This window comes from Apteryx mantelli, chromosome 14 (assembly GCF_036417845.1).
Source record: "Apteryx mantelli isolate bAptMan1 chromosome 14, bAptMan1.hap1, whole genome shotgun sequence".
Lineage (NCBI taxonomy): Eukaryota > Metazoa > Chordata > Aves > Apterygiformes > Apterygidae > Apteryx > Apteryx mantelli.
The window spans coordinates 27,326,721-27,390,674 of record NC_089991.1 but is presented as its reverse complement, the minus strand read 5'-3'; the positions used below and the strand labels follow the sequence as shown (position 1 = coordinate 27,390,674).

General features: G+C 57.9%; 1 protein-coding gene across 1 annotated transcript; it reads right to left on the bottom strand.

The window, feature by feature from the left end:
• Positions 1 to 4,599: 4,599 nt before the first annotated feature.
• LOC136993393 (maestro heat-like repeat-containing protein family member 2B) lies at positions 4,600 to 43,669 on the bottom strand (the record flags this gene model as incomplete). The annotated part of the gene is made up of 32 exons (XM_067305116.1): positions 43,631 to 43,669; positions 42,725 to 42,890; positions 42,239 to 42,337; positions 41,396 to 41,547; positions 40,956 to 41,099; positions 40,082 to 40,151; positions 39,856 to 39,969; positions 39,597 to 39,670; positions 38,929 to 39,036; positions 38,153 to 38,312; positions 37,005 to 37,057; positions 36,004 to 36,123; positions 35,706 to 35,801; positions 35,392 to 35,541; positions 33,941 to 34,036; positions 33,344 to 33,448; positions 33,033 to 33,156; positions 32,681 to 32,796; positions 32,243 to 32,398; positions 31,970 to 32,124; positions 31,557 to 31,719; positions 31,095 to 31,261; positions 30,029 to 30,140; positions 29,784 to 29,930; positions 29,313 to 29,495; positions 29,015 to 29,167; positions 28,695 to 28,817; positions 28,448 to 28,550; positions 5,277 to 5,329; positions 5,088 to 5,181; positions 4,708 to 4,763; positions 4,600 to 4,608 (listed from the first exon to the last, which is right to left on the bottom strand). Coding segments are annotated over exons 1-32 (3,660 nt in total), but the record flags the coding sequence as incomplete, so codon positions are not given.
• Positions 43,670 to 63,954: the final 20,285 nt, after the last annotated feature.

The window sequence follows — 63,954 nt, the reverse complement described above, 5'->3', positions numbered from 1 at the left end:
AGACCAACATCAAGACCTGAGCAAAAGATAGTACAGCTACAACATGCACCACATAGACTACACAACAACACAGACACAGGCTGGAGCTGCCCTGCCTAGAACACACTCACCTTCTGCCACACACACCCCACCGCCTCTGCCTCACACACAGCAATCATCCAGAAGAGCCCTCCACGCTGTACTAACTGTCAGCACACACACAGACACACCACCAAGACACACCAACACCCTTTGCCCCTCAGCTTAGCTTTGCACTGCTCTGGGTCACGATCTGTCTTCAAGAGGCATACTCAATGGCAGCCGCATCCTCTCTGATCTTCCTCCGGTCACCACATTCACCTTCATCACCTGCCAAAACAGAGTGCAAGCAGTCACCCCCACGCCAGTCAGCTCCAGCCTCATCCACAAGAGCACCCTCCACACCAAAGCCCCACTGGCACTGCACTCACCTGCACTGCACCAATCCCAAACTCCAACATTGTGGCTGGGGGGACACCCACGGCACCTGCAAAAAGCAAAACAAAACAACAAAATTTCTCCTCTGCCAGGCAACGCTCACCAACCCCACAACACCCAACACCAGTCAACATTCCAGGCCAGCACTACTCTCCTCTGCACACTACCATAGCTAAAACCCACAAGCAAGGCAGCTCCAGCACCAAACAGACACACACACAAACATCAGACACAGACATGAAGGAAAGCCCTACACAAAAAGAACTATTCCTACACGTAAGACACTGCCAGACGGAAAGCCCTATGAGGCCACAACCACATGGCTCAGCTGCTCTGGATGAGCCCAGAAAAGAGTCAAACGCCACTGCCCCAATGGAAAGGGCCTGGCAAAGCCAGGCAGATCAATGTGGAAGAGGCCGGCAAGAAAAAACTAAGGATGTGAAAACGCAGGGAAGAAAACCCTGAAAGGAGGCCAGGAAGACACAAAACAAGAGTGGCCTCGGAAGAGGAGTGGCCGACGAGGCCTTGATGAGGGCCACGGAAATGACCGGCCACAAACGGCCACGATGCAAAGCCAGAGTGACAGACCACCCCTTTTAGCTGGCTGCACAGAAAAAGACACCATCCATTGGCACAAAGCTGATGAGTCAGGCCAAGCAAAAAACAACAGATGCCTACCGCGCTAGTGCTGTACAGTGTGGGCTGTACTCCTTGAGCACAACGAACAAGAGCAACATCAAGACCTGAGCAAAAGATAGCACAGCTACAACACACACCACATAGATTACACAACAACACAGATACAGGCTGGAGCTGCCCTGCCTAGAACACACTCACCTTCTGCCACGCACACCCCACCGCCTCTGCCTCACACACAGCAATCATCCAGAAGAGCCCTCCACGCTGTACTCACTGTCAACACACACACAAACACACCACCAAGGCACACCAACACCCTTTGCCCCTCAACCTAGCCTTTGCACTGCTCTGGGTCACCATCTGTCTTCAAGAGAAATCCTCAATGGCAGCCGCATCCTCTCTGATCTTCCTCCAGTCACCACATTCACCTTCATCACCTGCCAAAACAGAGCACAAGCGGTCACCCCCACGCCGGTCAGCTCCAGCCTCATCCGCAAGAGCACCCTCCACGCCAAAGCCCTGCTGGCACTGCGCTCACCTGCACTGCACCAATCCCAAACTCCAACATTGTGGCTGGGGGGGCACCCACGGCACCTGCAAAAAACAAAACAAAACAAAATTTCTCCTCTGCCAGGCAACGCTCACCAACCCCACAACACCCAACACCAGTCAACGTTCCAGTCCATCACTACTCTCCTCTGCACACTACCATAGCTAACACCCACAGCCAAGGCAGCTTCAGCCCCAGACAGACACACACACACACAAACACATCGGACACAGACATGAAGGAAAGCCCTACGCAAAAAGAACTATTCCTACACATAAGACACTGCCAGCCGGAAAGCCCTATGAGGCCACAACCGCATGGCTCTGATGCTCTGGGCGAGCCCAGAAGAGAGTCAAACGCCACTACCCATGACAGAAAGGGCCCAGCAAAGCCAGGCAGATCGATGCGGAAGAGGCCGGCAAGAAAGACCTAAGGACGTGACAACGCAGGGAAGAAAACCCTGAAAGGAGGCCGGGAAGACGCAAAACGAGGGCGGCCTCGGAAGAGGAGCAGCCGACGAGGCCTCGATGAGGGCCACGGAGATGACCGGCCTCAAAAGGCCACGATACAAAGACGGAGCGACGGACGGCCCCTTTTAGCGGGCTGCACGGAACAAGACGCCATCCATTGCCACAAAGCTGATGCGTCAGACCAGTCAAAAGACAACGGATGCCTACCGCACTAGTGCTGCACAGCGTGCTCCTTGAGCACAAGGAGCAAGAGCATGAAGACCTGAGGAAAAGACAGCACAGCTACAACACGCACCACATAGACTACACAACAACACAGACATGGGCTGGAGCTGCCCTGCCTAGCACACCCTCACCTTCTGCCTTGCACACCCCACTGCCTCTGCCTCACACACAGCACTCAGCCAGAAGAGCCTGTCACCAAAGGATTGATGCACTTCACTCCTAAGAGGGAAGCAGCACAACATTTATTGCAGTAAGACAGCAACTTAACAAAGTTTACTATTAAATAAGAACAATTTAATGAGGTTCAATTGGCAAGGTTCACTCAGTTATTTACTGCATGAAGGACAGGGTCAGATGCATGCACAACAGAGACCCTCCCATTGAGTCATGAGGTTCAGACTGGACCCCCTTGCTTTCTAAACTCCTTCCGAGAGGAGCCTAGGTGCGGCTGGATCCAGTCCTACTCCCAGACTTGGTCAACAGTTTGTGTTTAAGGAATTAGGCACGCAATTAGTCAGAGCTATAACTCAGGAAAGTTTCACAAAGTTCACAAAAGTTCAGCATGCTATTAATCACTTGCTGAGGATCTGTCACAGGTAAGGAATCTCTCTCAACCTCGAGAAGTAACCTGGAGAGGCACCCCTGCTCAAGAGGAGGTTCTGCAGTGCAGTCCACTGCCCTGCAGGAGGGCTCAATGGGCTCTGGACAGCCCCCTATTTATGGGGGGGGGGAGATGATTGACTCATAGTCACATTGGCATACTAGACAGGCCTTAGTCAGCACATGCTCAACTAGCCCCTACATACGTGCTGTTTACAGGGAAATCAGGTTGAGGGGGACAGAGCACATCAGTGGGGGGGGGGGAAAGGAGCACACCGTCACAGAGCCCTCCACACTACACTCACTGTCAGCGCGCACACACACACACACACACACACACACACACACACACAGAGTCAAGACACACCAACACCCTTTGCCCCTCAACTTAGCTTCTGCAGTGCTCTGGGTCACCATCCATCCTCAACGGCAGCCACATCCTCTCTGATCTTCCTCCAGTCACCACATTCGCCTTCATCACCTGCCAAAACAGAGCGCAAGCAGTCACCCCCACGCCAGTCAGCTCCAGCCTCGTCTGCAAGAGCACCCTCCACGCCAAAGCCCCGCTGGCACTGCGCTCACCTGCACTGCACCAATCCCAAACTCCAACATTGTGGCTGGGGGGGCACCCACGGCACCTGCAAAAAACAAAACAAAACAAAATTTCTCCTCTGCCAGGCAACGCTCACCAACCCCACAACACCCAACACCAGTCAACATTCCAGGCCAGCACTACTCTCCTCTGCACACTACCATAGCTAACACCCACAGCCAAGGCAGCTCCAGCCCCAAACAGACAGACACATCAGACACAGACATGAAGGAAAGCCCTACACAGAAAGAACTATTCCTACACATAAGACACTGCCAGCCAGAAAGCCCTATGAGGCCACAACCGCATGGCTCTGATGCTCTGGGCGAGCCCAGAAAAGAGTCAAACGCCACTGCCCATGACGGAAAGGGCCCGGCGAAGCCAGGCAGATCGATGTGGAAGAGGCCAGCAAGAAAAAGCTAAGGACGTGAAAACGCAGGGAAGAAACCCTGAAAGGAGGCCAGGAAGACGCAAAACGAGAGCGGCCTCAGAAGAGGAGAGGCCGACGAGGCCTCAATGAGGGCCACGGAGATGACCGGCCACAAACAGCCACAATGCAAAGCCAAAGTGACAGACCACCCCTTTTAGCTGGCTGCACAGAAAAAGACACCATCCATTGGCACAAAGCTGATGAGTCAGGCCAAGCAAAAAACAACAGATGCCTACTGCACTAGTGCTGCACAGTGTGGGCTGTACTCCTTGAGCACAAGGAACAAGAGCAACATCAAGACCTGAGCAAAAGATAGCACAGCTACAATGCACACCACATAGACTACACAACAACACAGACACAGGCTGGAGCTGCCCTGCCTAGCACACCCTCACCTTCTGCCATGCACACCCCACTGCCTCTGCCTCACACACAGCACTCATCCAGAAGAGCCCTCCACTCTACACTCACTGTCAGCACACACGTACACACACACACACACACACAGTCAAGACACACCAACACCCATGGCCTCTCAACTTAGCTTCTACAGTGCTCTGGGTCACCATCCATCCTCAAGAGGCATCCTCAATGGCAGCTGCATCCTCTCTAATCTTCCTCTGGTCACCACATTCACCTTCATCACCTGCCAAAACAGAGCACAAGCAGTCACCCCCAGGCCGGTCAGCTCCAGCCTCGTCCGCAAGAGTGCCCACCACCAAAGCGCCATGGGCGCTCTGCTCACCTGCACCGCACCAATCCCAAACTCCAAAATTGTGCTTGGGGGGACACCCGCAGCACCTGGAAAAAGCAAAACAAAGTGACTCTTCTGCCAGGCAATACTCACCAACCCCACAACACCCATCAGGAATCTGCTCACCTGACATCCTCAACCATGCCTGGGAAAGGCCCACGCAGGACCTGAAAAAACAGAGCAAAAACCATCACCAACAGGCAGCCCAGCACTACCCACCGCACAAGAAACCTCTGACCCAACAAGCGCCCCTTCTCACCTGCTCAGGCTCTTGTCAACGCTCAACTTTGCCTCTGCACAACTTCCTGCAAAACTTGCAAACACAAACAGAAAGCAGGCGCTCGGGTCACACCTGCAAAACCACAGCCCACCAACATCAACCATTTCCTCCCACACCTTCACCTGCTCTGCTCGCCCATCCCAACTGCCATGCAACCGGCTGCCATGCCGAGGCCTGTCATGCACCTGTAAAACCAGAACAGCAGTGGGCAATGCGGACAGCACCAATGAGGCAACAGCCCTGTGCTAGGCTCTGCTACCGCCCTCAGACCGACACTCACCTTGCTGTGCTCCTCCCACACATGAACGACCCACTCTCCACATTCCTCCACACCTACAAGCACAAAGCAAAAATTAACCAGGGAACCGCTGACCACAACACTCTGCTTCCAGCAACAACTCTCTAGCTCACCTTCCTAGGCCATGACCCTTTCTTCCTCCATCTCCCTCAGGCACTCCAACTGCTGTGCCACATCTACAAAAAAAAAAAAACCACACACACACACCATAAAGTGGAGCACACAGATGCTGACTAATCACCATTCCATCACTACTCTCCCCTGCACACTACCATAGCTAAAACCCACAAGCAAGGCAGCTCCAGCCCCAGACACACACACACGAATATCAGACACAGACACAAAGGAAAACCCTACACAAAAACAACTATTCCTACGCATAAGATGCAGCCAGCCAGAAAGCCCTATGAGGCCACAACCTCATGGCTCTGATGCTCTGGACGAGCCCAGAAGAGAGTCAAATGCCACCGCCCGTGATGGAAAGGGGCTGGCAAAGTCAAGAATATCGATGCAGAAGAGCCCGGCAAGAAAGACCTGAGGCCATGACAACACAGGGAAGAAAACCCTGAAAGAATACCAGAAACACACAGAAGAAGAATTGCCAAGAAGACCTCAGAGATGGCTGCAAAGATGACTGGCAACAAATAGCTACAATGGAAAGCCACTGGGACAGACCGCCGCTTTTAGCTGACTGCACAGAAAGAGACACAATCCATTGGCACAAAGCTGATGAGTCAGACCAAGCAAAAGTCAACGGATGCCTACCGCACTACTGCTGCACACTGTGGGCCGTGCTCCTTGAGCATGAGGAAGAAGACCATCATCAAGACCTGAGCAAAAGATAGCACAGCTACAACACACCACATACACTACACAACACAGATGCAGGTTGGAGCTGCCCTGCCTAGCGCACCCGCGCCTTCTGCCACGCGCACCCACTGTCTCTGCCTCACACGCAGCACTCATCCAGAAGAGCCCATACTACACTTGGTCAGCACATGCACAGACAAGACACATCTATACCCTTTGCCCCTCAACTTAGCTTCTGCAGTGCTCTGGGTCAACATCCATCCTCAAGAGGCATCCTCAATGGCACCTGCATTCTCTCTGATCTTCCTGCAGTCACCTCATTTGCCATCATCACCTGCCAAACCAGAGCACGAGCGGTCACCCCCGGGACGGTCAGCTCCAGCTTCGTCCACAAGAGCTCCCTCTGTCAAAGCCCCACGGGCACCCCGCTCGCCTGCTCCGTGCGGATTCCAAACTCAGACATTGGGGCTGGGGGGATGCCCGTGGCACCTGGAAAACCAAAGCAAAGTTTCACTGTGGCCAGGCAGCACTGACCGGCCCTAGAACAACTGAAACACCATTCTGATCACCCATTCTACCTTACCTGAAATCCTCAAACATTCCTGGAAAAGGCCCACACACTACATGAAAAAGCAAAGCATACAGCCCCAAAAGCCAGGGTAGAAGTCAGAAGCAGAGCCACCAAAGACCATGTGCCAGTGAGTTCAGGGCCATGAACATAAGAAAGGAGCTGGCAAGCAACACTGCCCATTGTTCTTCCTGCTCCACAGAAGTCCAGCACTTAATTCACTCTCAGTGCTGAGGCTTGGTGAGGAAAAGAGCTGAGCTCATTAGCTGTGTGTAGGTTAGTTTCTGAGCCCTTGGGGCACATGGGCTTACTCAGTTGCATTTGGAGTCCAATGACGTGACTTCTTTTCTCATCATACTGCACTTAAAGGGTGGGAGGGTGCTTCCATCCCTCTTCAGATAAAGTCGGGACTCTTCCGCGAGTCTACATACCACAAAAATCCCACATGCTTTCTCCCTGAACAGGGCTGACAGTATTTCTGAGGAGCAGCAAATCATCTACCAAGTGGGCCAAAAACCAGACTAGCTGATGACACTGATACCTCACACACATCCCAATTACTGCAGATACTTAAAAAAAAACAGACACCACACACACACACACACACGCCACAAGGATATAAATATAGAAGAAAAAGTTTTCCCAGGACCTCTGCTGTGTCCTCTTGTCTGCAGTCTCAGACAGGGACAAACAATTCTTCAATTCCGATCATCTTCAAAGAGTCCAGTGATGAAGCTGTGTCCCTTCCACAGTAAACACAAAAACACCAGAAAACAATACTGACAAGTAACAGAACATAAAACTGGGCATTCACAAGCCCTCTTCCACCCCTGCACACCCCACACTGAGACACTAACCCCCCCAAAAAAATGCCTGCTACGAGCAGTTCTTTGGCACACTCACAACTCCAGCTTGAGTCCTTCTCTTGCTCTTACATTAAAGATAGGTCTTTGCTTCTCTAAAGACAGCAATAAATCTTCCTTGGTAGCTTTACTTCCTCAAATGCTGTTATTTGCCAAGGCAATTCCAGAGCACTACCCCAACAAAAGAACAAAAGCAGAATGAACTCCCTAGCCCGACACCCTGGCTTTATGTAACCCTAGCCCCACCCACTCTCCTACCCACAAACCCTGGGAAGGGGAGGGGCAAACCAATGGCACCCATAAATACATAGGGCTAGGCAGAAGCAAGACTTTTTCTTCCACTCAGTATCTACAATGGAGAGCACACAAAGAATAAACAGACCTCTTCAATGAAACAAGCCATCTACTTTGTTACTGGGACTTCATATACTATATCCATAATATCAGCAGGTATGTTATCTCTTTACCCTAACTAGCACTAGCCTTTGCATTAAAAACTACAAAACAGTTCTGCTTATACTTAGGAATAAAGCTACAACATTCCACATAACCTATAAAGGGCACACTATACCACAGTCCTCTAATTGCTTCAGGCCTGCAAATAGTACAGCTGTTCTAGCAGGGCAGCATTTCCTGTAGAGTAAAGCAAGATATCAAAATAAACTCCTGGAACAAGCCTGCTGCTGTAATGTGAGTACTTCCTAAAAGGAATGTTTCCTATATAATACCTAGAGTAATTAGAAAAAGGACTCAGTGGGCAGAAGGGGTAGAACTCCAGGTGAACATCACCCCTGTTTCTCTAAATCAGTGAGACACACAATGAGACAAGAAGGGTGCTAACAAGACTGGAGAACCACCACAGAACTCTAGGACCCAAAAAAGGCTTCCAGAAGGGGTTCTTAAGGAACTATAGGGTTCCTAAACCTCTAAAGGGCCAAAACAGAACGTGGGAACAAAAGAAAGGCTGAAAGAATAGTCCAGAGTAAAATAAAGGAGTTCCTCAGAGCTCTACAAGACCAACAGAGGTCTATACAGAACAACAAAGCTCTAAAGACGAATCCAGAACAGATTAGACATCTCTTATGGAGACTAGAGAGCAACTAAAAGAAGCCAAAAGAGAACAACCAAGACCTCCCAAAAAGTCCATAGGAAAACAGGGGTACAGAGGCAGCCGAATGATAAAGAGCACTATAGGGCAAAAAAAAAGCCTTAGAAAGACTTGAGAAAACTGCACACATCTTAAGCAGCTAGAAAACCAAAAGACAACTATAGGGAGCAAAAAAGGCAAAAAAAGTAGTCTAGAACACACTAGAGCGGTTCTAATGGGAATCAATGGCAAAAAAAAATCAAAACAAGGTAACAAGACAGACCTCCAGAGGTGCTCTAAACAGACAGAACAGGCACTATGAGATGGGGATGGCAAACATAGGATTTGAGAAAACAACAAAGACCTTGGGAAGACTTCAGATGAGAATAGAAAAGTCCTAAGGAGAAAAAAAGACCAGAAGACAGCTCTTGGGCACAACCAAGGTCTGCAGAGGAACTCTAGGGGAACAAGCAAGGTTGAAAAAGAATCTATATAGACAAGATACAGCACTGCGGATTCAGGAAGACTGAAACAGTAGTCCAGAGTACACTAGCCGGGTATTAAAGGGTCTACATAGTCAAAACATGACTCTGGGGAACAAGAAAGACATCTGCAGGGCTTCTGAGAAGACTACAGGCTTCCAAAGTGCGCTGTGGAGCCAAAGGAAAGCTCGGGGACACAAAGAAGGCTGAAAAATTAAACAAGAGAGCATTGGAAGGGACCTAAAGTGTATGGAGGACCAAGACAGTCCTGCACAGGAAAAAAAAAGGGGGGAAGGAGGGGGCCAGAGCAGAAGAGAGGGCTGCTAAAGGGTGTGGAGGGCCTCAAAGGGCTCCAGGGCATGAAGAAGGGCTCCACAGGGATTCTGAGGGGACTACCAGGGTCCTAAGGGGTCTCCAGGTGCAAGAGACAGCTCTGGGAACCAAGGAAGGCCCAAAGAGGAGTCGGGAAGACACTAGAGGGGTGCTAGGGGGACTAGATGGGAAGAAAGTAAAAAGCGGGGAGCAAGAAAGATGTGCGGAGGTGGTCTGAGGGGACAAGAGAGGTTGTGCAGGGTGTGGAGGGCCGGAAGACAGCTCTGGGGCACAAAGAAAGCTGAAATGTAGCGCCGAGTGCACAAGGCGGGTGCTAAGGGGAGCAGAGGGAAAGAAAAAGGTGGAAGGAGGGGGCCAGAGCAGAAGAGAGGGCTGCTAAAGGGTGTGGAGGGCCTCAAAGGGCTCCCGGGCATGAAGAAAGGCTCCACAGGGATTCTGAGGGGACTGCCAGGGTCCTAAGGGGTCTCCAGGTGCAAGAGACAGCTCTGGGAACCAAGGAAGGCCCAAAGAGGAGTCGGGAAGACACTAGAGGGGTGCTAGGGGGACTAGATAGGAAGAAAGTAAAAAGCGGGCAGCATGGAAGACGTGCGGAGGTGGTCTGAGGGGACAAGAGAGGTTGTGCAGGGTGTGGAGGGCCAGAAGACAGCTCTGGGGCACAGAAGAAAGCTGAAATGTAGTCCTGAGTGCACAAGGCGGGTGCTAAGGGGAGCAGAGGGAAAGAAAAAGGTGGAAGGAGGGGGCCAGAGCAGAAGAGAGGGCTGCTAAAGGCTGTGGAGGGCCAACAGAGGGCTGCAGGGCATGAAGAAGGGCTCCACAGGGATTCTAAGGGAACTAGCAGGGTCCTAAGGGGTCTCGAGGTGCAAGAGACAGCTCTGGGAACCAAGGAGGGCCCAAAGAGGAGTCGGGAAGACACTAGAGGGGTGCTAGGGGGACTAGATAGGAAGAAAGTAAAAAGCGGGGAGCAAGGAAGACGTGCAGAGGTGGTCTGAGGGGACAAGAGAGGTTGTGCAGGGTGTGGAGGGCCGGAAGACAGCTCTAGGGCACAAAGAAAGCTGAAATGTAGTCCCGAGTGCACAAGGCGGGTGCTAAGGGGAGCAGAGGGAAAGAAAAAGGTGGAAGGAGGGGGCCAGAGCAGAAGAGAGGGCTGCTAAAGGGTGTGGAGGGCCAACAGAGGGCTCCAGGGCATGAAGAAAGGCTCCACAGGGATTCTGAGGGGACTGCCAGGGTCCTAAGGGGTCTCGAGGTGCAAGAGACAGCTCTGGGAACCAAGGAAGGCCCAAAGAGGAGTCGGGAAGACACTAGAGGGGTGCTAGGGGGACTAGATGGGAAGAAAGTAAAAAGCGGGCAGCATGGAAGACGTGCGGAGGTGGTCTGAGGGGACAAGAGAGGTTGTGCAGGGTGTGGAGGGCCGGAAGACAGCTCTAGGGCACAGAAGAAAGCTGAAATGTACTGCCGAGTGCACAAGGCGGGTGCTAAGGGGAGCAGAGGGAAAGGAAAAGGTGGAAGGAGGGGGCCAGAGCAGAAGAGAGGGCTGCTAAAGGGTGTGGAGGGCCTCAAAGGGCTCCCGGGCATGAAGAAGGGCTCCACAGGGATTCTGAGGGGACTGCCAGGGTCCTAAGGGGTCTCCAGGTGCAAGAGACAGCTCTGGGAACCAAGGAAGGCCCAAAGAGGAGTCGGGAAGACACTAGAGGGGTGCTAGGGGGACTAGATGGGAAGAAAGTAAAAAGCGGGCAGCATGGAAGATGTGCGGAGGTGGTCTGAGGGGACAAGAGATGTTGTGCAGGGTGTGGAGGGCCAGAAGACAGCTCTAGGGCACAGAAGAAAGCTGAAATGTACTGCCGAGTGCACAAGGCGGGTGCTAAGGGGAGCAGAGGGAAAGGAAAAGGTGGAAGGAGGGGGCCAGAGCAGAAGAGAGGGCTGCTAAAGGGTGTGGAGGGCCAACAGAGGGCTGCAGGGCATGAAGAAGGGCTCCGCAGGGATTCTGAGGGGACTAGCAGGGCCCTAAGGGGTCTCGAGGTCCAAGAGACAGCTCTGGGAAACAAGGAAGTCCCAAAGAGTAGTCGAGAACACACTAGAGGGGTCCTAGGGGCACTAGATGGGCAAAGAGTAAAAAGCAAGGAGCAAGGAAGACCTGCAGAGGTGGTCTGCAGGGACAAGAGAGGTTGTGCAGGGTGTGGAGGGCCAGAAGACAGCTCTGGGGCACAACCAAGGTCTCTGGAGGGGTTCTGGGGGAACAAGCGAGGTCCAAAGGGGTCTAGAGGGCCCAGATACAGCTCTGGGGCAGCAGGAAGACTGAAAGAGTCGTCCAGAGCACACTAGGGGGGTGCTAAGGGGTCTACATGGCCAAAACATGACTCTGGGGAACAAAGACGACATCTGGAGGGCTTCTGAGGAGACTAGAGGGTTCCAAAGGGGGCTGCAGGGCAGAGGACAGCTCTGGGGCACAAAGAAGGCTGAAAGATATTCCAGAGTGCACTGGAAGGGTCCCAAAGGGTCTGGAGGGCCAAGAGAGGCCTGCAGGGGGAAACAAAAAGGCCAAAGGAGGGGGCCAGAGCAGAACAGAGGGCTGCTAAAGGGACTGGATGGCTGACAGAGGGCTCTAGCGCATAAAGAAGGGCTCCAGAGGAATCCTTGTAACCTTGCAGGATCTAGAGAGAAACAAAGACCTCTTAAGGGACAAGAGAATAAATGCAGTGCCTTGGAGCACACCTAAAGGCAAGTGGTCCTGAAGGAACTAGGGAGCAAACGTGTGAGTTCTGGGGAGACAAGGGGGAAAACTGAAGATTCTGGGGCATTAACTCACCCACCATAATCTTCCTGCTTGGACCCTGTCTCTTACCTCTGAGAAGTTGGCCTTTGCTTTCATTCCACAGGCAGCTGTGAGCTGTTGTGTAGTCTTAGCAGACAAATTGGGGACCGCTGCCCAGGCGGTCATGACCCGCAACACCACATACTCAGAACAGTTCTTAGAAAGTCATGCAGATTCATAACCCGAAGGGCAAAAAGCAAATATCTCTTAAGAACAGTTTTTATTTCGTCATAGGAGCAATTTTCCCCTCTCTTCTTCACTGTACTGCATCTAACAACACATCTTCCTCATCACCATTTTCCCCCATTACTTCTACTCCTCTCAGTTGCCCCTGTTGCATCTCAGTTGCATCTTAGTCCTCTAAAGCAGCTGTTTCTCATCCGCATGTACTTTCATGTCCTGTCACCGATTCCCCCTCCTCTTTGTCCTATAGCAGGCAGCTGAGACACCCTGGCCTACTGCTTAGCCACACACCACTTTTTATCTGGCCAGCAGCTGAGACAGAGCAGAGGGCAGGAAGAAGGGTGGATCTGAACATAGTAGACCTGGGCACTGAGCAACACAGAAGCAGCAGCAAGCATCAAAGAGATCGCATCTTTGAAAAGAAAATATATATAGCTCCAGGTCCTTACAGGCAACTGGGGATTCTCTCTACCTGTGCCCAGGGCTCCTGCAGGCTCTTTCCACACAGTTAAAGGTACCTGAACACAGTGACCTTGGGAGGCTGTGACACAGTGTCCCTAGGGCTGCTGCAGGGGGCCTGTGGCTGTTCCAGGGGCACTCAGGCTGTTGTAGGCTCCTTGGACAGAAACAGTGCTGGTCACTTTTCCTTGAGGACTTTCCCTTGTGCTGCATAACAGGACAGCTCTGCACCGAGCCCTCCCAGCATCACCGCTCCTCATAGCTGATGCCTAACTGGCCCCAATCCTGAGCAAAGCTATGACTACCAGGAGCCTGCACAGCCCCTCACACTCTCCTTGCCCTCCCCATTGCCAAGAGGAACAGCCCCAGCCCCTGGGGACAACCCTGCCTGGTCACACCAGAGAGGGAAAACACTTCCTGCCCTGTACCAGGGAAAAACAAGGAATTTCCACTGTCCCCAGTGACCTGCGGGGACTCCCGCAAGAGCAACACATGTCCAGACATAGCGGGCCACTGCTGCAGGGCAGAGAAGGCACAGGCACCTGCAACTACAGCTCCTGGCCTGCCACAGAGCACAATGCGAACGACTGCTGGGAACTCCACTGACAGAGAACTGCACCTCCTGCCACCTCAGGAGGCACAACATAGTCTCCCAGAAGGCCAATATGGGAAGACTACACCTCCCGGCAAGCCCTGCAGACTAAAATGGCCGCCGGGAAACCACTGCCAGAAAACTACATCTCCCAGCATGCTGTGCAGACTAAAATGGTCGCCCGGAAGCCCAGTGCCAGAAGACTACAATTCCCGGCATGCCGCGCTAAAAAGGCCGCCCGGAAGCCCAGTGACGGAAGACTACCGCTCCCGCCATGCCGCACCAAACAACATGGTCTCCCGGAAGCCCAGTGCCGGAAGACTACTACTCCCGGCATGCCGCGCTAAAAAAAAAAAGGCCACCAGGAAGCCCGGTGCCGGAAGACTACTGCTCCCGGAATACCGGGAGGGGTGCAGCACTCCGTGAGGTTTGACCCTCTGGCGATTCTGTTCTGTTCTGTCCCGCCCCTATTCCCCCCCGCCCTCGGGACCTGGATACCGCCGCAAAATGGGGAGCGGTCCCACGATCCCCAACACCGATCCCGGACTCCCCCGACACCGCCGCGACTGGCCCCGGGTCAGCTCCGACACTGCCCTTACCCCCCCGCGATCCTCCCCAGGGATTCCCTTGGGATCCCTCCTCTCCCGCCCCGACACGCTCCCGATCTGACCCAGGACGCCCCCCCCCCAGCACTACTCCGATCGCGCTATAAACCCCACCACAGCCCCGGCGCTCCCCCTTCCTCCTCCCCCCTGGCACCACCACAGCTCTGGCGCACCCCCTCCCTCCCCACTCTCCATGGCTCCGGTTCACCGTTCTTCCCCACCACGTCCTCGCCCGGCCCCCACTGCTCCGCCATCCCCAGCCCCGGTACAGTTTCTCCCGGCCCGGTGTGCCCTGGTTGTGCCGCGTTGCCCGGAACGCTCTCGTCTGCCGGGACCCCCAGCACGTGGGGGAGCCGCAGCCCCGAGCGCGGACACCCTCGCCCTGCTCACCTCCTCCGCAGTGCAGCCACCATGCCAGTCCCAGCAGACGGTGCTCAGCAGCAGCTACTTTTTGCCAAACCTGCCCCAGCACAGGTTTCCCCCAACTGCAGCCCCTGCCCCAGTGCGTGCCCACTGTTGCCATCAGCCCTACCTGGGGCTCATCCCAGCCACCCCCAGCCCCACCTGGGGCTCATCCCAGCCCTAGGGCCCACAGCTGCAGCCCATCAGAAACTGGGGAGGGGGGAATGGCTATCAGCCCCATCACAGACAGCTGGGGCTCCCAGGGCAGCAGAGGCACCCCCACTCCGGAGAGCAGCTTGCTGAAAGCTGAAGGGAGACCCCTGGGGTGTAGAGAGAGGAATTCTGGGGAGTATTCAGGGGACAAGAGAACAAATCCAGAGCTGTGGGTGAAACAAAAGTAAAAAAAGTAAACGGAGTGACTCTGGGGGCACCAAAAGGCAAAGGGAGGGCCCTGGGGCACACCAAGAAGCACCCAGAAAACTCTGGGACAGGGGAGAAAGCTAAACAGAGAACTTTGTGGCATGCTGCAAAGCAAACACAGGGCCCCGGGGCACACCAAAAGACACACCGGGGGCTTGGGGGCAACCCAAAATGTGAATTGAGGGCTCCTGAGGGCATCAGAGGGCAAACACAGGGCTCTGGGGCAAACCAAAATACAAACGAAGGGCCTTGGTGCACACAAAAGGGGCCATAAGGCATATCACAGGGTTTGATGTGGCTGATGGGACGGTGCCTGCAGGCTCCCCCCATCCCCACAGAAACTATCTCCCAGCTCCAGGCACACAGGCCCCATTCCCAGACACACAAGGGACATCACAAAGTGCTGAAAGCAAATCTGGGAGCAGCCTGGGGGCTTCATGCAGCCCTGGAGGGGCCCTGGCTGCCCCCAGGATGATGGGAAACACCCCCAAGAGCCCCGAGGGTCAGGCAATGCAAGGGAAATTCCCCACAGCCCTGCAAACAGCACTGGGTTCCCTGGGAACCGCAAGGACGCCAAAGTACGAGGGACTTGGGGACCAGTTCCCAGCACCACACACAATGTGTAACCTCCTCCCCTGGGCATCACCTTCAGGCAAAGCGACGGCAGGAACCACAGACATGAGTGCAAAGAATAAAGCAACTGTTTATTTTTTTACTGCACAGAAACACCTGGGTGCGAGTCTGCCATGGGGCTCGGTGCCAGCATGCTTCCCCTACCCTGTGACACCTGGAGAGTCATGACCACACCAGGGTTCATCCATCCGTCGGGGAAGGGTCAGCTCCTGCTGCTGCCCTTGACGCGGCAGGTGTCTGAGTAGTCAACAACCTACCCCCTCTGCTCTTTCCTTCAGGGATAGGATCCAGCTCGGAGAGTTGAGAGGAAAATGCTTGATCTCGCCTGCCTGTGCTTCTGCCCTACCCCAGACAAGAGCCCTGCAGGACACACTCACAGTGCTCAGCTCACCTATCACATTGCCAGTCTCGGTGTGATGGGCCTGCGCCACATGAAACCCAGACCTCAGGTCAGTGCACAGAGCTGAACGCTGGGTCCAGGGGAAGGTTACAAACCCCAAAGGAGGGTTCACAGCCTGCTGCTTAGGCTTCAGGGCTTCCAGTTTATTATCCAAGGATTTAGCCCTTTTCGTTGATCAGTAAGCTGTAAACCCTGCACCCTAAGTGACAAACTGCAAATCTTGCAATCCAAATGGTTGCCAAGGCTTTCAAATTTATGGATGAGGTTGGATTTTAAATTCTGCGCCCTGACTGCTAAATGAGCAAACTGTAAACTCTGACTGATAAAGACTGAGCCCCACAAAATGAAGTCATACACCATAACCCCTGAGTGACAGACCCTCAATAACAAACTAAACAATAAACCTTAAGTGAAAAACTTCAAATCCTCAGCTTTAAGCAAGAAACACCAAAGCACACATGAGCATGAGAACAGTACAGAGAAGCCATAGGGTTTTGCCCACAGCTTAAGAAGTTTCCCCTTCCTTTAGAATGGCAGCAGAACAGGAAGACATGCACCAGAATCCTGTTGCAGCTGCTGTTTATAGGCTTGGTTTTAGCCACCATTCAAACGCGAGCACATGCAAGAATCACGCCACAGGACTGCACGAAGCTGCACTTGCACTGAACCTACCCGAAACACCACAAGCACTAATTCATCTCTCTTACAGACCATTAATATTTTTGGTCCTCTCAGCTCCATGGGCAAACATCCACAGCCAATGACACCAGTAACCACCGAGGGCAAAACCAGCTTCCACCTCCCAGCCCTGCTCACATACAGCGCAGCCCCAGGACGTAGCTGCGTCCACGCTGCGAGTCAGAGCTCGTCCTCCATGGACGGCCGCAGAGCTCCGCAGAGCTCCCAGCTGTGATAACGCTCCTTCGACTGCCGGACTATGCTTCAGCACCTGCAAAGCGGCCAGAACGGTTACTGAGAGGCCAGGCAACTGCACAGCCCTCCTGGAACTACTCCCTAGTCCAAGACCCAGAACTGTTTCCACAGTTATGACTGATGCTCTGTGCTCCTTCACTCACCCTCTCTGGCTCCCTTTCATTGCAAGGATGTCACAGCAGCCCTCACCTACAGTCAGGCTCGGTCAGGCACCTGGCCACCTCCAGCCTTTGGTAGATGAACCTCCTCAGGGAAACTGTGCCGCTCATAGACACCCTCAGAAAGCACCGTCCAGCCAAGGCAGGATAAAAACTAAGGCCTCCAAAAACTCCAAACTCTGCAGAGACTGAGCTGATGGGAAACTGACTCTGGCCAGGACAGTGCCAGGAGGAGGATTTTGCTTCACTCGCTCAGGCTGCCTAGCAGACAACACAAGTGGCCCAAGTCAGACAGACCCTACTGGAAAGCCCTATAACACGACAGCGTGCCAGAAAGCAGAGTCGAGCGCAGGCTCCTGGAAGAGGAACAGAGCAAGGCTGATGTAGGGAAGACACCAGTTTGCATAAAGGCAGACCTGACAGAAAAGCGGGCTCGATGCCAGCATCACGATTGTGACTCAAGCTGCACCACACAGCAGCCCCGTCTGCGCACAGGCGGACAAGACGCAGTAACTGCAGACTGCGCTGACGAGTAGGACAGACAACAACAGCAGCAGCTCCAGACCGCCCTACCACGAGCACCTGTCCTAACATCCGAGTACTCAGAGCCTCTGCTGCTCTCTGCCTCCGTGACACCTTCCTTCCCCGGGAGCCTCTTCACTGCCTGCTACATCCCCCACTGCATCTTTGGCCCATTACTGCTCCCCCACTGCACAGCCACAGCCCTCCACATGCAGAGTCCCTGCAGAGGTGTCTCACAAGACCCGAACCAGGCAGATCGGTGGGACCCTCTGGGCGCTGCCGATCATCTCCGCTGAGCACCAACCGCCTCTTGGCGCTTGCCACGCCAGACAAAACGCAAAGGAATGACAGACCTTCAGCTGGGCACAGGGACAGAGAGCAGAACAGAAGAAAAGAGGGATAAAGAGCTTGGCAGACGGATGGAGAAAGAAAGAGAAGACTAGAGACCTGGCCCCAGGGTTAAGGGTGCTGCACAAATAGACAGAGAGGCATCGAGGGCCAGACAGAGGGACGGAGGGCTGCACAAAGGACTGGGGAGCAGAAGAGGGGAAAAGAGGGATACAGAGGTGGACAGAAGAATAAAGAGAGGAAAGGAGGGAAGCGGAGGCAGACAGAGGGACAGGCAGCAAAAGAGAAGGGGGGAGAACCAGAGAGGAATGGGGAGTGGAAGAGAGGGACAGGGAGCTGGTCAGAGCGACGGGAAGGGAATGAGAAGGTTGAAGAGCCGGCCAGAAATGTGGAGAGAGAAAAAGAGGGAGGGAAAGTCAGGCAGAGAGATGGGATAGAACAGCAGAAAAGAGGGATAGGGAGGCAAACAGATGGATGGGGAGCTGAACAGAGGGACGGAAATAGAAAGAGAAGGCTGGAGAGGAGGACAGAGGGCTGGAAAGGCAAAGAGAGGTCCAGAGAGACAGACGAGAGCGGCAGAAGGATGGGGAGCCAGACAGAAGGACAGTGGGCAGGTGGCGGGAGAGGAAGAGGATGATGAAAAGCTGGATAGAGCGACAGGGAGCCAGTTAGAGAGATGTAGATATTGACAGAGGGATGGAAAGCGCACAAGAGGGATGGGCAGCTGGGCAGAGGAAAGAGTAGCTAAACAAAGGGATGGGGCACCGGACAGAGCTGCGGGGAAAGAAAGAGAAGGTTGGAGAGCTGGACGAGAGGGACAGGGAGCGGAACCGGATGGGTCCGGTCAGCCCGGAACAGCTCTCGCCACGCTCCAACCCCACCGGCCTGCCGAGCACGCAGAGCTCTCTGCGCACCACTGTGCCCAAAGCCCACTTGTGGGCCTGTTTGCCCATTTCCCTACAGCTCCAGGGTGCCTGCGTCTGCCAGAGCGAGGGGGCGTGCACAGGTCCAGACTGGGGAGGAGCCTTGTGTTCAGTGACGGTGTTTTACTGCTCCTTGCGCCTTAGCCCCTTTCAGATGCTTAACCCCAAATTCTCTCAGCCCTTAGCGACTTCAGAACGTTCATGGCACCTAGTTTTTCCACACTCTCCAATCTTCCTTGCTCTTTCCTGTCCTGCTCAAAAACCCTCCCAGACCCCTTCTGTACTTATGCATTTCCTTAAAACAGTATCGCCGAAATCAACCAAACGGGCTGAGCTGCTCCGCTCCTCTTCAAGTTGCAAGCCCTCGGAACGTCAGCCTGCAAATGAATCAAACCACCAAGGTCACGGGGAGAGTCTCGTTTTGGAGCTCCCCCCCCCCCAAGCTTTAACGATGGTCCCCTAACCCGGGCAAATGCAGGTCCTCCCTTCAGCCCCGTAACGGTTTTTATCGCGGGCTCCCAAGTCGCCGTGACGACGCTAAGCGGCAAAGCAAGGCAAAAGCAGCTGGGGGCACAGCTTACCCACCTAGCCACGAAAATTCCTATTTGAGGCCTCCCTCGCTGCTTTTGCCAGGCAAACGCACCAAAACAAAGCTCCCGACAGGCAGCTGAGGCTGCACACGGACCTCGGGGCCCCGCTAGCAACAGCGACGCCAGAGCTGCCGGGCTACCAGGCGCTATCCCCCCCCCCCCAACACCCTCCCCTGCCGGCCTGCGAACCGCGGCTTACAACTCACGAGTGCGGGAAGGACGCCGCCGAGCTTCCCGCGGCCGAAGGCTCCTCGTCAGGAGCGGGCAGAGAACCTTTCCGCCGGCATTCGGAGTCTCCCGGCCGCTCTCAACACCCGAGAACTTGCCGATAAAGGGCTGAGGGCGGGAGCCTGCAGTTCTTCACGGCAGCACGCGGTTGTTCCCCGATGTGGCCAACGCCTAGGAGTAACGCAATTTATAAAGACAAAAACAGCACCGCTACAGGGCGTAAAGCCAAGCTGAAATTCCGGCAGCCAAATCTTCATGCCCGACAGAACGAGCCACACGCATCGGCGCCCACAGCTCGGGGCCAGCAAGGCCTTGTGGGCGACGCTTTTCTGTCAGGCTGCAGAGCTGAACTCCTCTGTCTTGCCCGAGAGTCTGCGCTGGGACGGAACAGCTCTGGTCGATGGAGGCCTAGTAAAAGCCAAAAACAAGAAAAAAAAAGGAAGGACGGAAGGAAGGAAATTGATTCAAAGCTTGGCAGAAAATCGTAAAAATCCAAAGTTGTTTCTAAGCACAAAAGCGCATCTAATACACGAGAAGGAGCCTTAATTCTGCAAGGCTTTAACTTTTCTTCTAGCTGCTGTCTTCCTGCTGCCCCAAATGCCATTGCCAGGCAATTAACCTGGGGTCGCGCTAATTGAGCCTTCCTCAAAGCCACCTCTTCGTTTTACAATTTGCACGCTTCCCTCTCCCTCTCTCTCTGGCCACCTGACCGCCGTTCCCCTAAGACAGGAATTTGCTGCCTTGGGGCTCTTAAAGCACGACGCTTCGCAGACACAGAAAGTCACGCGCGCAGAGACGGATGGACGCAGCATCCTTTCTGTAACGCGTACGCACCTTCCGTTAGATGTCGGTCATCTGTTATTCCGATCGCTATTAACGGTGAACCTTCCTCACCGGGAGGAACGGGCTTTCCCTTTTGGGGCGACGGAGACGGCTCTCGCTCGGTTCCTTTTCATTTTATTACTTCGGCTCGCTTACGTTTTTCTGGTCTCTTCAGCTTCAGCCATGGCAACGAATCTAGAAATTAAATATCCTATCTTTCCTTTTCTACGTACGCGTGTACGATAACAAAACAAAATACAAACGACCAAAGCAAAACTAAGGCAGCTACGGTTAACGATAGCCGCAGAGTAACAACGGGTCGCTTAGTCCTCAGCGCTGCCTCCGGAAGGCCGAAATAATGAACGTTCCGCATCCAGAGTTACCTTAGTTACCCGGGCCAGAACGCCTCCTACTGCCGCAGCTTCTGGGGAGATCGAGGGTCCGCTGCTGCGTTTTTGCTTCCTCGTTTCAGCCCGCCCCTTAGGGACTAAGCGCAAAAAAACGCTCGCTCGTCCGGCTTTGCTCTTTGTCAGCATTTGCTATCGTCGGTTCCGCCTCTGTAACGAAGAGAGAAAATTGCATTTCGCTTCCAACAAAACACTTCGACTTACGCGCGTTCTTTTTCTCTTTCCCATGTTTTCCCCCCCCCTTTCTTTCTTTTTCTTTCTTTCCCTCAAAAGAAAGGTCTTAATACGCCGCTTTGCATCATACGTTACAAAGTAAACTGTTTGGAAACACTACAGGGCCCACGCCGTGCCACAACCCTGCTCCGGGGCCCGCCTGCCCCCCCGCTCCTGCCCGGCCGCGCTGCCAACGAACCGGCGCCCTAAACGCCACACACGCAAAACGCAACGTCGCACCCGTGCTCCAGCACACCCTGCCCCGCGCTCCCAGCGCTCCTGGCGCCCGGCCCCAGCCCGCCCCCCCCCCCCCACTTGCCCCGCACCGCCGCCTCCACGCAGCGACGGCCGCAGCGGGCAGGACGCAGCCCGACGCCCGGCGCCCCCCGAACCTGCACGTTCGCCTCACCGGGGGCCCCACGTCCTTCACTCCACGCCGCCTCCGCCCTCACCCGCCGCCGCCGCCCGGCCAAAACGCCCTCTCTGCTCGCCGCCATCTTGCTTCCCTGCCGCAGGGGGAGCCCGAGGGGCGGGGGGGAGCGAGGGGGGGCGGGGGGAGTGAGGGGAGCCCGAGGGGCGGGGGGAGCTGGGGGAGCCCGAGGGGTGGGGGGGAGCGAGGGGGAGCCCGAGGGGCGGGGGGAGCGAGAGGAGCGGGAGGGGCGGGGGGGAGCACGAAGGGAGGCGAGACCCGCAATGGCGCACTCGCGTGCTCGCGGCGCGGCGCTGCAGCCGGGCGGCTCACGCGTGCGAACGGCAGCCCGCCGCGGCAGCCCGGGGCTCCCAGCGAGCGCCCCGAGGCTGCCCGTGCCCGTGGCCGCTCCGTGAGCACCGCGAAGGGGCGACGAGCACGCGCCATTCGCTTACCCGTTACCAAAACGGCGGAGAGCAGCGGCAAACATGGCGACCGGCACTGAGCATGTGCGCGCCGGCTGTCTGCGCATGCGCGCCCCCCCCACCGGGTGCAGTACCGCTTTTTGGACACCGGAGGGCAGCAGTGAGCGCGGCGGAACGCAGTGCGCACGCGCGCCCCCCCTTTTCATGCAATACCGCTTTTTGGACACCCGAGGGCAGCAGGGAGCACGGCCGGCCGCCGTGTGCATGCGCCACGGTGCAGTACTGCTTTTTCGACACCCGAGCGACACGTGCCCGGTAAGGACCACACACACACACACACACACACACACACACAGAGCGGGCCACTGCTGCAGGGCGGAGAAGGCACAGGCACCTGGAAGTACAGCTGCTGGCCTGCTCCAGAGCACAACGTGAACGGCTGCCAGGAACCCCGCTGACAGAAAACCGCACCTCCCGCCACCTCGGGAGGCGCAACACAGTCTCCCAGAAGGCCAGTACGGGAAGACTGCACCTCCCGGCATGCCCTGCAGACTAAAACGGCTGCCGGGAAAACCCCTGCCAGAAAACTATAGCTCCCAGCGTGCCATGCAGACTAAAAGGACCGCCCGGAAGCCCGGTGCCGGAAGACTACCGCTCCCAGCATGCCGTGCAAAAGCAACATGGCCACCTGGAAGCCCAGTGACGGAAGACTACCGCTCCCAGCATGCCCGGCGCCGGGGTGGCGCAGCACCCCTTCACCCTCCCGCCCTTCGCTCCGCAGCCATCGCGTTTCGGCCCGCCCCTCTGCCCGCCGCCCGCCTGCCCGCCCTCAGCACCCGCACACCACCGCAGCGCCTCGCAGAGCCCGCCCGCCCTTTGCAGAGATTTCACCACCCTCGCCTCAGCTCACCCGCCCTTATTTACAGCGCCTGCTGCGAGGCGCAGAGTCGCTGCGTGTCGTGCTCGAGCCGCTTCTCCCGCAGGCTTCAGGAACAGCACTTTCCTTTGAACGTGGTTGCAAAATACTCCACAGACAAAAAAAAGAGTCAGAGGCTGCACTTAAAAAAAACAAACAAAAAAAACAAAAAACCCACCCACCTACTTAATGGGACAATCTGCAAGCGTTCCAAGAAGCAGCCGTTCTTCTTTAGGACTTTCCACCTCCTGCCTTTACTGATTGTTAAACGAAATAAACAGCCCAAAGCAAGCCGCGCTATTTGCTTGACAGACTGCTCAGTTTTTATTATTAAACAGCACGAGATGCTGGCACACAGTACGTCTGGCACGTTAAAGCATGAAAACGTTACTATTCCCATCACCTTTTTAGCTCGTTTCCTGTAGTGCCGCCAAAGACTCGTTCCGTTTCGAAAAGAGCCGGCCTTTTCTAGCAGCGATCCCAGCCTAAAGGCTATTCCTATGGGAGAAAGACTAACGGCTCACTCACCTAGCTACCACTTACCTGGCTCTGTTACTACGGGGATTAGCAAGGAAAGCGCATCGCCTTCTCTAAAAGGGAAAGACGCTCTTTTAAGCGCTTCCAGCAACTCCACAGCACTGTCGTTACTTTGCACGGCTAGCCAGCTTCTTCAAAGCCAGCTGAAAGAAACAGTTTGCCTCCAAGGCGCAACTTTCTGCTCCCCAGGGGCTGCTCGAGAGGAAAGCGGGCATTCACCGCCCTCGGACAAAACGCACGGTAAGCCCTCGAGTACAGCACAAGACACCTTCTCTAGGGAAACCCACTACTACGTCTCCTTCGCTGCAGGTTTTTCTCGGTATCGCGGCCCATTCGACAAACAAAAGAGGGCGAGAAATGTTTTCATCTGCTCTAAGGGCTTTCGGAGAAGAGAACGACATCGAAAGGAGTTACTACGGGATTTAGGCTTGGCTACGCACGCTACCCCAGCGCCACAGACTCGCTTTCAAGGGTCGGTAACGTACACATTTTTGCACTAATATTCATGGAACGAACAGGCGCTTCCCCAAGGAGGATCGTTCATAAAAAACTCTGACAATGCGTTGCGAGGCAGCAAACCTAGGCGAGCAGTTCTTTACTGGGATCCCTCGGCTGACGTTTCTTCGGCTGCACACGGTCAAAGGCGTCTTTCTCACATCCCACTGTCAGGGTTGCCCCATCTAAAGGGACTGGAGGGTTAAAGGACAGCTGTGGAGCACAAAGAAAGGCTGAAAGAATAGTCCAGAGCGCACTAGAGGGAAGCTAAGTGGTGCAGAGGGCCAACAGAGGCCTGCAGGGGGAAACAAAAAGGTCAAAGGAGGGGGCCAGAGCAGAAGAGAGGGCTGCTAAAGGGTGTGGAGGGCCAACAGAGGGCTCCAGGGCATGAAGAAGGGCTCCACAGGGATTCTGAGGGGACTACCAGGGTCCTAAGGGGTCTCGAGGTGCAAGATACAGCTCTGGGAAACAAGGAAGGCCCAAAGAGGAGTCGGGAAGACGCTAGAGGGGTGCTAGGGGCACTAGATGGGCCAAAAAGTAAAAAGTGGGTGTTATAGGTAAACGTGACAAATTGACAGCCACTCGGGCCGGGTTGCATAAATCCCAATTTAATAAAATAATTGAGCAAGTCACAAGTAAGCAAAACAGTGCTGGGCGGCCGGGGAGTCTCCTGCTCCACCAACGGCGCACGCGATTCCCTCCCTCACAGTCTCCTTATATGCGATTCCAGTTCCGGGTATACATGGCACTTCCTGTAACTTCTACGGTTGTGCTGGCTGTTGCTAGGGGGTCTTCTTCAGCCCTCTGGTGGTCGTGGGGATGAAGGCTGGAGTCTTCCTCTGCGTTGTGTGTGGTGACCCTCAGGTCATGCATATATTTTACAACTGTGTGACCTCGCCATTGCCATATTAGGCTATCTAAACTAACATCACCGCCTTGCTGGCTCCACTCAATTATCTCAGGCAGGGTACATGCCCTCATTACAGGATGTTGTGGTTTTAGCCCGTAATTAGCGCCTAGTTTCATCCTATAATCACTTCCCCAGTTGATGTAACAAATTAGCACCTATCACATGGGGAGCAAGGAAGACCTGCGGAGGTGGTCTGAGGGGACAAGAGAGGTGGTGCAGGGTGTGGAGGGCCAGAAGACAGCTCTGGGGCACAACCAAGGTCTCCGGAGGGGTTCTGGGGGAACAAGAGGGGTCCAAAGTGGTCTAGAGGGCCAAGATACAGCTCTGGGGCAGCAGGAAGACTGAAAGAGTAGTCCGGAGTGCACTAGGGGGGTGCTAAGGGGTCTACATGGCCAACAAACAGGCCTAACCCAAACCCAAACCCAGCCTTCTAACCTGTTATAGGTAAACGTGACAAATTGACAACCACTCGGGCTGGGTTGCATAAATCCCAATTTAATAAAATAATTGAGCAAGTCACAAGTAAGCAAAACAGCGCTGGGCGGCCGGGGAGTCTCCTGCTCCACCAACGGCGCGCGCAACCCCCCCCTCACAGTCTCCTTATATGCGATTCCAGTTCCGGGTATACATGGCACTTCCTGTAACTTCTACGGTTGCGCCGGCTGTTGCTAGGGGGTCTTCTTCAGCCCTCTGGTGGTCGTGGGGATGAAGGCTGGAGTCTTCCTCTGCATTGTGCGCCATATTAGGCTATCTAAACTAACATTGCCGCTTTGCTAGCTCAACTCAGTTATCTCAGGCGGGGTACATGCCCCCCACCACAGGGTGTAGGATGTTCCCACAGATGTTCCCAAGGCTGTTTCTCGCTGACGTAACAAATTAGCACATACCACAATACAAGATGTTCCCAAGGCTGTTTCTCACTTTGATGCAACAAATTAGCACATATAACCTAACCCTAACGCTAACCCTAAATGGCCGTAACCCTAAACCCCAACCCTGTACCAGGGAAAAACAGGGAAATTCCACTGTCCCCGATGACCTACGGGGACTCTGGTGTGAACGGCACATGTTCAGGAAAGGACAGACAGACAGGGCCACTGCTGCAGGGCTGAGAAGGCACAGGAACTACAGCTCCTGACCTGCCACAGAGAACAGCGCAGCCAGCTAGTGAGAACCCGCCTGCAGAGGAGTAACCTGCCGCCACCTCGAGAGGCGCAACACGGTCCTCCAGAAGCCCATAATGGCAAGACTACATCTCCCAGAAGGCCCCACATATTAAAATGGCCGCCCGGAAGCTCAGTGCCGGAACACTACACCTCCCAGAATGCCCTGCAGATCAAAATGGCCGCCCCGAAGCTCAGTGTCGGAACACTACACCTCCCAGAATGCCCTGCAGATCAAAATGGCCGCCCCGAAGCTCAGTGCCGGAAGACCAGAATTCCCTGCATGCCGCAGCGCTCAGTGAGGTTTGACCCTGTGGCGATTCCGTTCCGCTCCGTCCCGCCCCCCCTGCCCGGGACCCGGAAGCGGCTGCAGAGCCCGGAGCGGCCCCGCCGTCCCCAACGCCGATCCCGGACTCCCCCGACACCGCCGCCGCCAGCCCCGGGTCAGCTCCGACACTGCCCCTGCCCCCCCCCCCCGCGACCCCCCGCAGTGCTGCCCCTGGGATCCCCCTGCCCGACACGGTCCCGATCTGACCCAGGATCCCCCCCATCCCCGCGCTGCTCCAACCGCGCGAGAAGCCACCCCAAACCACAGGACTTGGCCTCCATTTTCAGCCACAGAAGCAGCCCATTGAGCCTCCATTTCTGGCCCCAAAGATGCAGGATGCAGCCTCTGCTTTTTGTCCCCAAAACAGTCAACCTCGCCACCGTTTTCAAGTCCCCCAAACACGTCTCAGTCTCCGTTTCTGGACCCGAAAACAGAGGACTTGGTCTCCATTTTGAGTAGTAAACACAGCCAACTAAGGCTCCACTTCAGGCCCCCAAAACACAGGCCTCGCTGTTTGCAACCACAAAGGCAGCCAATTAAAAGCCCCTCTTTCCGGCCCCCAAAATGCAGGACTTCTTAGCCGGTTTTCAGACACAAAGGCAGCCAACTAAGGCTCCATTACTGGTCCTCAAAGTGCTCGAACTAGCCTGTGTTTGCAGCCCCAGAAATGCAGGATTTTAGTCCCCGTTTTTGGCTCAAAAACGGGGAACTTAGTCTCTGTTCTCAACCAGAAAAACAGATGGCTAAGCCCCCGTTTCTGAGCTCAAAAATGCATCCCCAAGTCTCCGTTTTTGGCCCCCAAACCTCACAACTTCCCTTCCTGCCTGCCCTGGCACGTGGCCCCCAAATCCCTCTTTTTGGGACGCAACCTCCAGCTTACCCCTGCCGCCGGCCCGTGTGCGGGGCTTGCGGGAGCAGCCCCATTCCGGGCGGCCCCAGGCCGTGCTTGTGAACTCGGCTGGGGCGGCCACGCGGGGAGGGCCCGGCCCTGGGGCAGCCTGGGCAGCGCTGGGGGAGCAGGGGGTGCCGGGCAGCGGCCCTTCGGGCTTTATTCCCTGGCCCAGCCTGGTGTGGCCCCACAGCTGAGCCCTGCCGCTCCTCACCTGAGGCTGCCGCCGCTTCCCTCCCAGCCCCCAGCACCCGGGTCGCGATGGATGGAGGGAGGGAGGGAGGGAGGGAGGGGGGCGGACAGCCGCCACCAGGGGCCAAATCGAGCTGCCCACCCGTGGCAGCCCACACTCACCCCTGGGGCTCGCCCTGCCCTGGCCCCATTCCCAGCCCTGCCCAACGCTCCTGGCCCCACCCCTGGAGAGCAGCTCCGCCCCCAGGTCTGCACTCACCCCCAGGTGCCTCCCCAGTGACCCCTGGGCCCCCCCGTAGCCCCACGGTCCCTCCACTCCCCCCAGGATCCCCAGCGCCCCTCTCATCCCCAGTCCCACCCCAGTGCCCCCCAGTGCCCTGCGGTGTCCCCGGAGCCCCCAGGCACCTCCCGCTGCCCCCCAGTGCCCCCCACTCACCCCCGGTCTCTCTGCTCCCCCGTGTCCCTACTCCCCCCAGGCTGCGTCCCTGGGCAGGGATCGGCCGGGGGGCACCAGGGCCATGTTCTGGGGGCGGCAGGGCCGGGGTCAGCGCGAGACCTCCAGAGAGCTCAGACACAGCCGACACCTTCCCTGCGTGGACGGAGCTTTATTGTCCTCCTGCCCCGGGTGCTGGGGTCCCCCAGCGCAGGGCACCGGGGCTGCCGCCCGCTGCACACAGGAGGCCTCGGCACGCTGCTGCCTCTGCTGAGCTGCAAAGACAACGCAGGGAAGCACCATGGGTGCTTGGCAGCCATTTCCCCCACGGAGCCCCGCCGGGGGTGGCTTCCCTGGCCAGGAGCCTGGGCGCCCCGCTGGCTTTCAGCACCAGCATCCCTGGCCCGGCACCCACGGGGCCTCCGGATGCCTCCCTGTCCCTCGAGGCGGGAGCCCGGCCACCATCACATACCTCCCAACAGGAATGCCAGGTCCCGTTGCTGGAGTCACTCGGCTGGCGCGGTGTCCTGGAGGATGCCTGGCACACGGGGAAACGCAGCTGTCAGGACATGGCCCTAGCCCTAAACCCCAACCCCGGCCCTGGACCCTGACCCCGACCCGGGGACGCAGCCGGGAGGAGCGCGAGAGCCCGGTGTTGCCTCTCACCCAGGACGATGACGGCTGCCACCTGCGACGCCTGGTAGCTCCCCGTGCAGCAGCTCTGGGCCGTGCTGAAGAGCCTCTCCAGCAGCGCGGGGCAGTCTCGGGCCTGGGGAAAAGCAGGGATGCGGGAGCTTGTCTCCGGCTGCCAATGCCCCTCCGCCCGCCCACCCACGGCCGGGCGGCCCTGCGGTGCAGGAGCCGCGGGGCATCCGGCCGCAGGGACGCAGGCCCCAACGCAGAGCTCACTCACCAGGTGACTGCAGACCTCGTCCTGCAGCTCGGCCGCGCTCAGCCCAGTGCTTGCAGCGATGCGCCGCCGCACCCTCTTCGACCCCAGAAAGGGGGCGCACAGGTGGAGAGCGACCTTGCACGCCTGGAAAAGAGCGTTGGGTCCTGTCACGGGGATGCTGCTCGCCTGCCTGGGTGCCGAGGGAGAAACCTCACCACAGCAGCGTCCAAGCAGGGGTCTGAGCAGATGCCGGCAGCCCTGCACAGGCAGGAGCGGCACCACGGCTCTGCTGGCGCCACGGGGCTTCCTGCGGCTCTGCAAGGCGCTCTGGGGGCTCTTACATTGGAGACGGCCGGGGCCGGGTCCCGGAGGTGCAGCACAAGGCTGGGAAATGCTTCCTGCACCTCTCTGCTGAATAAGGACCTCCTGCCCGAGGCGGACGAGGCCAGGGCGCTGTAGAGGGTGAAGGCCGAGCAGCGCAGAACCTCTTCCTCCTGCGATCGAGAAAGCCCATCTGGCAGGCTGCTAACGAGGGCGCCGCGTACAAACCGCTCGGCACCACCGGGGCGCTGTCCGCAGGGGACGGCGGCGCCGGGACGGCTCTCGCCTGCCAACAGGGGAACGAGCGGCTTCACTTACCGCCCCCAAGAACGCCCGGGTGGACCTGGCGATCTCTTCAAAGGCAGAGCCCACGGCCCTCGCCTTCAGCTGCCCCAGCACCTTCGCCAGCGCCAGCAGGCGCTCGGCAGCCACCTCCGCACCGGCCACGTCCTCCAGGCCCCCGAGCAGCACCTCCACCACAGCTGCGCTGTGCCTCCGCAGCTGCGAAGCAACGGGCACACGAGCTGCTCACTATTCCTGCCTCTCACCGCAGCTCTTCACCGCTGTGCTTGCTAGAGCAAGCCCAGAGCAAACCCCAGCCCAGGGAGCCCCAACTTGCACCCAGTGTCCCCTTTGCCACCCTGCTGACATCAGAGCGAGGAGCGTGGCCTTAGCACAGCCCCGCGTCTGCCTCAGCTCGTCTCTCCAGGCTCCTCAGACCCCAGGCAGCTCTCCACTGGTAGTTCGCGAGTTCAGGCTGCGCTCGGAGCCCAGGAAAGGCCATCTCACCTTCGCGGGCGCTCCACTGGCCATGTTGCCCACGCCTCTCACGGCCATTTGCTGCACGGTGCTGACGGGGTCCCGTGATCTTGCTACTAAGGCCTCTAAGAGGGGCTTCAGGAGCTTCCTCTTCTCCACCACTTTGTCCTTCATCAGCTGCAATCAAGCCACATGGCCACTAGCATCGGGCGCGATTCACGCCAGGCAGGACGCAGGAACCCCTCCGAGCCCTCCCTGCCCCGCTGCTGCCTCACCTCAGCAAAGAAAGCCGTGGCCGTGAGCCGCAGGTTGGCCGAGCGCGAATCCAACCACGGGAAGAGGCTCTGCACCAGGCGCTGCGGGACAAGCTCCGCGCGGAGCAGCACACTGCGCACAAAGCACAAGCAGGCTCGTGACACGCGATCGTGCGGGACGGCCACGGGCCGCGACTCCCAACTTTTCCCGCTCTGACGCAGATGCTGCTCTGCACCTCAGCAGAGCTCCCGGGCGCTCAGGAAGGTCTCAGCAGCCCTTTCCCCGGGACAGCCCCCACGACACGGCAGGGCGCATCCCGGCGGCTCTCACCTCGCCAGGAGACACACGCCAGTGGTGTGAGCCCGGGGGTCTGCCAGGGACGCCCACACTCCCTGCTCCCGGAGCAGCTGCAGCCATCGCTCCTCCAGGCATTTTGCCAGCACCAGCTCCATTGCCTCCACAAATAGTCTGGTTAAAAAAAAAACCCAAGAAATCTCCGGTCACAGAAGTTTGGGGGAAGATTTCCCTTTAGCAGAGCTAGAACAGCTCCGCTGCTATGGGAGCTGTTTGTTCGCTCATCCTAAACTCCACTGAGGGAGAGGCAAAGTACCCCTGAAATGACACTCCGCAGCCTTCAAGTCTCAAGCTAACCAAAAACTGGCATTTTCATCCTTTGTCCTGCCCCAAACCCATGGACGGCAGGAGAAAACCCAGGCTCCCTCGGCTGACTCCATGCCAGATGCCCAGGGCAATCCCCAGCGGCTCTGCTAAGCAGCGCTTTGTGGAGAGCACCTTGCAGGCGGCGCACAGCACCGATTTGCTCCTGCCCTTGCGCAGCGGGAGTGCGGGCAGAGCACGGCGCTATGGGGAGCTCCCCGACAGCCCCTGGCCGGCAACACAGAGTCTACGGGCAGGAACGGCCACGCTGCGGCCAAATCCCCAGGCGCGCTGCCCTGCAGCGACCAGTCCTGCCTCCCCACGGAGGCAGCCCAGCGCCAGCGGGACAGTCGGGCGCGCCTGCAAGGCCACGAACCACACGAGCAAAGACCCGGGCCACAGGCCAGCCCTGCCCCTGCCCCTCCTCACCTGCCCGGTGTGTCATCGCTCCCCAGCTCCCCGAGGGACAGCGCCATCTCCTCCCCCAGCGTCTCGCTGACCTGCCCCAGGAGGCTGGGAAGCAGGCAGGGAAGCAGGTGCTGGACCAGCCTCTTGCTCCGCAGGACGGACACTACCTCGGAGAGGGCGCGGGTGATCTACAGAGAAATTCAGCCAAGAACCACCTGGTAAAACAAGGGCTTTCCCACCGGCCACGTCCCCCTGCCAGCCTGGGGGCTTTTACTGTCTCCAATTCTCACTGCGGCGATGGCCGTGTGGCCCAGCAACAGCAAACTGTCCTGGCTCCCCACACCGCTAACGCTGCCACCGCCCCGGCACAGCACCCTGCGAGGCTCCACCGGCGCTCGCACAGGGCACAAAACTCCCTCGCACTGAAGCACGAGTTGGAAAGTAGATGCGAAGCCGCACTAATGCCTCTGCCGCTGACCGTACCGTGCGAGGCTCCAGGGCAGCCTGGCTGCTGCCCAGCTCCTGAGTGCAGCAGTCGCTCCCGTGGCTGCTCTTTCCAGCTGCCCTCAATTTTTTGGCTAAGCGCTCCAGGATTTGGCGTCCCAGGGCGCTTCTCCCCAGGCTCCTCCACACCTCCACCGTGTCGCTGCAAGGGAACAGACGCTTGCCCGTGAGCCCCTATCCTCAGCTACCTGCGACGTCCTCACAAGAGGCCAAACGCTCTCCTTGTCTGCAACGGGGCTGGCAAGGCCCGCGTCAGGACAGAGACACTGGCCCATGGTCCTGCAGTGCTCAGCCTTTCCTGGGGAAAAACCACCTGCTTCCGACCGGGACCCCCCACGCAGGCGCGCCCCGGGGCTGGGTCTGACGGCAGGGGGAAGGGCCAGTGCGCAGACCTGTCTGTGGGCAGCTGCTTCTGGAGGAGGCTGTTGAGCACCGGCTGTTGGTGAGAGCGGACCAGGAGGAACATCGCCCGCAGCACGAAGCGCCTGCGAGTGCTCTGCCGGGTACTCTGCAGGCAGGTGTAAAGGATGCGCACGAGTTCGGGCACCTGAAAGGAGGAAGGCGAGAAAGAACGGCTCGGTGCGTCCTTTCCCCGTCCTTCTTCGGGGCCAACAGCCAACAACAGAGAACAGCCAAAGGCGAATGCAAAAAAATGCCTCTCTTACCTCCTCCTGGAATATTTGCTCTCCGCACTCCCCCAGAAAGGTGAGCGTCCACCGCCCAGCGGCCCACGCACACACGCGCCTGGCGCACAGCAAGCTCTCCACGACAGTGCTCACGAAGTCTGTGGCCTGGCCTCGGGGGAAATACTTGCAAACAAGCTGGGGAGAAATCAGAAACACAAGAGACCACGTCCCAGGTTGCTCAGATGCAAAACTCATGTCCTGAGAGCAGTGCACTCACACACACACACACATCATGGCATCTGCTCCTTTGCCGTGGAGCAAAAGGACAGACACATCTCCAGCCTGCTGCTCCATGCTCACGCCACATGTCCCCACGCGACAGCTCACTCGGGGAATGGCGCGAGACCCTGCAGGGAGCAGGGAGAGGGGCAGGAGCCCGTCACCAGGCCCCCACCCCACGTTTCAGGGGCCAGTTACCTTCGCGATGTTGGCGGAGGTCGCCAGCAGAGACTCGGAGGTGACGGTGCCGAGTCTCTCACGCAGGTGCCCGATCTCGTTGGTCCAGGGCACCACGTCCGTGGTCTCAGCTGGAGCTGGGAGAAAGGGGAGTCACGTTTGCGGGGAGCGAACCTCTGGCCCCACGTGCGGATAACAGAGGATCTGAGGGAGGGCGGCGAAGGCCACGCGAAGCCAGGGCCCCCCCAACATGGCACAGTGGGTTCGCGAGCCAGGCGAGGGGCCAGCCGTGGAGGGGGACGGTCCCTGGCGCCGGGGACGACGTCCTGCCCTCAGACAGCAGTGGCGGACGGCCCTGCGCCGCTCTCCTCACCTCCTATTTGGAGCAGGTGGCCAAGGCAGGTTGCTGCCCGCTGTCGGGACACGGCTGACACGTCGCACGTCAGAGGCCCCAGCAGTCCCGCCAGGGAGCCGAACTGCTCGCAGGTGCGGTCTCGCTGCGGGAGCAAGAGGCAGGCAAAAAGGTCACCGTCAGCCCCGCGGCTGCTCGCCCTCTCCTGGCCGTGCTGCCCCCCGAGCCATGGCTGAGCCAGGGGTGAACGAGGGGCTGCCCCACGGCCCCGGGAGACCCGAAGTCCGGCGCCCGCCGAGGCAGAGCTCCCTGTGCGTGGCGTCCCCGCTCACCCTGTGCTCGCGTCCGTCTTCATAAGCGCCCAGCAGCTGGACGCACACCTGCAGGGCCCTCTCCCGCTCGCACGCGTGGGTCGAGGCAAGCCAGCGCCGCAGAACCTGGGCACGGGCAGACCTGTCTCACCATGGGCGTTTTTCTGCCCAATGACCCTCGCCAGCCCCCTCCCCTCCCGGCCTTGCCACCCCACAGCCCCAGTCTCTCCGGGTGCCCCGGCCCCGGGCAAGGAGCCCTTCCCCACGGGAACCTCCCTGCTCCAGCCTCAGCCCAGGCTGCTCTCGCCACGGGCAGCATTGACTTGTGCAGCGCCCCTCGCTCACAACTGCGGCTGGGGAGAGGCTCTGGCTGGTCTAGGGGGCTGCAGGACACTGCGAGCTGCCTGCAAGGAAGCTGTGGCCGATGGGAAGAGCTTGGATGTGAAATCAGGGCAAGGGAGCCTGAAACTAGGACCATTTCACTGTCCACCAATCTGGGTGTTGCACCTAGTTACAGGGAAGATCCCCTCCTTGGACCAGCCCTGCAGGCGGGATCCCCACGGCTCTGCCCCACTCTGGCAGCGGTGACGCTTTCCCTACCGCCCCGGGGACACTCACCTGCACCATGTCCTTGAGGCAGATGGAGACCAGCTCTGCGCGGAGAAGGGCTGCCATGAACTGGCCCAGCGCTCGCAGAGAGGGCGCCTGCACACCCTGACACCAGAAAGGGGGACTGAGGCTGGGCACCCCACGGAGATGCCAGCGCAGCCAGCAGCTGCCAGAGCGCAGGGCGCCCGGAGCTGGGCCCCCACCGAGGGGCGGCCCAGAAGGGCCGGCAGGTACCAGGGTGCGTGGAGCAGCCGCCGCCATCTCCCCTCTCACGTCTGTCTGCTCCGGGCGACGAAGGCACACGACGCCCTGGCAGCACTGAGCCAGGAGGCTGCAGTTTTCCTCCCTGCTCAGATGGGGCTGCAGCTTGCTGCCAGGAGAAAAAAGGGAGGGAAGAAAGAGAAGGGGCTTACTAGCACTCTCCAGAGCGAGTCAGAGGACTGCCTTTGTCCCCATCGACAGCCCCAAATCCAACGCCCGCAGCCCCAGCCACACCAGCCAGCTGGGCTGGGACACGCAGCGACTCCCACAGCCCAGGGACAGACCCTACCTCAACTGCTTCATGGCCACGAGGGCCCGGGGGTGCACCGGGGACTCCTGGGGCTCCTCCTGAATCACCTCCTGCAAGTCACAGGCAGACACGTGCAAAGTGGGCAGCAGCGCGGGAGAGCCCTCCCACCCGTCCTGGCCGTAGGCTCTTCTGCCAGACCCCGCAGGCACCGGCCCCGCCACCCCCACGGCTCCCACAAGGGTCCCGTGGGACGAGGCGGCAGCTCCCTGGCGCCCGGATGCACCACGCTTCCCCGCCACAGCCCCGAGCGCCAGCACCCATGTCCCCCAACGGTTTGGGACATGGCTCGGGGCCCGTGGGAGTTTGTGCAATGCCCCGGGAGACCGTTGCACCTCTGCGCAAATGCAGAGCCCACAGCTGCCCTGGGCAACAGTCCCAGCTCTGGGCACTCACCAGCAGGGTCTGCAGCAGCTCCCGCTTGCAGCAGAGCTCGAACCCGGGGCCGGTGACCGCAGCCTGGATGGCAAGGCTGATCTCAGTGACGCTCTGCGCCAGGGAGAGCTTCAGTTGTGCATCCTGATCCCAGAGGAGAAAAACACACTTTGAGCGCTTCGAAGGTCCGAGGGTGGAAAGAGCAGCAGGGCTGGGGGGAATCTGCCTCCAAGCACAGCATGGGGAGGACACTATGCCTTCCGGGAACCCCGCGGACCCCAGCTCGGCACCTGCGCCCCAGCAAGGAAACCTCTCTCCCCTCCTGGGAAGGAGCCTCCCAAGGGGAGGGAAGCAGCTGCCCCGCTGCCGGCCGGAAAGACCCTGCGGACCCCTGCCCAAGGGAGCAGGGCGAGCAGTGCTGGCACGGCTGCGACGGGAGAGGTGCACATGGGAAGGGCAAGGAGAGGCTGGAGCCGGCGGCACCCGGCCGGCTCTGCCCCGCGCCCCAAGCACCCACCTGGCAGCCCTCTCGGTAGAGCTGCAGGACGTTCCCCACCACGTCTCTCTCAACGTGGGCGAGCAGCTGCTCCCTCGGGGCGCGCAGCGCCATCTGGCCATATGTCACCATCAGCGCAGCGCGAGTAGCGTGGGTCCTCACCGTGTCGCTCTGCTGGGAGGTCGCCAGAGAAGCACCGAGACGTCAGCCCGCGGCCCCGCTGTGCCCAGGACTCCACACGCTCCCGAGGCGAGAGCTGCCCTGCACCCGACCGGTGGTGCAGCTCCCCATGCACCTCCCAGCAGCTCCCCACACCACCACCACAGGCTCTTTACCTTCTGGTGTTTCAAAGTCCCCGTGAACTCCTTCACCGAGGACAAGGCCAGCTGGAAGTGGCTCTCGGCACAGCGGGACACAACTGAAACCATTCCCTGCAACGCAGCAGAAACGGGGAGTCGCTCCAGCCCCAACGCCCAGCCCTGGCCGGCTCCACCAGCCAGGCAGGACCTTTCCCCAGGGAAACGGGCGTGAACAGAACGCCAGCAAGGGCTGGAGCAGGGCATGCAGGGCCCCTCTGCACCAGGGACACGCAGGGGACACTCGGGAAAGCAGGGCGACACGAGAAATCCTCACCTGTGCCTCCCACAGCTCCAGGAAGTTGGCTGCTTTCAGATGTTTCAGCGTCTGCTTTCGCACGTGGCGGAGGCACCCGCAAGCTGCCAGGGCCGTGCCGAGAGCCTTGTACAGGAACCGCTGCAAGAGAAGAGACCGAGCCCCAGCTGCGGTGACAGCCCAGCCTGGCGGGAGAGGGCCAGGCCACGGCAGCCCCACTGTGCCGGTGCCCATGGCGCCAGCCCCAACAGCGGCCGGTGGCCAGCCCAGCCCTGCCACCAGCCCAGCACAGAGGGGAGCGCGAGCACCTTCTTGGGGAAAGAGCGGGCAGCAGGGAAACCAGCCCATGGGGCAGAGCGCCACCGTCAGCCCTCGCCCTGGCCTGAGCCTCCTGCGTCTCCTCTGCCGCCGCAGCCCTCGGGGTGCGTGAGCGGCAGCGACGCCACGCAGGGAACAAACCTTCTCCCAGGACAGGCGGGGAGAGCTGCCCAGCTGCCGGCTCAGCTCCCGGCTCAGGCCCACGGTCCAGGCCTCACTCTTGATGACCTCCAGCGACGTTCGCAGAAACTAGGGCAAAGCGGGAGATGAAGCAAACGCTCCCCTGCCCTTGGCCAGGGCCTTTTGTACATCCAAGTGGCCCTAGAGACTGTCGGGGCAGAGCTCCCCCTCACGACAGTCCGTCTCCCCACCCGCCCCTCTTGCAACCTGCCTCTCGCTCTTCCCCTAACGCGCCACTTGAGTCCCCTGGGCTCCGCACACGCCAGAAGCAGGCGGTGCCACGGCATGGGGCCACTCCAGAAGCCCCTGCCCCGGCCTTCGGCTGCCTTCGTGCTCAGCCGTGCCCCACGTGCCGAGAGCGGCTCCTCCGAGCGGGCAGCACCCATGGCCAGGGCAGGTGCCGGGGGCTCGGGAAGTGCCCGTGCCGCTCGGTGCCCGAACAGGGAGCCCCCAGGTTCCTCCCACCGCTTTTCCTGCCCCCTCGTTTGCCCCATCCAGCTGGGACCCCCTCAGGAACGTCGTACCTTCAGCAGAAGGCTCTCCCACTCGGCCGCGTCCAGGGAGCTGGCGGTTGTTCCTGCAAAGCCCGAGGAAGCAAAGTCCTCGCTGTTATCCCAGCGAGCAGCACGGGAGAGCCCGGGGGTCTCCTTTGCAGTCTGACGCCCCAAAGCCCCAGGCCACGGGGCTGACAAGCGCCAGCAAACCCGGGACCATTGCCCTCCACCAGGCTGGAGAGCTGAAGCATTTTGCTGCCCCCTCCGCCCCCAGCCTCTCCCTCCCGCCGGCACTTTACCTGCCAGGTGCTGCAGCAGCAGGGGGATCTCCGCGGCCCAGCTCGCCCCCACGGCTCCGTGGATCGTGCCGGGCAGCGCCTGCAGCAGCTGCAGGGCCGCGGCTCCACGGCCACCGCCTGCGTGCGGAGCCACCGCCGCCACCACCTAGGCCAGGGCAGGAGAGAGACGGGCTCACACCTGCCCCAGGAGCCGCGGCTGCCCCGCAGGCAGGCAGGCAGGGAAGTCGGCACTGCCCTGGCTGGCAGCAGGCAGCCGATGGCTTCGCCTGGGCACTGCCATCCCCCAGGAGGAGCGGGAGTCTCCGACGGGCAGGGAGGCTCAGGCACCCTCCAACATGCTCCTGCCTCCTCCCGGGGTGCCCGGCACCGGCCTCGGCACCATCTCTCCCACCCTCTCCCCTCGCTCCGGCCCCAAAAGCTCTTCCCCGGGGCCCCGCTACTCACCAGCAGGCGAGCCAGCAGGGCCTGGGGAGCCGGCAGAGCAGCTGTGGGCAGAAAGAAAGGCTGCGTGAGATGCCCAGCCCCACCGTGCCCTGCCCGCGCCACGTCCCACACCCTCGCGCGGGGCTGAAGGGGACCCCGGCTGTGCTGCCTCCACACCAGCCCTGCCGGGATCCCGCGCTGAACAGCTACTGACAAAGGCAGCTCCGGCACGGCAGGAACCAGCCCCCGGGTCCGGCGAGAGCTGGATGCAGGAGCACCAGGCAGCTCTGCCAGGGAAGGGGCACGCGGGGCAGAGCCCTCGCACCCAGCAACGGGCACCGCTCTGCCCTGCGCTGCCCCGGGCCTCCTGTGTGGGGCTGGCAGGGGACACAGGGACACGCGCTGCCCCGCGCCCACCCAGCCCAGCCCAGCGCGCCAGGTCTTTCTGCTCCCCACCTTGCTCCTCAGACTCCAGGGCCTCGGGCGCCGCCTCCTCTTCCTCGCGCTCTGCTCTCTCCTGTCTCTCGGCCAGGGCACGCAGACAGCGGCAGAGTGGGACCAGCATGCCCGTGTACTCGGCTGGCACCACGTACCGCAGCAGCCTCGGCCACAGGAGCTGCAGGCAAGAACCAGGCCATTCGGCACGCCGGCATTTCTGCCTCTCCCTCCCAGTTCCCCTGTCATTGCCGCTTCTCGGCACCGGCCCCTCGGCCTCGCTCCTTCCCTAACTCAGTCTCACCCCGACTTCCTCCTCCACCTTCTCTCCCTCTCGCCCACCTTGCTTCATGCCGCTTTCCCCCTCCCTCTGGCTGCCCGTTTGGCGAGAGCTGCCGGCACAGCCCACCCCAGGGGCAGTTCACCTCCCCGCTGCAAGGGGACGCAGGAGGCGTACGGCCCCGCCAGCCCCTACAGCTCCTCTGCGGGACGCAGCCAAGCGCGCCCAGCGGTGCTCCAGGCAGCGCAGACGCGCTGGACGAGCAAGTGTGGCCCCACACAGCTCAACCCCAGCTCTTCTTGGCTGCTTTAGTGGCTAAGATGGGGAGTCCCGGTGCACAGGGGAAAGCCTCGGGCACCGCCAACCCCACCGCTCAGGGAGCTCGCAGACGGAAAGGACGGAAGCGTTTCCGTGAGCTGCACGAGCTCTGCAGCCTGTCGGGGAGAGGTTCGGGCCACGGGGAGGGCGAGGAAAAGTGTCCCCAGACAAGCAGCAGCAGCAGGAGAGGATGACTGACTTTGGCCACTGCTCCTGCAGAGATGTCCAGCGTGCCCAGGACGTGCACGCACAGGCACTGAATAGCCCTTTCCTCCCGGGCTTCCACTGCGCAAAGTTTTCCTGTCGCCTGCGAGACAGAGATGGGAAACACTCGTCACTGCCTGTTCCCAGACCTTGCGGCGCACGATGACAGGGAGGCCCGCTCCCACCGCAGCACCGGCGCTATTGGTCCTGCTGCACCGGGCTCCCTGCTGCCAGGGATGCCCACGGCAGTGCGGCACCGCTGGGGCATGGCAGCCCCGGCGCCGCGCTCTGCCCTTACCAGTCTGCCCGAGGCCCGGCTGAACTCGCTGAAGATGTGCCCCACCACGTCCCACGCCGAGCAGCCCGGGGCACTGGAGTGCAGCAGCTCCCCAATGAAATGCAGCACTTCCCTCCTCACCTGCCGGGGAGGCCGCAGTCACGACCCCGGCCCAAACCCCGAGGGGAGCTGCCTTTGCGGCACTGCAGCCCCTCTGGCCGGGCCGAGGCGACAAGGGTGCAGCAGCAGCCCTCGCTCCGTGGCCGCCACTGGGCTCTAGCCCCCAGTCCTGCCTTTGCCTCCTGGTACGGCCTCGCCAGGCTCTGCCCCGGGGAAAGGGCTGCTCTGCCCCCACGGCAGCACCGGCCCTGCCCAAACCAGCTCACCTGGGCCGTGGTGTCGCGGCACACAGACTGCGCAAGCTTGGCAAACAGGGGCAGCTTCTCCCTTGTGTCGGGGGCTGCAAGAGACAAGGAGAGGCTTGCGCTGAGGCCGAGCCCCCATTTCCGGAGGGATTCGTCACGGCTCCACAGCTTTTTGTACACAAGCGGGACAGAAAAGCGGGGCCAGATTGGGATGTCAGAGGAAGCAGCAGCATCCCAGCAATGGAGTAGGGACTCCAGTACTCCGGCCCATGTTACTGACCGTCAGAGCGCACCAGAGCTTGCAGCATTTCCACGGCTGCCACGCGATCGGCCTTGCTCCCATTCCTCAGCTTGCAGTATAGGAAGACAATCATCTCCTCTGGGCATATTTGGGCTGTGGGGAAGAAATCACGCTTGGCATTAGTGACCAGTGTCTTCCCACACGGGCAGGTTTGCGAAAGAGCTGCCGGGACACGGTGGCGCGGCGCTGGCTCTCCTCTCCTTACCCAGCAGCGTGATGCAGCAGCACAGCTCTGCTCTGTGCTCTGGGCTGGGCAGCTCGATCACGTCGCAGAGCTGTGGGAACAAGGCGCGTTTCAGAGAAAGCCGGATTGGCATGGAAAGGGACAGCAAAGAAACTGCACTGCCAGCTCTCGTCTCACGAGCAGCTCTGGGCACGGACCCACAGCCAAAGCCCAGAGCCCCGGGCACACGCAGAGCTGTGCAGCAGCCGAGGCGGCCCAGGAGCCCCAGGCCAGCGATGCAGCGTCACACCTTACCTGCTGGTGCACAGCAGCATTGACGGCCAGAAGCTTGGCCCGGGGCACGTGGGTCTGAACGCCTGCCACGGCCCCCAGGAAATAGCCGAGAGTCTGCAAAGGAGTGCGGGAGGGAGAGGGCGGCTGTCACCGCGAGCCGCCCAGAAAGGGAGAAACCAGCACTGCTGGGAGGCGCCACGGCCTGAACCCACTTCCAGGGAAACCCCAGCCCCGCACGGAGCTTCTGGCTCGTCCTTCTCGCAGAGCGGCACTGCGAGGTCTCTCTCCTCTGTGTGGCCCCACCGGGATGGCCTTTCCCGGCACATCACCCCCCTCGCACCTTTCCCTGTCACAGGGGCTGGACGTGGCCCTGGGCGCGAGGGCAGAGCTCCTCGCGCGCCCCCAGCCCCAGGAGGCGGCGCAGCCTCCCCTCCTGAGACACTCGCCCCAGTGACTCTCCGCTGCCTCCTGGGCCTCCCGCCTTGCTGGTTTCTTCCAGCAAGAGCCTGGGAAGCCCCAGGCCCCTGTTCCCCCTTTCTTGCTCAAAGGGCCCCGGCTCCTCCCGGCACCCCATAGCTCCCCGACGGCCCCCAGACATGCTGTGCCCCGCACAACGCCTCACCGTGGTCACCCCCAAGGGGTCCCAGACGTCGCGATACTGGTGCAGGAGCCAGAGGAGCTGCTCCCAGACGTGCTCGCGGTGCTCCTCCGCGTGCAGGAGGACACCCATCATGGCACCCATCGCCCTGAGCACCGCCTGCTTGACCTGCCGGGGGACGGTGACACACTGTGTCAAGGACTGCGGGTCTCTCCAGCACTCGCCTCCCCCAGACACCAGCCCGCCCTTCCCGCATGGGGCTTTCCCCTCCCTGTCGCCCCTGGTGAGAAGGGCTCGCTTGCCAGCACAGAGAGCATTTCCTCCCAGCACCCCTGGCCTGCCCCGCCAAAAGGTTCCAGGATTTGGCTCCTTCCCGACAGGGAGCCCCTGGCCTCCGGGCTCCCGGCTCGGGGCCGCCACAGGCAGCTGCTGCTGCCCACGGCTGCGAGAGCAGCAACACTCACCTCCTCCTGCTCACAGCCCCGCCAGTTCCTGCCCGCGTAGCAGAAGAGCGGGTAAACAGGGGTGCAGAGCTGGGCGGCCCCCAGGCGAGGGAAGGCACACTTCTCCCCCTCGCGCAAGTACATGCTTATCCCTCTGCACCACTGCTCCACAGCTGCAGCACAAGAAGGGAAACAGGATCGCCTCGAAGCCTGACTGGCAGGAGACCTCGCACCGGCCCCCAGGCCTGCTTTAAGCCCAGGCCAGGCTCGACGGGGCGCAGGTTGCGAGGAGATCTGCCTTCAGGGACACGTTGTGCCACGGTCTGAGACGGCTGGATTGAAACGCTGCCTTGTTTCTCCCCTCTTCCGCCCCAGCACATCTCCTCCTCCGCACAGCCTCGCTCCCCTCCACCGCTGCCTGCTGCAGCCCTGCCTCTCCCTTCCCAAACATTTGCCCCTCAGCACAAGCTTGGGGGCTTTGGCAGTTCTTCCCTGCGCTCTCCCTTAAAGCCCACAAACACAAACCCAGGCTGCCCTGGGGGAAAGGGAGGAGCAGGGGGGAAACAGAACTGGACAGAGCTCAGCCAAAGGCAGGTAAAACCGGGAGGCAAGCGCGGGAGCAGAGGCCGGGAAGGGACCCAGGAGCTGCTCGGGGCAGCTGCAAGGAGCGCCGGCCCGGCCTGCCCACAGACACCCCGGCGGCACCCACCGCTCCTGCATGTTCAGGGCAGTTTGGAGCTGCCGAGGCCGGAGCTCGCTGCGGGCTCAGCCCTGCCGTGCTCGCCCCGAGACCCCGGCGAGGCGCCCAGGGCCGCCCCCTCCCCTTCCCCTCCCCGCAGGCCCTGCCGCAGCGCTGACGCTCACCACCACAGACGGCACTCAGCATCCGGCCGCTTCCCACCATGCTCAGCACGCCGCGCAGGGCCGACAGCGTCGTTTCCGCGAAGGGCACGCACTGCAGGGCTGCGGAGAGGGCAGGGACGGATGGCCCCGGTCAGCCAGAGCCGCTGCGGCCCGCGGGCTCCATCCCCTGGCAGCACTGCCAGGCCAGGGCCAGGGCTACGGGGCCGTGCTGGGGGCAGGGGGACGGGAGAGCTGCCACAGCGCTGGGGGAGGCCCCGGCACGGGAAGGGTCCTGCCAGGGCACCTGTGCGCTGGCGGCCTTCCCCGAGGGGCATGGGGAAGCCCTGGGGCACGGGGAGGACAGTGCGGGGCAGAGTCTGGCACATTTGGTCTCCGGTGGGTTCCCTCCAGCCCAGCCCAGCCCAGCCCGTTTTGGGCAGGGGCAGGAACACCGTCTCCCGCCTGGCACCCACTGTAACCCGGAGCAGCGGTCTGGGGGGGCCGTACCATAGCGAGCAGCGAGGTTGCGCAGGGTGATGAGGATGAACTCCTCCAACACCTCCTCCATGGCCTTCAGGCGGCCCTGCAGCGCTGACACCACGTCGTGCAAGTGGGAGCGGGCCAGCGCCACCAGGACGTCACTAGCCGCCGTCCTCACGGCGGCCGTCGCACCCTGGAAGACAGCAGCTCGCGTGTGGCAGGAGCACAACCGCCGTCTGCCACGGCTTGGCCTCCAGGCAGGACAAGGAACCGGGAACTTGACTCCGACTGTCCCTCGCTCACAAACAGTCCGCCCCCACCTCTCTGCACAGCTCTGTGTCACCGCCCCAACCCCCCGCCAGGACGCATCCCGAAGCCTCTCCGTAGGATGGCCGGGCTGGACGCTGGCGTCCGGGGTCACCCTCAGCAAGAACGAGCTCACCTGGGACACTCGCAGGTCCTCGCACGCCACCGCTATCACTCTGTCCACGACAGAGCTCTGCAGACGGCTCTCGTCGCCCCACAAGACGCTCTCCAGCTCGCGGTAGGTCTCCGCTCTGCCACCCTGGGGACACACCGCACACGGCAGCGATGGGACGTGCTGCCCCACAGCAGCTCTGCTACGCCAACGCCGCGGATGAACTACCGGCACCGCTCAGCGCAGCCGTTGGGAGCGGGCGAGAAAGCCTGCGCTGGGATTTCCTGACCCGAACCCTAACCCTAACCCCGGGGACGCCAACACCTCCTGCGGGAAAGGAGGGTGTGTGGGAGCGTCTGCCCAGCGCCACCATCAGGATCAGCGTTTTGGGACGAGGTGCAGCAGCAGGGCAGGGGCGCTGTCAGGCGAGATCAGCCCTCGGCACCCGGGGAAGCCGGGGTGCTGCCAGGAGCCCTCGAACCCCCATGGAGCCCTGCAGGATGCCTCCGCCTCACCTTGGCGTCTTGCAGCCGGTCCAACAGAGAAGTCACCATGGCGGCAAAGGTAGCGATGGCCACAGGAACCGACCCGGCAACCCTGCCGCCGTCCTCGCCACGTGCAGGTCTGGACTGGGGACGTACACAAGTGAAGAAACCTGGAAGGAAAGCAGCGGAGGATTTGCATCGCTCCGGCAGCTGCGGGGCTTGGCCCCGAGTCGGGGCAAACATCTCCCCAGCCGGAGCACGGGGCGACAGGAGAGGCTGGTGGAGCCAGCTCTGCGCAGCCTGGAGAAGAGCAGCCCGGGGCAGCTTGGTGCTGGCCCCAAGCGGGTGACCTCGGCTCTCCCCGAGCCGGGAACGCGGGCACTGGCAGGTCCCCGTCACCCCCACCAGCGTGCCGGCAGGCAGGGCGCCGAGCGTGGTGCCGGCACCCACCTCGGAGCGCTCGCAGCACCCCCATCGCGGCAGGACTCCCTGGACGGACGCACTGCTCCACCAGCACCTCCTCCTGTGGGAGTCGTGAGCCACTGGGCCAGCGCTGGCCCCGGGAGGGAGAGGGGACCCGCGGGGCCACTGTGACACGTGGGGGCCACTGTGACCTGTGGGGGCCACTGTGACCCATGGGGGGGCCCGACGCCTCACAGAGGGCTGCTGGGGGGGGGCCAGGCACGGCTGCAGAGGGACCCCCAGGCGAGGGGGTCCGGGGCACTAGAGGGGACTAGAGGGGTCCAAAAGGGGGCTGGAGGGCCAGAAGACAGCTCTGGGGGAAAAGGAATGCCAAAAGAGCAGTCCAGAACACCCTAGAGGGGACCTAAGGGGCCTACATGGCCAAAAAATCACTCTGGGGAACAGGGAAGACATCTGGAAGGGTTCTGAGGAGACTGGAGGGGTGCTAAAGGGGGCTGGAAGGCCAGAAGAGAGCTCTGGGGCACGATTTTGACTCAAAGAGGGGTCCGGAGAGCACTAGAGGAGTCCTAGGGGGTCTAGAGGGCCACTAGAGGACTCTGGGGCATGATTTTGGCCAAAAGAGGGGTCCTGAGCAGACTAGAGGGTCGCTGAGAGGGCTGGAGGAGCAAAGCAGGGCTCCGGGGCATAACAAAGGCCTCAGGAGGAGTTTTGAGCGGACTAGATGGGTCCTAAGGGGACTTGAGGGCCAGAAGACAGCTCTGGGACACAAAGAAGGCAGAAAGAGTAGTCCAGAGTGCACTAGAGGGGTGCTAAGGGGAGCGGAGGGCCAAGAGAGGTTTGCAGGGGGAAACTAAAAGGTCAAAGGAGGGGCCAAAGCAGAACCCCTGAGCGACAGACCCTCAACAACAAACTAAACAATAAACCTTAAGTGAAAAACTTCAAAGCCTCAGCTTTAAGCAAGAAACACCAAAGCACCCATGAGCATGAGAACAGTACAGAGAAGCCAAGGGGTTTGCCCACAGCTTAAGAAGTTTCCCCTTCGTTTAGAAGGGCAGCAGAACAGCAAGACACGCACCAGAATCATGTTACAGCTGCTGTTTATAGGCTCGGTTTTAGCCACCATTCAAATGTGAGCACGTACAAGAATTACGCCACTGGATTGCACTAAGCTGCACTTCCACTGAACCTACCTGAAACACCGCAAGCACTAATTCATTTCTCTTACAGACCATTAATATTTTTGGTCCTCTCAGCTCCATGGGCAAACATCCACAGCCAATGACACCAGTAACCACCGAGGGCAAAACCAGCTTCCACCTCCCAGCCCTGCTCACATACAGTGCAGCCCCAGGACGTAGCTGTGTCCACGCTGCAAGTCAGAGCTCGTCCTCCATGGACGGCTGCAGAGCTCCGCAGAGCTCCCAGCTGTGACAACGCTCCTTCGACTGCCGGACTATGCTTCAGCACCTGCAAAGCGGCCAGAACGGTTACTGAGAGGCACAGCCCTCCTAGAACTACTCCCTAGTCCAAGGCCCGGAATTGTTTCCGCAATTATGACTGACCCTCTGTGCTCCTTCAGTCACCCTCTCTGGCTCCGTTTCATCACAGGGATGTCACAGCAACCCTCACATACAATCAGGCTTGCTCAGTCACCTGGCCACCTCCAGCCTTCGGTAGATGATCCTCCTCAGGGAAACTGCCACTGACAGACACCTTCAGAAAGCGCTGTCCAGCCAAGGCAGGATAAAAACTAAGGCCTCCAGAAACTCCAAACTCTGCAGAGACTGAGCTGATGGGAAACTGACTCTGGCCGGGACAGTGCCAGGAGGAGGATTTTGCTTCACTCGCTCAGGCTGCCTAGCGGACAACACAAGTGGCCCAAGTCAGACAGACCCTGCTGGAAAGCCCTATGACATGACCGCGTGCCAGAAAGCAGAGTCGAGCGCAGGCTCCTGGAAGAGGAGCAGAGCAAGGCTGACGTAGGGAAGACGCCGGTTTGCGTAAAGGCAGACCTGACAGAAAAGCGGGCTCGATGCCAGCGCTGCGATCACGACTCGAGCTGCACCACGCGGCAGCCCCGTCTGCGCGCAGGCGGCCAAGACGCAGGAACTGCGGGCTGCGCCGACGAGCAGGACAGATGACCGCAGCAGCTCCGGAGCGCCCTGCCACGAGCACCTGTCCTAACGCCCGAGTACTCGGAGCCTCTGCTGCTCTCTGCCTCCATGACACCTTCCTTCCCCAGGAGCCTCTTCACTGCCTGCTCCATCCCCCACTGCATCTTTGGCCCATTACTGCTCCCCTACTGCACAGCCACAGCCCTCCACACGCAGAGTCACTGCAGAGGTGTCTGACATGACTGGAACCAGGCAGACTGATGGGACCCACTGGTCGCTGCTGGCACCGGACAGAGTGACAGGGAAAGAGAGAGAAGGATGGCGAGCTGGACAGAGGGACAGGGAGTGGAACCAGATGGATCCAGTCAGCCCGGAAAAGCTCTCGCCACACTCCAACCCACTTGCCTGCCGAGCACGCAAAGTCCCTGCAGAGGTGTCTCACAAGACCCGAACCAGGCAGATTGATGGGACCCTCTGGGTGTTGCTGATCATCTCTGCTGAGTGCCAACTGCCTCTTGGCACCTGCCACACCAGACAAAACACAAAGCAATGACAGACCTTCAGCTGGGCACAGGGACAGAGAGCAGAACAGAAGAAAAGAGGGATAAAGAGCTTGGCAGATGGATGGAGAAAGAAAGAGAAGACTAGAGACCTGGCCCCAGGGTTAAGGGTGCTGCACAAAGGAATAGACAGAGAGGGATAGAGGGCCAGACAGATGGATGGAGGGCTGCACAAAGGACTGGGGAGCAGAAGAGGGGAAAAGAGAGATACAGAGGTGGACAGAAGAATAAAGAGAGGAAAGGAGGGACGGGGAGGCAGACAGAGGGACAGGCAGCAAAAGAGAAGGGGGGAGAACCAGAGAGAGGAATGGGGACTGGAAGAGAGGGACAGGGAGCTGGTCAGAGCAATGGGAAGAGAAAGAGAAGGATGAAGAACCAGCCAGAAGGGTGGGGAGAGAAAAAGAGGGAGGGAAAGTCAGACAGAGAGATGGGATAGAACAGCAGAAAAGAGGGATAGGGAGGCCAATAGATGGATGGGGAGCTGAACAGAGGGAGGGAAATAGAAAGAGAATGTGGGAGAATGGTTAAGCGAGAGAGGGCATGATCTCTTAGAAGTGAGCAATCCTGCCTTCATGATGAAGGGAGGATCCCACGGCTATGTGAACTGTCCTTGAACATTCCTAGACCATTACAAAAGGGAAAGGCAAGTAGTGGTAAACAAGTAAAGGAGGGGGCCGACAAGCCCCTTCACATGAACAGCAACTTTGCACCAATCATATATCCGCTTTAGGTGCATGGACAGAAGTAAACCAATCATACAGCTATTGCTAGTGCATGCTTATTGCTTGTCTATATATACTCTGTGTAAGCTCTAATAAAGGGAGAACGACCATACTCATATTGAGACTCATCGTTACTCCGGGTCCGTCCCCCCACTCCGACAAGAGAAGGCTGTAGAGGAGGACAGAGGGCTGGAGAGGCAAAGAGAGGTACAGAGAGACAGATGAGAGCGGCAGAAGGATGGGGAGGCGGACAGAAGGACAGCGAGCAGGTAGTGGGATAGGGAGAGGAAGAGGAGCTGGATAGAGCGACAGGGAGCCAGTCAGAGGGATGTAGGTATTGACAGAGGGATGGAAAACGTACAAGAGGGATGGGCAGCTGGGCAGAGAAAAGAGTAGCTAAACAAAGGGATGGGGCACCGGACCGAGCCATGGGGAAAGAAAGAGAAGGATGGAGAGCTGGACAGAGGGACAGGGAGCAGAACTGGATGAATCCAGACAGCCTGGAACAGCCCTTGCCACTCTCCATCCCCGTTCACCTGCCAAACACGCAGAGCTCTCTGCACACCACTGTGCCCAAAGCCCACTTGTGGGTCTGCTGGCCTGTTTCCCTACAGCTCCAGGGTGTCTGCATCTGCAAGAGCGAGGGTGCGCGCACAGGCACAGACTGGGGAGGAACTTTGTGTTCAGTCACGGTATTTTACTACTCCTTGTGCCTTAGCCCCTTTCAGAGGCTTAACCCCAAATTCTCTCAGCCCTTAACAACTTCAGTACCCATGGCACCTAGTTTTTCCACTCTCCAGTCTTCCTTGCTCTTTCCCGTCTTGTTTGAAAATCCTTCCAGACCCCTTCTGTACTTACATGCTTCCTTAAAACAGTATCACCAAAATCAACAAAATGGGCTGAGCCGCTCCTCTTCAAGTTGCGAGCCCTCAGAATGTCAGCCTGCAAATGAATCAAACCACCAAGGTCACTGGGAGAGTCTCGTTTTGGAGCTCTTCCCCCCCCCCCAAAGCTTTAATGATGGTTCCCTAACCTGGGCAAACACAGATCCTCCTCTAAGCACTGTAGCGGTTTTTATTCTGGGGTCCCAAGTTGCTGTTATGACATTAAGCAGCCACCTTGTGGCCTCGCTAGCAACAGCAATGCCGTAGTGATTGGGCTACCAGTCGCTATTCCCCCCCTCCTTTGCTGGTCCGTGAATTGTGGCTTATTACTCACAAGTCCGGTAAGGACGCGGCCGACCCTCCTATGGCCAAAGGCTTCTCGTCAGGACCAGGCAGAGAACCTTTCCATCGGCATTTGGAATCTCCTGGCTGCTCTTGACACGTGATAACTTACAAAGGGCTGAGGGCGGGAGCCTGTAGTTCTTCATGGCGGCATACAGTCGTTCCCCGATGTTCTGAACACCTAGAATTAACACAATTTATAAATACAAAAATATTACCACTATAGGGTATAAAGCCAAGCTAAAATTTCTGCAGCCAAAGAAAACCTCTTCATGTCTGACAGAACGAGCCATATGCACCAGCGCCTATAGCTCAAGGCTAGCAACCCCTCCCAGGCGACATTCTTCTGGCAGGCTGCGTAGCTGAACTCCTCCGTCTTGCCTAAGAGTCTCTGCTGGGACATAACAACTTTGTCAGCCAGTGCTTGTTGATGGAGGCATAGTAAAATCTATCGCCCTACAAAAGTATAAAGCAAAGCAAAAAAACAAAAAAAACCCCATTCAAAGCTCTGCAGAGAATCATAAGAATCCAAAGCTGTTTATAAGCACAAAAGCGGATCTAATACACACACAAGCAAGGTAAACGAGAATACGCAAGCCACAAATACCGCTTCCCCCAATCTCTGTTTTGGAAGCTATGACGACAGTCGGGCTTGCTGTGAAAGGGAAGTTAGACTAAGTAGCCGCTAGAGATTAATCTTTCAGAAGCCTCCTGTGTCCACATTTTTGGCACAACCGTGCTCTGTCAATTCAGACACGCACAAGAAGAGCCACTTCTTGTAACACTTGCACAGTAAACCCCCTCACCCCACTGCGCCCCGCTCGTTAAGATTAGTGCCCGCTGTGCCACTTGGATAGATGATACTCTGCTGTCTATTCGCTTCCCTGACATTAGCTACTTCAGAGGGAATTGAGCAGATTGGATTGCCTCTGTCCTCTCAAAGGTGAAAGTCTCAAAGACAGTTACAGCCCAGACTGCTGCTAAACAGTCTTTCTCACAGCTGGAGAATTTTTGTTCTGGCCCCAAAGGGGATGTAAGGATGATGCTACTGGCACCCACTTTCCCTTACCGCTGTTTTCTAACGGTGCTGCTCCCATGGACTCAGCAGATGTGGAAAGCATTACTGAAAAAGGCTTGCCTTGTCCTGGGAATTTGAGGGCAGCAGATTTTACAGCCACTTCTTCCAGTTCAGTGAAAGCAGCCTCACGTTCCTTGTTCCGTTCCTGACTCCTTTCCAGTAATTTCCACCACAGTCTGCTGATACCAGCAAAGCTATGTTAACACTACAGGAGGAAATTAAATCCTCCTAAAACTGCTCTAAGTTGGAACTGATGAGAAGGAGCCTTAACTCCACAAGGCTTTAACCTTTCTTCCATCTACTGTCTTCCCGTTTCCCCAAGTACCATTGCCAGGTAATTAACCTGGGGTTGCGCTAACTGAGCCTTCCTGAAAGCGCTCTCTTAACTTTACAATTTGGACACTTCTGTCTCTCTGTCTCTTCAGTAACTCTGGCCACTTGACCACCATTCCCCTAAGGTAATAGTTTGCTGTCTTGTAGCTCTTAAAGTATGATGCATCATAGATGCATAAAGTCACACACGCAGAAATACATGTACGTAGCATACTTTTTGTAATGCGTACAGACCTTCCATTGTATGCTGGTGATCTATTATTTCGACCGCTATTAACGGCGATCCTTCCTCGCCAGGAGGAACGGGCTTTCCCTTTTTGGGCGATGGAGTTGGTTCCAGCTCTCAGTTGCTTCCATTTGATTTCATTACTTCAGCTTGCTTACATTTTTCTGATCTCTTCAACTTCAGCCATGGCAATTAATCTAAAAATTAAATATTATATCTTTCCCTTTCTATATATGCACGTATGATACAAAACGGAACGGGTTACTTGGTCCTCAGTGCTGCCTCTGGGAGGCCGAAATAACTAACAGTCATTATCAAGAGTTACCTTAGTTACCCATGCCAGAACACCTCCTTCTGTAGCAGTTTCTGGTGATATCAAGGGTCCGCTAAACTGCATTTTGGCTTCCTTGTTTCATCCCATCCCTTCAGTATTAATCACAAAAAAACTGCTTGTCCAGCTTTTCTCTTTGTCAGCATTTCCTATCATTGGTTCCACCTCCGTTAGAAAGAGATAAACTTGCATTTTACTTGCAGTGAAACACTACTTAGATTTATGCATGTTCTTTTTCTCTTTACCGTGTTCTTTTCTTTTTTTTTTTTCTTTTCCTTAAAGGAAAGGTCTTAATACAGCACTTTGCATCATACATTGCAGGGTAAACAGTTTGGAAACATGACATACAGCAATTAGGGCTAGGTTAATAGACAGGGAGGCACATCACCTAATACTTACCTACACCATCTTCCATGAAACCTGATTTTTATTCTGCTTCAGTATTATTGTTACTGTTCAGTATCCTTTCTCAAACCCTTGTATACACACGCTTAACCGACAAGTCTCTCAGTCTTTAGCTACACGGAAGAACAACAGCACTTGATTTGCCTCTCTCTGCTTCAAACCTATTACTTTTTTGATACAGCTCCTAGATTCCTCTTACGCTCGGATGCTGACCTCACAGGTGATGACCAAAATGAACAACTGGGTCACTAGGTCTAGCTGCTTCTCTTCAAGATGCCCCTCTTCGGTGGGCTACCCTGCCAAACAAACCAAGAAGACTGATGAGGCTGTGAGGGTATCAGATCCTTGGACCACTTCTCCAAGGCTTTCTGGGTGATTGACATAATTGCTTCTCTTCACATTACTCAAAGCCACATTCATCTATTACCTAAGACTAAACTGTTTCTGTTTGAAGAGGGGACTGTTGTTTGTTGAAACTTTACATATAGTCCATAACCTGCTATGCATCATCTCTAGTCCCTTCTGCTTTCACAACACTTTCGGTAATTAAAGGTGGTAATTAAGAGCACCCATTGTCCTATGGGCTGGAGTAAGACATTTCTCCTGCTCTGAGGAGGTGCCTAAAACCCATGCTGTTTTCTGCAGCATCACTGGGGCTTCCCATAGCCCATCAGTGCTCTCTTAGGCTTTTCCCGAGACTTTTATTTTTTTAGGTTATTCCTTAGCCTGTAATTTTATGTCAATGTTCTCCTTAAGCATTGTGCACAGCATGATTATCCCAGGTCAGCCACCTTTACAGAGTCCTCTTGCACGCACAGAGGCTGCTAAGAGGTGGCTCAGAAGAAAAGAGAGAAAAATCTGTTTGTCAGCTGTGCACCCACCCGTCAAGATTCTTCACCAAGAAGTGCTGTAAATTCCCTTTTCTCTAAAGTGGGACCAAGTCAAGGGGGAGACACAGATCACCTCCCGTATTTATTAGAACACCTCACTGCTGTGGGGACTGGCTCTGGGAGTGGTTTTAGGATTGTTTGGGGCTTTGGGACAGAGTTTAGGGGAAAGTCTGGAGTCAGTGACCATGTTGCGGCAGGGTTTGGAGGCATTTAGAGGTCTGTGGGGCTGTTGGGGCAGGACTTGTGGGTGGTTTAATGGCTTTGGGGGGGCTGGTTGCAGGAAGGGTGGGAATCTGCAGGGCCCTCAGGGTGGGGGGGGCCATCCCAGATGCGCAGTGAGCGCGTAGGGGTGCCGCATGTGGCTGTCAGCTTTGCAGGAGGAGCCACTGGTCTCCTGCCCCACAAGAGGGGAGGAGGAGGAGGAGGGATCTACGAGCTTGCAGAGAACGCCAGAAGAGGCAGCAGGGAACTCCCCAAGGCCCCCATAACCCAGAAGAGCTGTGAAGGACCCTACGTGCCAGACAAGAGGAGGCATCAGGCTGCTGGGCCACTGCTGGAGACATCCAGACCCCTGTGCAGCACATGAGTGCCCGGGGAGCCGTCAGAGGCAACGGAGGACCTGTCACCACATACTGCACTGGGGAAGCCCATGGCTTTGGGGCAGCTGTACAGGAGGGAGCAGGGCTCAGCGAGGCTCAGCAGGGCTTTCAGTCAGTTGGTGCCCACGTTGGCTGGTGACCACAGTCTGTGCCTGGGGGTGGGGGAGGCTCCAGGTGCCTGGGAGTGTCGTTCTTCTATCCATCTTCTTGCTTGCCTAGCCCCAACTCTCAAGGAAATAACCTGGGGCTGCACTAATCGTACCTCACGTACGACTGAAGTGACCTTCAGCCTGCTGGGTCCAGAAGTTTCAAACCTCCTCGGGACTTACCAGCACTCTCAGGCGTGCCTGCCATAACAGGAGCCGTCCTCCTGTGGACACCGTGCCACAACCCTGCTCTGGGGCCCGCCTGCCTCCCCGCTCCTCCAGGCCGCATCCGCAGGGGCAAGTGCACGCCCCGGCCCGCGCTGGGGAGGAACTGGGGCCCTAAAGGCGACACACGAGGCAGGAAAAGTCCGACCACGCTCCGGCAGACCCCGCCCCACGCAGGCCCTGCCCTGCGCTCCTTGTGCGGTGCGGTGCGGCGCCAGGCCCAGTCCCCGCCACCCCTCGCCCTGCACTGCCGCCTCCACGCACCGATGGCACCAGCGGCCAGGACGCAGCCTGACGCCCGCAGCAGCCCAAAGGCCTGCACTCGCCTCACCGGCACCCCCAGGTCCTCGACTCCGGGCGGCCTTGGCCCTCACCCACCGCCGCCACCGAGCGAAAATGCCAGCCCCGCTCGCCGCCGTGCTGCTCCCCCGCTGCCGCGCATGCGCAGGCCGCCAACGCAGCGTGGCTGCAGCGAGGGCCCGGTGCTTGAGCACCGCGCGTGCACTGGCTACGGACCGAGCGGGAGGGGCAGGGGGGAGCAGGGGGAGCGGGAGGGAGGTGAGACCTGCAATGGCGCCCTCGCGTGCTTGCCGCATGGTGCCGCAGCCGGCCGGCTCGGGCGTGTGAACCGCAGCCCGCTGCGGCCCCGTGGGGCTCCCACCAAGCAACGAGCGCCCCGAGGCTGCCCGTGCCCGTGCCCGTGCCTGTGGCGGGCATCAGCGAGCAGGCTCTGGTGCTGCCCCTGTGAGAGGGCACCGCGGAGCAGCTCCGAGATGGCACCGCCCATCCCCGCGACACCAGGAAGCACCGATAAGGAACAGTGCTCTGCGCCACCAGCCTGTGAGCACCGGGAAGGGGCGACGAGCACGGCCCATTCACTTACCTGTTACCGAAGCACTGGAGAGTAGTGGCAAACACGGCGACGGGCACTGCGTGTGCGCGCCGGCTGGCTGCGGTGTTCTTTGTACGCGGGGGGAGGGCAGTGGTGGCTGCAGTACGGGCGTGTTGACACCCGAGGGCAGCAGTGAGTACGGGAAGCCAGTGCGCATGCGCTCGCCTTGCGTGTGCAGTACGGAGCTTTTGACACCCGGGGGCAGCAGTGAGAACGACGGGAGGCAGGGCGCATGCGCTACGGTGCAGCAGTGCTTTTTCGACACCCGAGCGACACATGTGCGGTAAGGAACAGACACAGCGGGCCACTGCTGCAGGGCGGAGAAGGCACAGGCACCTGGAAGTACAGCTCCAGGCCTGCCACAGAGCACAGCGCGGCCGGCTGGTGGGAACCTCGCTGACAGAGAACTGAACCTCCCGCCACCTCGAAAGGCACAACATGGTCTCCCAGAAGCCCCCTATGGGAAGACTACATCTCCCGGCATGCCCTGCAGACTAAAATGGCCACTGGGAAAACCACTGCTGGAAAACTATGCCCCCCCCCAATGCTGTGCAGACTAACATGGCCGCCCGGAAGTCCAGTGCCGGAAGACTACTACTCCCGGCATGCCATGCAACAACATGGCCTCCCGGAAGCCCAGTGCCGGAAGACTACTGCTCCCAGCATGCCCAGGGGGGCGGGATGCTGCAGTGTTTGATGCTGTGGCGACTGCGTTCCGTCTCGCCCCTCTTCCCGCCGCACGCCCGCCCTCGGGACCCGAATGCTGCCGCAGAGCCCAGAGCGCCGCCTCGCGATCCCCAACACCGGCCCGGGACTCCCCCGACACTGTCCACGGAGAGACTGATATTTTCTGAGCGCGACGGCAGCTGTGAGCACGGCAGGAAGCAGTGCGCGTGTTGCAGGTGCAGTACTACTTTTTCGACACGCGAGGGCAGCAGTAAGCATGGCGGGGCACAGTGCGCATGCGCACCCCCCCGGGTGCCGTTCTGCAAAAGACTAATGGCTTGATCACCTGTGTACCACTTACCTGGCTTGATTACCACAGGTATTAGTAATGAAAGTGCATAGCCTTCTCTAAAAGGTAAATACGGTCTTTTCAAAACTTCCAGGGACTCCACAGAATTGTCATTACTTTTGATTGGTAGCCAGCTCCTTCTAACCCAGCTGCAAGAAACAATTTGCCCTCAAGTCACAACTTTCTGCTCCCCAGGGGTTAAAAGGAGACCTGTCATTCACTACTATCTCTCAAGATGTACAGCAAGCCCTAAAGTACAGGACAAGACACCTTCTCTAAGGAAACTGGCTACTATGTCTCCTTCACTGCAGGTCTCTCTTAGTATCGTGGTGCATTCAGCAAACAAAAGAGTACGATAAATGTTTTAATCTGCTCTAAGTGCTTTCATGTAAGAGAACAACATCAAAATGTGTTATTATGGGATTTAGTCTTCACTACACATGCCACCCCAGTGCCATGGACTTGCTTTAGAGGATCGGTAACGTATGCATTTTTGCGCTAATATTCATGGAATGAATAGGCACCTGATCAAGTATGATTGTTCATAAAAAACTTTGACAATGTGTTGCTAGGTAACAAACCTAGGCAAGCAGTTATTTCCTCTGATCCTTCGGCTTACATTTCTTCAGCTGGATGTAGTCAAAGGTGTCTTTTTCACGTCCCACTGTCAGGGCCACCCCAGCTAAAGGGGCTGGAGGGCCAAAGGACGGCTGTGGGGCACAAAGAAAGGCTGCAAGAATAGTCCAGAGTGCACTAGAGGGATGCTAAGGGGTGTAGAGGGCCAACAGAGGCCTGCAGGGGGAAATTAACAGGCTAAAGGAGGGGCTAAAGCAGAAGAGAGGGCTGCTAAAGGTGCTAAACGGCTAACAGAGGGCTCCAGGGCATGAAGGCGGCCTCCAGAGGGATTCTGAGGGGACTACCAGGCTCCTAAAGGGGTCTAGAGGGCCAAGGTACAGCTCTGGGAAACAAGGAAGGCCCCAAAAGTAGCCCAGAACACCCTAGGGAGGTCCTAAGGGAACTAGGGGGCCAAAAAAGTAAAAACTGGGGAGCAAGGAAGACCTGCAGAGGTGGTCTGAGGGGACAAGAGAGATTCTGCAGGGTGTGGAGGGCCAGAAGACAGCTCTGGGGCACAACCAAGGTCTCCAGAGGGGTTCTGGGGGAACAAGAGGGGTCCTAAGGAGTCTAGAGGGCTGAGATGCAGCTCTGGGGCAGAAGGAAGACTGAAAGAGTAGTCCAGAGTGCACTAGGAGGGTGCTAAGGGGTCTAGAGGGCCAACAAATGGGCCTAACCCAAACCCGAACCCTAACCCTCTAACCTAACCCTAACCCTAAATGGCCGCAACCCTAAACCCTAACCCTAACCCTGTACCAGGGAAAAACAGGGAAATTCCACTGTCTCCAGTGACCTACAGGGACTCTGGTGTGAACGGCACATGTCCAGTAAAGGACAGACACACCGGGCCACTGCTGCAGGGCTGAGAAGGCACAGGAACTACAGCTCCTGGCCTGCCACGGAGAACAAGGCAGCCAGCTAGTGAGAACCGCCTGCAGAGAAGTAACCTGCCGCCACCTCGAGAGGCGCGACACGGTCCTCTAGAAGCCCATAACGGGAAGACTACATCTCCCAGAACGCCCTGCGTATTAAAATGGCCGCCCGGAGGCTCGGTGCCGGAACACTGCGCCTCCCGGGATGCTCTGCAGGCCAAAATGGCCGCCCGGAAGCCCGGTGCCGGAAGACCAGAATTCCCTGCGTGCCGCAGCGCTCAGTGAGGTTTGACCCTGTGGCGATTCCGTTCCGCTCCGCCCCGCCCCCCCCCCCCCTCCGCCCAGGACCCGGAAGCGGCCGCAGAGCCTGGAGCGGGGCCCCGCGATCCCCGACACCGGCCCGGGGCTTCCCCGACACCGCCGCGACCAGCCCCGGGGCAGCTCCGACACTGCCCCTGCCCCCCCCGCGACCCCCCGCAGTGCTGCCTCTGGGATCCCCCCGCCTGACACGGTCCCGATCTGACCCAGGACCCCCCCCCATCCCCGCGCTATCCAACCGCGCAATAAGCCACCCCAAACCGCAGGATTTAACCTCCATTTTCAGCCACAGAAACAGCCCCCAAAATGTAGGATGTAGCCTCTGTTTTTTGTCCCCAAAACAGTCAACCTCGCCACCGTTTTCAAGTCCCCAAAACATGTCTCAGTCTCTGTTTCTGGACCCGAAAACAGAGGACTTAGTCTCCATTTTGAGTAGTAAAAACAGCCAGCTAAGCCTCCACTTCAGGCCCCAAAAACACAGGCCTCGGTTGCTGTTTGCAACCACAAAGGCAGCCAAATAAAGGCCCTCTTTCTGGCCCCCAAAATGCAGGACTTCTTGGCCTGTTTTCAGACACAAAGGCAGCCAACTAAGGCTCCATTTCTGGTCCTCGAAGTGCTCGAACTAGCCTGTGTTTGTGGCCCCAGAAACACAGGATTTTAGTCCCCATCTTTGACTCAAAAACGGGGAACTTAGTCTCTGTTCTCAACCAGAGAAACAGATGGCTAGGCCCCTGTTTCTGAGCTCAAAAATGCATCCCCAAGTCTCCGTTTTGGGCCCCCAAACCTCACAACTTCCCTTCCTGCCTGCCCTGGCACGTGGCCCCCCAAATCCCTGTTTCTGGGACGCAGCCTCCTGCTTGCCCCTGCCACTGGCCTGTGTGCGGGGCTCACAGGAGCAGCCCCATCCCGGGCTGGCCCTGGGCGGCTCTGGGCTGTGCTTGTGAACTCGGCTGGGGTGGCCCTGTGGGGAGGGCCCGGCCCTGGGTGCGAGGCAGCCTGGGTGGCGCTGGGGAAGCAGGGGGTGCTGGGCTGCAGCCCTTCGGGCTTTATTCCCTGGCCGAGCCTGGCCTGGCCCGCTGCAGCCAGGCAGCCCTGCGCCCTGGCCGTGCTCATAGCCCCAGCCCCGGTGCCCCCAGCCTGGCGTGGCCCCACAGCCGAGCCCTGCCGCTCTTCACCCGAGGCCACCGCCGCTGCCCTCCCAGCCCCCAGTGCCCAGGTCCCTATGGAGGGATGGAGGGAGGGGCGGACAGCTGCCATGAGGGGCCAAATTGAGCTCCCCACCCGCGGCAGCCCACACTCACCCCTGGGGCTCGCCCTGCCCTGGCCCCATTCCTAGCTCCACCCCATGCTCCTGTCACCGCCCCTGGAGAGCAGCTCCACCCCCGGGTCTGCACTCACCCCCAGGTGCCTCCCAGGGACTCCTGGGGCCCCTTGGCCCCCCCTAGCCCCCCCTTACCCCCCGGTCCCTCCACTCCCCATGGAATCCCCAGGGCCCCTCTCATCCCCTGTCCCACCCTAGTGCCCCCCAGCGTCCTCAGGCACCTCCCGGTGCCCCCATCATCCCCAGTGCCCCCCACTCACCCCTGGTCTCTCTGCTCCCCTGTGTCCCTACTACCCCCAGGCCGTGTCCCTGGGCAGGGCATGGCGGGGGGGGCACCAGGGCCATGTTCTGGGCGCGGCAGGGCCGGGGTCAGCGCAAGACCTCCAGAGAGCCCAGACACAGCCGGCACCTTCCCTGTGTGGACGGAGCTTTATTGCCCTCCTGCCCCGGGGTGCTGGGGTCCCCCAGCGCAGGGCACTGGGGCTGCCGCCCGCCATGCACAGGAAGCCTCGGCACGCTGTCGCCTCTGCTGAGCTGCAAAGACAACGCAGGGAGGCACCATGGGTGCTTGGCAGCCGTTTCCCCCACGGCCCTGGGTGCCCCGCGGCGCCCAGCTGGGGGTGGCTTCCCTGGCCAGGAGCCTGGGGGCCGTGCGAGTCCCCTCTCCCCACGCCCCACTGGCTTTCAGCACCAGCGTCCCTGGCCCGGCACCCACGGGGCCTCCGGATGCCTCCCTGTCCCTCGAGGCGGGAGCCCGGCCGCCATCACCTACCTCTCAACAGGAATGCCAGGTCCCGCTGCTGGAGCCACTTGGCTGGCGTGGTATCCAGGAGGATGCCTGGCACACAGGAAAACGCAGCCATTAGGACATGGCCCTAGCTCTAAACCCCAACCCCAGCCCTGGACCCCAACCCCGACCCGGGGGACGCAGCCGGGAGGAGCGCGAGAGCTCGGTGTTGCCTCTCACCCAGGACAATGACGGCTGCTGCCTGCGATGCCTGGTAGCTCCCCGTGCAGCAGCTCTGGGTCGTGCTGAAGAGCCTCTCCAGCAGCACAGGGCAGTCTCGGGCCTAGGGCAAAGCAGGGACGTGGGAGCTCGTCTCCGGCTGCAAACGCCCCTCCGCCCACCCACGGCCGGGCGGCCCTGCGGCGCAGGAGCCATGGGACATCCGGCCGCAGGGACGTGGGCCCCAGCACAGAGCTCACTCACCAGGTGACTGCAGACCTCGTCCTGCAGCTTGGCTGCACTCAGCCCAGCACTCTCACCCTTGAGCAAGTTCGGGTACCTCTGACATTAAGGGTCTTATCCAGCTGGTTTTTCCCTGTCTCCAAGTGTGAAGGTTTCACAGTCTCTCTAGGCTTCTGTCCCAGCGTTTTGTCACCCTCTGGATGAAAAATGTTTTCTTTGTTAAAAAACTTGTTTGCATTGGAATTTTTCATCTTGTAAGCACCATGTGTAAACAGTGAGAGGGGGAAGCTAGTCTATTTAGTCTATGCCATGAGGCCTGGGCTATCTTTTAATAAGTCCTCTTCCAGACTGGCTTCAATGGGCTATGTATGAAAGTGGGACCTCTCATTTCTGTTTCTCTGTGTGTCTAGTTACCATGTACTGAGTTCAAGGGAAAAAGTCTGTACGTAGGTGACAGAGCAGAAATATTCAGTACTACTGTGCTTGCTAACATGCATGCTATTTCCAGCCTGCCTTCAACCCCCCCCCATGTCTGATATGGGGAAAGAACTCCTTCTCCTGCAAGGTACTGGAGAATTCAATAAATGCTTGTTACTTAAATTACTGCTTGCCTTGGTCAGTGAGGAACAGGACAGTGAAGCTGAACCAGGTGTCTGGGTTACATAACCCATGTCTTTTCTCTAGTCTTCTCTCCTCACTCAAGCTAGGAGAGAATATCTATGAGGCCTGATTCTTAGGCTTCCTTGAGTCCACATGGTGAATAATGCATGTATGTGATCTATTTGCTCTGTGGTGTGGTTTTCTTTTTTTTCTTTTTCTTTTTTTTTTCTCCAGGTGACTATTCCTATATCAGGATATAGGAACTGTCTCCCGAAGTCTGTGCCCATCTCATAGCACTACCACCAATGGCTTGCCTCAGTCATTTGGAGGTCCTTAACATAGACACCACTTGCTCCATCTGTCTTGACTACCTGCAGGACCCTGTCATGATTCCTGGTGGCCACAGCTTGTGTAGAGCCTGCATCATCCACTACTGGGAGCCAGTGGTCAAGGACTTCAGCTGCCCAATGTGTCAGCATGTTTGTGCTCAGCAAGTCATGTACCCCAACCGGCAGCTGGCCAGCATAGTGGAGACAGCCCGGCAGTTGCCTTTTGTCAAGGAAAAGATGCAGAACAAGAAGCTCTGCTGCCGGCACCATGAGGTCATCAGTCTCTTCCGCAAGGAGGACCAGGAAGCCATGTGTGTGGTGTGTGCAGTCTCCCACGGCCATCTCGCTCGTACAGGAGGGCCCCTGGATGAAGCCCTCAAAAACCACAAGGTAAGCAAATGGTATCTCCCGGAGGTACTGCTAGAAAGCATTTCCTTCACAAGGTTTGAGATACCTGGCATTCCACTCCAGTCTTTAAACTTCTAACCATCTCATCGTAAGTAAGGAAGTAGGGCAGTTCAGACCCACCAATACTTGTTAAGTCACAGGAATGCAGCAGAACAGTCTGGGAACAAGTGTTGCATCTCTAGTTTGACTTTGACGCTAAATATTTCAAAAGGGTGCTGGTGACCAGAGAAGCTCTAGAGAAATTTGTATTCAAGCACCACAGTTTGAAAGTGGAGTCTAGGGATCAGAACATGAGTAGATTATGAAAGAGGATGTAGGACCTCCCCAGTTCTGCGAAGGAGTTTAATCTAGGCATAAGAGCTGAGTGTAGGCCCAATGACTACTGGCTCCTACCCGCTGTAAGCAGCGAAGCAGAACTTATTAGCAGATTCCGCTCTTCTCTGCAAACAGGGAGGAGAAAGACAGTCCCTGCTACAGAAGGAGGAGGGTACGTGCTGGGGGCTCAGGGTTTCGTTTCTATGATCCAGTAAAGAAACTGGAGTCTAATGGATAGAGCAAGGAGGAACAGGAACTAAGGCAGCTGTATGTAGAAATGTACCTATACCTCATGGCCAGCTTGAGGTGAGACCACCCAAAACTGCAGTAATGATTCCGACATCAGAAACTGATGTTACTGCTCACGGGCTCTCCATCTTGAAGCTGAAGAAACATTCCAGCAGCTGAGTGGGATGTGTGGTTCACCCTCTGAGGCAACCTCAACCAATTGAGGTGGCTGTGTTGGTGGCTAGAACCAACAGTCTGACAAGTGTACTTATTCACTTCACCCGACAGTAGGTGCATGGTCAGCTAATTAGCTTTCTAGAATACTCCTGTGACTATACTGACATCTAGTGGAATTTAGGCATCTAATTCATCTAAATTTAGATGTCTTAATCTTGGACAGAATCCCAGCAAAGGTGTCTGCACAAGTTGCATCCAAAATGTTGGAGGCATTTTTCAGGGCCCTCCCCCATTCTTCTTTTTTTTTTTTTCTCGGAATCACAACTTAGGATTCGATTAGTCGTTTTCAGAGGCAGGAGGGAGTGTTAGAGCAAAATTTGTGATGTTGAACTGAGTAATTCCTGCTGTCCCATATCTGAGGGTGGAGTCAGAAGTTCCATTTTGATTCAGAGATACAGTAGGTTTCCTGGAAAGTTGCTCTGGTGATTGACTCCCTAGAAAAAATTAATCTATACAGTGTAGAACTATCTTGCTTTGACTCCTTGTCTGCACTTCTAGCTGCTGTTCAGAAGCTAAATTTTGAAGGCAGAGGACTATTGTAACCTGTATTGCTGCTGTACACACAGGTGTTCAGAACTTTAACCCAGAAACACTCTGTGTAGTACCTGATGCAGATGTTCAGTGTGAATAGCCAGAGGATTGCTGGAATTTATAATTGACACCCCATGAAAGCAAAGTGCGTGAAGTGACATGTCAGATCAATTGGTATATGATTCTCAAGTGGTATGATCCAAGCCTTCTCAGTGCTGGTTCAGCATCTGATGCCTTGGACCATTTTGCCTGAGTAGAATCTCTTGCCCTTCCCTCTCCAGGATAAGCTACAAGCTTGCGTGGAGCATCTGGGCAGAAAAGCAGAGGATTTGAAGGAACATTTATCCATGGAGGAGAAAAAGCCCAAGGAGCTGAGAGTAAGTGGAAGAAGGGGCAGAGCTGGGAGGAGTGGGGTAGGGGCCTTCTCTTTAGGCCCACCCAGCTGGAGTGAACTGGAGTGGTGTGGTGAGCTCAGAAGAGTTGACAAGAGGGGCTCTTCCCTTCCCTGGGGGTGTTGCCTCAGGTCAGTCCCCAGCTGGGAGATGCTCTCTAATCTCCTGGTGACTTCTCTGTCCCACAGGAGTTAGTGTGGAACTGTCATAAGCGCATTACCTGTGACTCTGAGGAGCTGCACTCCTTCCCAGAGCAAGAGGAGGACCAGCAGTTGCATTGCCTGAGAGCAGAAGAGATTGAGATGCTGGGGGGGCTGAAGACCACCACAGCACACCTCTCGGAGCAGTGCTGCTCTCTCAACACCCTCATGGTGGACATGGAAAGATGCCTGGAGTCCAGAGCAGGGGTGCTCAAGGTTTGTATGCTGGGGCTTTTCCTGCCACCAATGTGTGGATCACAGCCTTTCAAAGAAGCTCTTGTGGCAGTCCCTTTCTCTGGGGCAGGGGTGAAGCTCTGCCTTGCATTTTTAGAGGTCACTATTAATCTGTATGGCCCTCTGCAACCAGGAGCCCTGGATCTCCCTGTTTAATCTCTTCCATGTGGTCTAGCTGATAGCAACATGACTTTGATCTTTCTTGGTGAGGTGAGGAAAAGGCTGAGCTTTAAACTTAGTCATGGTAGGTCTCCACCTTTGGAAAGCAAGACTTTATACTCAAAGGATAAAAATGGGGTGTGACTCATCCAGATGTCATGAGCCAGACCTTACAAGTGCTGCCTTTCTTTCCATTTCCCCCAAATAATTAGCAGAATTAATAACACCTGGGTTAGATAAAGCCCAGCACTAACAGGCAAAAGGATTGCTGGGCATGCAGACACACCCTACAATATTTATGCTGATGGGGGGGGTTTTGGTGGGATCTGACTTACTGTCTTCCCTCTTCTTTTCTAGGACATGCAGAGTGTCCTGCAGAGGTGATGTACCCTATTCCTCTTCCTATTTGGGGGGAGGGGAGGGAGGGGATAGGGAAGGAGCCGTTAGTAGTTGAAGATGCAATTGCTTGGTAGGAGTGCTCCTTTCCTCTGGGATTAATGCCATGCCAGTGTTTCAGTGCAGTGCTAGGAGACTGGCTGCATTGCACTGTAATAGAATGATCCCCCTGGAAGATAAAACCTGATATATTGGTGGTCAGTTCCATCCTTTGCCTTTTCTCAGACCAGGATAGTTATACTGACTCTGGGCCAAATCCCAACATATATGAACTGTCAGCTTCTTCCCCTTCATTTTTTCCTGTCATGGTTTCTAAGTGGGAATATAGACTTTTGGTAAGCTTCCAGCATTTCAACCTTAGCATAGCAATAATTCCTAGAAACAGCTGCTGTGTTTTGTACTAGGGAATGGCATCTTCTAGACACTGTGATTGATTTGATTGCTAGATGAGGTCACTTCTTTCCTTAGGCATGAAACACTTAAGAACCTGGAGCTACCTTCTGTCCCTCTTGAGCTGAAGAAGGCAATGGCCTGTTTCCCTAGGCCGTTATTTCAGCTTAAGAAGATGCTGAAGAAGTACACTGGCAGTCAAGCTATATAGAGACCTAGGTCTGGGACTTGAGTCCAGTCCTTGGCTCTGAAAAGTGTCTTCTGTTTGGCATTCTGAATTCACCTGTATGTCTAGGCCTGGTTTAAAATGCTGAAGTGACTAGACTTGACTCTTCTCATTTAAATGGTTATCTTGTTGGTGAACCCAATGAACGGGCTTGAGGGCTCATTTGTGGGCCCCTTTGTGGAGAAAGCCCATTATATCAGTGCATGTGCTCA